The sequence below is a fragment of the Anopheles funestus genome, chromosome 2RL (genome assembly GCF_943734845.2).
Source record: "Anopheles funestus chromosome 2RL, idAnoFuneDA-416_04, whole genome shotgun sequence".
Lineage (NCBI taxonomy): Eukaryota > Metazoa > Arthropoda > Insecta > Diptera > Culicidae > Anopheles > Anopheles funestus.
In genome coordinates, this window is record NC_064598.1 from 91422163 (window position 1) to 91494251 (window position 72089).

General features: G+C 41.4%; 1 protein-coding gene and 1 long non-coding RNA gene across 2 annotated transcripts; one reads left to right on the top strand and one right to left on the bottom strand.

The window, feature by feature from the left end:
- The first annotated feature begins 8989 nt into the window (after window positions 1-8989).
- LOC125765727 (uncharacterized) lies at window positions 8990-15651 on the top strand. The gene is made up of 4 exons (XR_007418616.1): window positions 8990-9649; window positions 11898-12395; window positions 13272-14456; window positions 15524-15651. It is a non-coding gene; the product is annotated as an uncharacterized LOC125765727 (long non-coding RNA).
- Window positions 15652-26909: 11258 nt separating this feature from the next.
- On the bottom strand, window positions 26910-37292 carry LOC125766664 (segmentation polarity homeobox protein engrailed-like). The gene is made up of 3 exons (XM_049432891.1): window positions 34257-37292; window positions 29109-29209; window positions 26910-28915 (listed from the first exon to the last, which is right to left on the bottom strand). Exons 1-3 carry the CDS (start codon window positions 35602-35604, stop codon window positions 28667-28669), a joined length of 1698 nt encoding a protein of 565 aa, XP_049288848.1. The 5' UTR covers window positions 35605-37292; the 3' UTR covers window positions 26910-28666.
- Between the last annotated feature and the right edge of the window lie 34797 nt (window positions 37293-72089).

Below are 72089 nucleotides of genomic sequence, written 5' to 3' on the forward strand. Positions count from 1 at the left end.
ATCCAGATGTTGCTTTTGTTCGCATCGTGGGAGTAAAATGGCCAACATAAGGGAGGAATGTGCATGTCGCGGTTGGAAGTGTTGTTAAGTTGAATATTAATGTGATTATGTTGCGCGTGATATAGTTATATATCACCGAATAGAGGTGGGAACCGGCGCTGCCTTTGGAAGTAGGAAAGATATGGCCCGGTTTGCTTCGGTGATCCTTTCCCCAGCCGCCCACACCCTGGCGTGCTGGGGTGTTGGATAATTGTTGTGTTCCATTGCGTTTCGTACACGACACGCCTGTTTGCTGTGGGAGCACCATTTTCAAGCAAAAACGCTAATCCATACATCCCCAGACGCTCTGAAGCATTTAATTGGCCGAAAGGGAAATGGTAAGGCAAGGGGTGCTTGATTTTCCAGCGAGGTGTCATATTTCAGCACTAGCCGACCGACCAACGGACCGACCTAACACATTGTTCAAAAGGACCTTTCTTTCGCTTGGTACCGGCATTTCGAGTAAGAAAGTCACGAGTGTTCCATTCTTGATCGAGAGAAAAAAAAACACATTTATTCCACAAGCTGTTGGAAACTCTGGGAGCGGCACCCAAAGCTTTGGTTGCATAAGATTAGGATTAGGTAAATCACCGATCGAGAAGAGAATGTTGTCGTGATAAATTACCGCATACAGCGCTGCAAAGGCTTAATACATTCATGACTAATAATTTTATCACGCTCTGTGTACGGCCCCGACAAAAAAAGGGATACGGTCTCGGCTGAGTAATAAAAGGGACGTGGAAATACTTTAAGATCATAATAAATTCAAGTCAAACAGCGCTTGTTACACCAGTGTTTACACACCTGGATTCGGTGCGATTTACTTTTTAATGCACAAATTACAACTAATCAAGCGACAGCTCACGTATTTTGGGCGACAAAACCAGGGCGAGGTCAAAAATATTATTAAATGGAAAGACTAAGGAGTTTTTTTGAGGATTTGGTCTGTTTGTTTGACATGGTTTGTCATCTAAGCTAAACAATATTATACTTATTTCACATTTGTTCAATATAAACTTAACCCTATCAGCAAATTTCCCTTAAACTCCGTCCAACCCTTATAAAATATTCTCCTTCCTGTGACACGCTCCAATAGCTTGTAAATCCATTGCGACCATTGAGATGATGTCTAATTTCGTCAGATAAGGTTATCTGTAATTAAAATAAGGTGTATTTTTACCGCTACGCTACTCACGTTTTAGTTAGTAAATTATTCGGATTTTAATACAAAAAAAACAGAAAATAAGCGTTTTTTTTACATTTTATTATATTGTGGAACTTCTTTATTTCCTTCGATGTGTTAAAACTTTGATTGTCATAAATTACGTTATTTAACACTTCAAATAACCTCAAGCACTCATATTGTACTTATGCATTCAATCTAACAACCAACCTGAGCCGGAAACTGTACTTCGCGATTGTTTTCCGTAGTTGTTTGAAAGCTTTTAAGGTGTCATTTTGCTACCGATTACACTGCGCGACGCAAAGAGCTTGATAAACCTTGCAAACAAGACGAATACACCACCATGGACGTGACCACCCCTGTGCCAGTGGTCATCACATTTACATGTTAATTAGTGATCATTTCGGTTTGGGGAGGGGGAAAGGGAATAGATCCTTTAGGTGATTATTTAGACAATTTTCTACGCACGATTACCGCCAGATCAACGAGGCAGCTGGTACCGATGCGCACGTACACGGTGGTATACGGTCTAATGGCAATGGTGGCCCTTGTGGCCACACACAAGAAAGAAAAAAAGCCTCCCGAAACCGAACACAGAGGCCAATTAGTCGTCGAGGCGATGTACAGAATGGTTGAGTGTTTGCGATGGTCTGCGCCCGGACGCCCGGGCTTTTGCTGGCGCTGTTTGCGAGTAAATAATTCAAGGTGGCACCCAAAAACCGGTCAGCTATAAACGGCTTCGCCTCGGTCAATCCCTTGCGCCCAGGCGTCGACAAGTGGCCAGTGTTTGCTCTTCACTTCACACTTCACGAAACGCAACTAATGAGTGACCCACCGTGATGCGTATGTGCTCTATTGACTTAAGCAGACGTCTCGCCGCTTGTCCGGAAGGAGCCGATTAAGGATATATGGAAAGTTTGTAATTTTATTTATTTTATCGATTGATCGTTCACATGAGGAAAAAAATCTCTTTAAATTTGTGTGCGCACAATTGTTCGCAAAGAGAAAACTATTTACCAAATGTTATAAATTATTTGACATTTTTTCAATGATCTTGCTGTATTTGCTTGACTGATCATGAAATCTTCAAGAAAAAAAACTGAATCAATCGCTCAAAAGTTGTGCCCATGTGCCGGGTTACCAAAATCAATTCAGAAAACAAAAACCACAAAACAAGCAAATTGTGCTTTTATTAATAATCCGCTTTACAAAACTAAATACATTCATCATTAAATCCAACGGCGGTGTAATGAATAACTGGCTCGATTTCATAATGGATGGAAAGAACAGAAAACGATCGGCAAGGAATGGGTACGGGTTTCGCTCTACAAAACTGCACCAGAATGCAAAAATTCGCAATACCAAAGGTGGTGGCTGGTGAGTCCGCACTCCCCGAGATGGATACGCTCGGTTAAGCTGACGTTTGAGGATTTGTTTGAATAATTTGGCCTTTTCTGTTAGCTTTGCTGGATGTTGGGTAGGGCTAAGAGTGGACAAGGGATCGGCAAGGAATCAAAATAAACATAATATAAACATCTAAATATGCTGAAATGGAAACCGGCGAAGGCAAACATTCTACTCTGGTAATTAGGAATGTACGATCGAGTGCAAAATGAGCGCCGTATGGAACTAACAACTGATTGTAGTATATTCATTCAAAGTTAGTTCCTTACTCCTTACTGTTAAGTTACTCATTCAATTAAATGAGTTGTCAAAGTCAAAGAATTAAATCGCAAATGAGTCTCCAAAAAGCGTTTCGAAGCTATTCAAGTTAATTCACTTATTGGTATGATCCATCTCTAAAATTGATTTTGAATTTAAATATATGTCACTTGTTGGAATATTTGTTATTCATATTTCTGCGTTTAAAAAAAATAATAACTTTTTTTTATTTTTATAAAAAGGGCAAATTTAACTTAAAATTAAAAGAGCTGTTCGATTGGGTTTCTGCAATTATTTTGATCGCGCATGTAAAATCAATCCATCGGGACTCACTTACAGTGGAACGCCGTGGGACATCGTCATCGCAAAAAAACACACACAAGGTTGTCGCTAAATCTTCCCACCCTTTCGGCTCACCACCAAACCGAACTTCGCGAAGTTGGGGATCAAACATGCTTTGGAGACGTTCGGGGAGTGGGCTATCGCTACACCAAACATCCATCCATCCATCTGATGAACCGAACGTGTCCAGTCATCTCATCCATCCCCTATTCCCGAGCATCAAATCCTCGGCTCGAGCGAGTTCCAAAGTTCTCGATAAAATAAATACATTCATAAAACGGCTTAAAATCGACGCTAATCCTTTAACGGTGTGTGCGCGTCTTGCGCATGCATTTTCCCCCTGGGTTGTAACCATTCCCGATCCACCGTCGCGTAGGGATGCTTGGCACGATCTGCGCGACCATGCCTTGCCCTGCGTTACACACCCATTCCAAAGATCCCCAACTCCCCGTACGTAGTGACAAGGGTTGAATTCTGTTCCGTTTATCTTATGCTGCTCCTTCACTGAGCGAGTGTTTTGCTCCATTGCCACACCCCGTCTTCGTCGTTGCCCTCTCGTCCAAGACCTCCGTTTGTTGCTCCTTTTGGGTTGGTTCGTACGAGCCGCGTCATGCGCCAACTGCTTCGCCAAGCAGCTCTTGAGTTTGCCAGCATCTTGGGTGGTCCGCGGGCATCACTCTTTTATTACACGACATAGCAGCGGCAGCAGCAGCAGCAGCAACAGCAGAAACAGCAGCACCAACAGGCACAGCAGTCGGCATTAAGCGCAACTGGCACCGGGGCGTAATATTGCAAACGTGTAGCGCTCTGGAGGTGTTTCTGTGGAGATGGCTGGGGAGGGAAGAATCTTCACAACGTCGGAGTACATCGGGGAGCAGACCGGGGAACGGGTGGTGTGCCGTGCAGTGGAACTTTAACGTTGGGCGAGTTGGGAGTTGAGTTACATCGTCAGCGAGTATGATCGCGATCAGTGGTAGAGCGCCGACCGTACGCTGTATGCCCGTGGGATGTGTCGTTGTAGGGAATCTGCACAGTTTCCTTGCAGTGGAGAAAGTGAGACAAACATTCCGAAGCGAACGAAAAGCAGCAAAAGAAAGAACACGTTCTAATGCAAATGATCACGTTTCAGGACGATTCGATCTAGATCATTTGTGAAGATCAATATGGAAACAAAACAAGAACTTTTTAAATGAAAGAAAAATAAAAAGCATATTTTCACAATTATAAAATATAATTTTTCAACAGTCTCAGGTGAACACATTATTGAACAAACGTGACAAATAAAGATGATTTATTGCCAACACATAAATCGCGTACGATGATAAATACAACATTTTTACAACAGCTTAGTACTTATGCGACACTATGCAGCGGCTAATTAAGCACGGAATGTGGGGAATATGATAAATTTTCCTTGCCATTTTCCACCGTTGTACCGCTGTTAAGCCTGTTTACCGCTTTGATCATGCACGGGACCGCTCCATTTCCCAACCGGAATGTTGCTCGAATGTTCTGTGTGGAAAGAAGTTTTTCCGCCGAGGGAAAATCTTTTCAACCTCTCACACTTCCCTACACCGGCACACATATTTGCACACACTGGTGAAGAATATTTTGCAAGCATTGCTTACTTGCGTCTTTACAACCCATGTACAACCCAAGTTTGCTTCAAAACTCCCCCATTCGGTTCGGTTTTAAATCCCCCCTGAACCCATGGGGCGGCTAATTAATGGCGGCTGTTTACAAAGACACATAATAAATATTTATGCAAACAATCAAAAAGTGCATGTACATTTAATTAAGTGAATAATTCATTCCTCGAACCATTCCTCTCCTTCCGAGACCATCTTTGTAGCGCGTGAAGGAAGACCGAGACGATGGGTCTTCATGCAATTTCTCGGTCTCTTTTGCGTTTTGCGTTCAACCAAGATCTGCATCTGGTAAGCCGTAAAGCTGTTGGATGGGAAGAAGGGAGGTGATTTCACACACAAGCAAACAAAACCGTTTGCAGTACGATGACGATGCCAAAGCTTGCAATGGCAGTGCGCCGGTACAGTGCCCGTGTATGCATTCTCAATAATTAATCAAGCAGACAATTATTCGGTCGGATGCGGCTAGTTGCGTCGATTGACCGAACGTATTTTCGTGGATTTTTTTGGGTATGAAATGACAGAAGAAACATCAGGCTGATGAGTAAGCTCAAATGAAATTGATGATAGAAACAGATGAGGGTACTATTAAATATTTTGTTAAACTTTGTTTTAGGAATGATCTGCAATGAGAAGCGCTTGAAAAATGTCGACTGTCATGTTTTTTTTTTTAAAGGACAACTGCTTCAATTACTAGATTGGAATTATTTCCACGAAAGGCAATACACTTTGAAAATTATTTTAAAAATAGCTAAACAAAAACGAGTAAGCCGCATTTTTACAGGTCTTTCTTTGGAGTGCTTAGGCGTTTCGTCTAAAATCATCAAAAATTTTGAGCAAGTAAGTTGTGAGGCTTTCAAGATATTTTTGTATTAATTTGTAACACGTTGAGAGTATAGAGAGCATGCATCCTGTTTTTTCGATCTATTAATTCTAATTTTACGCTCAATACTGCTGAGACCCTGAACTTCAAGATATCTTTTTGCAAAATAAAAATCCACTTCACCAAACATGGTAACATGCATATCTTTCCACAATTCAATTGCTCTGATTATTAATGCACAAAACTACTAATCGAAACGATAAGCAACCGAAAGCGCACAAATCCAGTGTGAAATGATTTTTAAATTTTATCATTTCGTTTTTACGATGCTACATTTATCGTATAAGCTGGCAATAGGAGATAAGTTTAATTGCATGCTTCTAAAGGCGTTTGCACAGACTCGTCCCGTTGCATCTTAATGATTGAGCCGTATTTGATTGCTTCATCCATGCGAGTGGATTGAATCATCGCTCTGCTAAAGCAAAGAAAAAAAGACTTTGATTGGCTTTTTTTGGGGAAACCATTTGCCTGTTCAGCATTTCTATCGTGTGGATAAGTCTTTGCAGCGTGGTTGTGCCGCCATTCGAGCCGCCGTTGCTTGTTGGATTGATTGTGATTTTGCACTGCAAATGCTCAACGAAGTTTGATCCATCGTTACGGACCCATCATTCTGGCCCGCGACTCGTTGTTGGATTATTATTGATTTTTCGTGCCAATAAATTTCTGCGATCGTCAAAACGAAAATGAGCTGCCTAATGACAGCAATTCATCAACAGCCGAGCACGCTCTATCGGCCGGTAGGCTTTTAAGGTTTATGGTCCCCGGTGAGCCTCTTCGATCTCCCCCCGCCATCGAAAGGGAACGGTGAAGCTCGTGTAGGGTTTTGATAGGCCATGCTTGTCGTTTAGCAATGGTTATGTACCGATGGGTGTGCGGGCGTTTGGGGAAGGTTCATTTGATTTCGTTGGACATTTTTATGAGCCTTTTGCGTAAGGAGCTGCTTGAGGATGGAATGTTTACGATCGTCTTCGATGAGACCTACCGCGATGAGATGGTTTTTTTTTCTGTGGCGTCCGTGTTTGCTGTGGACCGTGGTTGGCAAAGTTTTTTTATTTATTCTTTTCACGAAGCTGTCGAACAATTATTAATTTACATGCACTAATTGAGATATATTGCGCTGACCGGGTGTCATAAATGCTGGGTGGAAGGTAGGTAATATATTCGAAATTTTAAATATTAAATTGAATATATGATTAAGACATACAATAGTGACCGCATTGGTAGCAAAGATTCTTAGAAAAATGCCATTTGTGATAAAGAAATAGTCATGGCTTGGAAATTAAAAAAAAAATGGATATTTCCAAGGATATTTCCTATACTTCAGCGAAGATGCTTCACTACTAATACATCCTGAATAAGATCGAAGCCCTCTGACGATAAATTGTGTGCATGATTTATTTCATCTCACTTTCAAAATTATTCATCTTTACCATTTAAAAAACTATTTTACATAGGGATGGCTTGTAGTCATCGTCTAGCGCTGCTCTACCACAATGGTATTATGAAGCAATAAACCCGCCAATCGTAACCGGATTCTTCGACCTCACTACGTAAAGAACACTCGCTGCGGGGAAGCATCTTGAAGTGAGTTGTAGTATAATTGTTGGAAGATAAAATTATTTCTTTATTCTCCCGTACATACAGCTGGGGACAAACGTATAAAATAATCATACATCATCATCGGCCATCATCCTTCACATCGTTTGTGGTGTGGTCGTCGCCGGCATCGGGCATAATCATCCGCATCATCAGCGCGTTCGAAGAATTAATGGGCGAATGGGCGTCATCACACCTGGGAAGGATGCACAATTTGCCGGACGGAAGCTGAGGCCGTATTATTTGCATTCGTATCTACATTCGGTATCTTCAGTGTGTAAATGCAACCAACCTACAAATTCCGAACCAACGTCCGAACGATGGCCATCTACGGCGAGTTGCAACGCGTAAAAGAAATCGGCCTCACCACCAAGAATAATGAACTGCGAAGATCATCCACAGCAATGGATGGATGCGTGAATGGAGACGGATTTCGATACCTTCCCAGGATCCATTTACGATCGTTTGCCATTTGTTCGGTGCAAGATGTGTGCATGTTTGTGATCTGATCTTATTTTTTTTTGGAAATGGTCATTCCATCTTGGTGCATTCTTCAATGTTCTGGGGGTTTTATTTTAGCTCACTCATTCTCGGTAGATTAGGGATGGGAATTTGTTTTGACAATCGTGTGACATCGGAGAGGTGACTTTTAATTAACATATTATTAATTAACCAAAACCCCTAACAACCAACACGATGAGATGATGCGAGGCGGACAATTCGAGCGAATATATCTGTTGTCCCTGTTGACCCAAACCTCCGTTGGAAATTGTATCTTCAATCCTTCTTCGGCCAACCGGCTTCCATCGGGAGCTATCGCACGTTCGCAATCTTTCCTTTGGTTCTTCCGTGCTGAAGATAGCAGGCAAAAGAACTGCGACTGTTCTGGAGCAACGCGTACGAGACTAAAATGACAACTTATTAAGATGGGCGACGTTCAATATATCATTACGGAGCTTATCTGTAGACGCGCATCGAATCGTTGAAGATTGCCTTTGAGACGTATTGCTGTGTTTTCTTTTTCTTTTTTTTTGTAGAACCAGTATAAAGTTGTTAATTATTGGTCAATTTAATTAGCTATCGATATGACTTACGAAGCTATCGGGAAAGGTCTGCATGGGATACGGTACGTTTATGGAATGAATAAAAATGCTGATTGTTGCTGATTGCTGAGTGGGTTTTTGCAGTTCTGTCGGAAATCAGAGTGTTATAAACGAGTTTTCAATCTTACTTACGATTTCGAAAGCGTTTGCTGGGCATGAGTATGAGAACGTTGCTTGCTTATGTACAGAACCGTGATTCTACTCAATACAAGTACATTTATTTACGTATTATTTCAAATAATATAGGAAATTTTTTTTTATAGGAGAGCGCCTTAGGAAATTTTCAAGTTTTTCTTTTTTTTTAATTTTTCACTCTTTTTTTTATTTAAAGCATTATTAGAGTGAAAAGAAACTCATTGCAACCCATTGACATTAAAATAAAACAATTTAATTTTTTTTGCAAAATTTCCCCAAAAAAATCGTAAGGGGTAAGCCTTATGAAATTTTCGAGTTGAAATTTTTTTGAAATTTTTTTCCGATTTTTTATTCTTTTTTTAATTTGAAGCATTATTTGAGTGAAAAGAAACATATTGCAACAAATTCCCATTAAAATATATCACATTTTTCAATTTAGCTAAATTGTTCAAAAACAGGGTAAGGAACTTGGTTCCCTGAAAAACTTCTGGCACAGACATCTGGCGGTATGGCCGTCCAAGAAGAAAATGTAGCCATTGATGCCATCTATCGACCACAGGTTAAAGATTGGCGATCCGTTGAATACCGACCGAGTTATAGGCAAAATTTGGTGCAAAAATGACCCTTAGTAAATTTTCATTTTTTTGAATTTTTTGATTTTTTCATTATTTTTCACTCTTTTTTTTATTTCAATCATTATTTGAGTGAAAAGAAACTCATTGCAACCAATTGGGATTAAAATAAAACAATTTTATTTTTTTTGCAAAATTTCTCAAAAAAAAACGTAAGGGGTAAGCCTTATGAAATTTTCGAGTTGAAATTTTTTTGAAATTTTTTTTTTTCGATTTTTTATTCTTTTTTTAGTTTAAAGTATTATTTGAGTGAAAAGAAACATATTGCAACAAATTCCCATTAAAATATATCACATTTTTCAATATTGCTAAATTGTTCAGAAACAGGGTAAGGAACTTGGTTCCCTGAATAACTTCTGGCACAGACATCTGACGGTATGGCCGTCCAAGAAGAAAATGTAGCCATTGGTGCCATCTATCGACCACAAGTTAAAGATTGGCGATCCGTTGGATACCGACCGAGTTATAGGCAAAAGTTGGTGCAAAAATGAGAAAAATTTTAAATTTTCTCAAACAGGGTAAGGAACTTGGTTCCTCGAATAACTTCTGGCACAGACAGCTGAGGGCATGGCCGTCCAAGAAGAAAATGTAGCCATTGATGCCATCTATCGACCACAGGTTAAAGATTGGCGATCCGTTGGATACCGACCGAGTTATAGGCAAAATTTGGTGCAAAAATGACCCTTAGTAAATTTTCATTTTTTTGAATTTTTTGATTTTTTCATTATTTTTCACTCTTTTTTTTATTTCAATCATTATTTGAGTGAAAAGAAACTCATTGCAACCAATTGGGATTAAAATAAAACAATTTTATTTTTTTTGCAAAATTTCTCAAAAAAAACGTAAGGGGTAAGCCTTATGAAATTTTCGAGTTGAAATTTTTTTGAAATTTTTTTTTCGATTTTTTATTCTTTTTTTAGTTTAAAGCATTATTTGAGTGAAAAGAAACATATTGCAACAAATTCCCATTAAAATATATCACATTTTTTAATTTAGCTAAATTGTTCAAAAACAGGGTAAGGAACTTGGTTCCCTGAATAACTTCTGGCACAGACATCTGGCGGTATGGCCGTTCAAAAAGAAAATGTAGCCATTGGTGCCATCTATCGACCACAAGTTAAAGATTGGCGATCCGTTGGATACCGACCGAGTTATAGGCAAAAGTTGGTGCAAAATTGAGAAAAATTTTACATTTTCTCAAACAGGGTAAGGAACATGGTTCCTCGAATAACTTCTGGCACAGACAGCTGAGGGCATGGCCGTCCAAGAAGAAAATGTAGCCATTGATGCCATCTATCGACCACAGGTTAAAGATTGGCGATCCGTTGAATACCGACCGAGTTATAGGCAAAATTTGGTGCAAAAATGACCCTTAGTAAATTTTCATTTTTTTGAATTTTTTGATTTTTTCATTATTTTTCACTCTTTTTTTATTTCAATCATTATTTGAGTGAAAAGAAACTCATTGCAACCAATTGGGATATAAATAAAACAATTTTATTTTTTTTGCAAAATTTCTCAAAAAAACGTAAGGGGTAAGCCTTATGAAATTTTCGAGTTGAAATTTTTTTGAAATTTTTTTTCGATTTTTTATTCTTTTTTTAGTTTAAAGTATTATTTGAGTGAAAAGAAACATATTGCAACAAATTCCCATTAAAATATATCACATTTTTCAATTTAGCTAAATTGTTCAAAAACAGGGTAAGGAACTTGGTTCCCTGAATAACTTCTGTCACAGACATCTGACGGTATGGCCGTCCAAGAAGAAAATGTAGCCATTGGTGCCATCTATCGACCACAAGTTAAAGATTGGCGATCCGTTGGATACCGACCGAGTTATAGGCAAAAGTTGGTGCCAAAATGAGAAAAATTTTACATTTTCTCAAACAGGGTAAGGAACTTGGTTCCTCGAATAACTTCTGGCACAGACAGCTGAGGGCATGGCCGTCCAAGAAGAAAATGTAGCCATTGATGCCATCTATCGACCACAGGTTAAAGATTGGCGATCCGTTGGATACCGACCGAGTTATAGGCAAAATTTGGTGCAAAAATGACCCTTAGTAAATTTTCATTTTTTTGAATTTTTTGATTTTTTCATTATTTTTCACTCTTTTTTTATTTCAATCATTATTTGAGTGAAAAGAAACTCATTGCAACCAATTGGGATTAAAATAAAACAATTTTATTTATTTTGCAAAATTTCTCAAAAAAAACGTAAGGGGTAAGCCTTATGAAATTTTCGAGTTGAAATTTTTTTGAAATTTTTTTTCGATTTTTTATTCTTTTTTTAATTTAAAGCATTATTTGAGTGAAAAGAAACATATTGCAACAAATTCCCATTAAAATATATCACATTTTTTAATTTAGCTAAATTGTTCAAAAACAGGGTAAGGAACTTGGTTCCCTGAAAAACTTCTGGCACAGACATCTGGCGGTATGGCCGTTCAAGAAGAAAATGTAGTTATTGGCGCCATCTATCGACCACAAGTTAAAGATTGGCGATCCGTTGGATACCGACCGAGTTATAGGCAAAAGTTGGTGCAAAAATGAGAAAATTTTACATTTTCTCAAACAGGGTAAGGAACTTGGTTCCTCGAATAACTTCTGGCACAGACAGCTGAGGGCATGGCCGTCCAAGAAGAAAATGTAGCCATTGATGCCATCTATCGACCACAGGTTAAAGATTGGCGATCCGTTGAATACCGACCGAGTTATAGGCAAAATTTGGTGCAAAAATGACCCTTAGTAAATTTTCATTTTTTTGAATTTTTTGATTTTTTCATTATTTTTCACTCTTTTTTTATTTCAATCATTATTTGAGTGAAAAGAAACTCATTGCAACCAATTGGGATTAAAATAAAACAATTTTATTTTTTTTGCAAAATTTCTCAAAAAAAACGTAAGGGGTAAGCCTTATGAAATTTTCGAGTTGAAATTTTTTTGAAATTTTTTTTTTCGATTTTTTATTCTTGTTTTAGTTTAGAGCATTATTTGAGTGAAAAGAAACATATTGCAACAAATTCCCATTAAAATATATCACATTTTTCAATATTGCTAAATTGTTCAGAAACAGGGTAAGGAACTTGGTTCCCTGAATAACTTCTGGCACAGACATCTGACGGTATGGCCGTCCAAGAAGAAAATGTAGCCATTGGTGCCATCTATCGACCACAAGTTAAAGATTGGCGATCCGTTGGATACCGACCGAGTTATAGGCAAAAGTTGGTGCCAAAATGAGGAAAATTTTAAATTTTCTCAAACAGGGTAAGGAACTTGGTTCCTCGAATAACTTCTGGCACAGACATCTGAGGGCATGGCCGTCCAAGAAGAAAATGTAGCCATTGATGCCATCTATCGACAACAGGTTAAAGATTGGCGATCCGTTGGATACCGACCGAGTTATAGGCAAAATTTGGTGCAAAAATGACCCTTAGTAAATTTTCATTTTTTTGAATTTTTTGATTTTTTCATTATTTTTCACTCTTTTTTTATTTCAATCATTATTTGAGTGAAAAGAAACTCATTGCAACCAATTGGGATAAAATTAAAACAATTTTATTTTTTTTGCAAAATTTCTCAAAAAAAACGTAAGGGGTAAGCCTTATGAAATTTTCGAGTTGAAATTTTTTTGAAATTTTTTTTCGATTTTTTATTCTTTTTTTAGTTTAAAGTATTATTTGAGTGAAAAGAAACATATTGCAACAAATTCCCATTAAAATATATCACATTTTTCAATTTAGCTAAATTGTTCAAAAACAGGGTAAGGAACTTGGTTCCCTGAATAACTTCTGGCACAAACATCTGACGGTATGGCCGTCCAAGAAGAAAATGTAGCCATTGATGCCATCTGTCGACCACAAGTTAAAGATTGGCGATCCGTTGGAAACCGACCGAGTTATAGGCAAAAGTTGGTGCAAAATTGAGAAAAATTTTACATTTTCTCAAACAGGGTAAGGAACATGGTTCCTCGAATAACTTCTGGCACAGACAGCTGAGGGCATGGCCGTCCAAGAAGAAAATGTAGCCATTGATGCCATCTATCGACCACAGGTTAAAGATTGGCGATCCGTTGAATACCGACCGAGTTATAGGCAAAATTTGGTGCAAAAATGACCCTTAGTAAATTTTCATTTTTTTGAATTTTTTGATTTTTTCATTATTTTTCACTCTTTTTTTTATTTCAATCATTATTTGAGTGAAAAGAAACTCATTGCAACCAATTGGGATTAAAATAAAACATTTTTATTTTTTTTGCAAAATTTCTCAAAAAAAACGTAAGGGGTAAGCCTTATGAAATTTTCGAGTTGAAATTTTTTTGAATTTTTTTTTTCGATTTTTTATTCTTTTTTTAGTTTAAAGCATTATTTGAGTGAAAAGAAACATATTGCAACAAATTCCCATTAAAATATATCACATTTTTCAATTTAGCTAAATTGTTCAAAAACAGGGTAAGGAACTCGGTTCCCTGAATAACTTCTGGCACAGACATCTGGCGGTATGGCTGTTCAAGAAGAAAATGTAGCCATTGGTGCCATCTATCGACCACAAGTTAAAGATTGGCGATCCGTTGGATACCGATCGAGTTATAGGCAAAAGTTGGTGCAAAAATGAGAAAAATTTTACATTTTCTCAAACAGGGTAAGGAACTTGGTTCCTCGAATAACTTCTGGCACAGACAGCTGAGGGCATGGCCGTCCAAGAAGAAAATGTAGCCATTGATGCCATCTATCGACCACAGGTTAAAGATTGGCGATTCGTTGGATACCGACCGAGTTATAGGCAAAATTTGGTGCAAAAACGAGGAAAATTTTAATTTTTTTTTTAATTTTTTGATTTTTTTATTAATTTTTCACTCTTTTTTTTACTTCAAGCATTATTAGAGTGAAAAGAAACACATTGCAACCCATTGACATTAAAATAAAACAATTTAATTTTTTTTGCAAAATTTGCCCAAAAAAATCGTAAGGGGTAAGCCTTATGAAATTTTCGAGTGGAAAATTTTTTTGAAATTTTTTTCTGATTTTTTATTCTTTTTTTAATTTAAAGCATTATTTGAGTGAAAAGAAACATATTGCAACAAATTCCCATTAAAATATATCACATTTTTCAATTTAGCAAAATTGTTCAAAAACAGGGTAAGGAACTTGGTTCCCTGAATAACTTCTGGCACAGACATCTGGCGGTATGGCTGTTTAAGAAGAAAATGTAGCCATTGGTGCCATCTATCGACCACAAGTTAAAGATTGGCGATCCGTTGGATACCGACCGAGTTATAGGCAAAAGTTGGTGCAAAATTGAGAAAAATTTTACATTTTCTCAAACAGGGTAAGGAACATGGTTCCTCGAATAACTTCTGGCACAGACAGCTGAGGGCATGGCCGTCCAAGAAGAAAATGTAGCCATTGATGCCATCTATCGACCACAAGTTAATGATTGGCGATTCGTTGGATACCGACCGAGTTATAGGCAAAATTTGGTGCAAAAATGACCCTTAGTAAATTTTCATTTTTTTGAATTTTTTGATTTTTTCATTATTTTTCACTCTTTTTTTATTTCAATCATTATTTGAGTGAAAAGAAACTCATTGCAACCAATTGGGATTAAAATAAAACATTTTTATTTTTTTTGCAAAATTTCTCAAAAAAAACGTAAGGGGTAAGCCTTATGAAATTTTCGAGTTGAAATTTTTTTGAAATTTTTTTTTCGATTTTTTATTCTTTTTTTAGTTTAAAGCATTATTTGAGTGAAAAGAAACATATTGCAACAAATTCCCATTAAAATATATCACATTTTTCAATTTAGCTAAATTGTTCAAAAACAGGGTAAGGAACTCGGTTCCCTGAATAACTTCTGGCACAGACATCTGGCGGTATGGCCGTTCAAGAAGAAAATGTAGCCATTGGTGCCATCTATCGACCACTAGTTAAAAATTGGCGATCCGTTGGATACCGATCGAGTTATAGGCAAAAGTTGGTGCAAAAATGAGAAAAATTTTACATTTTCTCAAACAGGGTAAGGAACTTGGTTCCCTGAATAACTTCTGGCACAGACATCTGACGGTATGACCGTCCAAGAAGAAAATGTAGCCATTGATGCCATCTATCGACCACAAGTTAAAGATTGGCGATCCGTTGGATACCGACCGAGTTATAGGCAAAACTTGGTGCAAAAATGAGAAAAATTTTAAATTTTCTCAAACAGGGTAAGGAACTTGGTTCCTCGAATAACTTCTGGCACAGACATCTGAGGGCATGGCCGTCCAAGAAGAAAATGTAGCCATTGATGCCATCTATCGACCACAGGTTAAAGATTGGCGATCCGTTGGATACCGACCGAGTTATAGGCAAAAGTTGGTGCAAAAATGAGAAAAATTTTACATTTTCTCAAACAGGGTAAGGAACTTGATTCCCTGAATAACTTCTGGCACAGACATCTGACGGTATGACCGTTCAAGAAGAAAATGTAGCCATTGATGCCATCTATCGACCACAAGTTAAAGATTGGCGATCCGTTGGGTACCGACCGAGTTGTAGGCAAAACTTGGTGCAAAAATGAGAAAAATTTTAAATTTTCTCAAACAGGGTAAGGAACTTGGTTCCTCGAATAACTTCTGGCACAGACATCTGAGGGCATGGCCGTCCAAGAAGAAAATGTAGCCATTGATGCCATCTATCGACCACAGGTTAAAGATTGGCGATCCGTTGGATACCGACCGAGTTATAGGCAAAATTTGGTGCAAAAATGACCCTTAGTAAATTTTCATTTTTTTGAATTTTTTGATTTTTTCATTATTTTTCACTCTTTTTTTATTTCAATCATTATTTGAGTGAAAAGAAACTCATTGCAACCAATTGGGATTAAAATAAAACATTTTTATTTTTTTTGCAAAATTTCTCAAAAAAAACGTAAGGGGTAAGCCTTATGAAATTTTCGAGTTGAAATTTTTTTGAATTTTTTTTTCGATTTTTTATTCTTTTTTTAGTTTAAAGCATTATTTGAGTGAAAAGAAGCTTTTTGCAACAAATTCGCATTAAAGTACATCAATTTATAATTTTTGCAAAATTTTCTCAAAAAAGCTAAGGCTATAGCCTTAGAAGAATGGCAAATTTATAGATTTTTTTTAAAATTTCCACGAAATGAGCTTATTTTCGGATTAATTCGTCTTCTGTTTTAAAAATAGTATTAACATTCACTTTAATTTTATACTACACGTACGTAGTTTAAAACTAAAAAGGCACTCGATTTTATTAAACTTTGCAATATTTAATGATGCTCAACCGATCTGATTTTTAAATTTGTATTTGTTTACATTGTTATTGCCAGCAAAGTCGAGCTATCCTAGCCGCCATTAGAGAAAACTCTCATGGCGTCAAGTCGCGATTTGAATAGCGATTTTCCGGCAAAAAAACACGTACTGTGACTTTTCGCATTTTTTTTATATCGAGTTTTGCAAAAAAAATCTGAATCGCGTTCGCAAACGTGACAATTGCTGAGCGTTTAGTGATGGGGTAACAAGTCACTTTTGGACAGAGTAGCTTGGACAGCAAAACATTGAAGTTTCTAATGATTTTAATGGTCAAAATGGTACTATCTGTTGAGTGGATTATGTCCACAATTCTTGAAAAGATGTACGGTACTATATCAAATTGAGCATTGAGTTCCCTAATTTTAGTATTAACTCTAGACAAAATAATGCTTTAAATCCAACAGCGCTTAAACTGTACATTATCTCAAACCTAAACTTTTAAAACTAAGTTTGAGAGTTGACAAAAAAAACAAACCTTGCTGGATATTTGACAAATGTGTTCAATCCATTCAGCCCTACGGTAAGGCCGCATTGAACCCTGATAGCAGTTGTCCGCTCTTCGCATTCTGCTTGGTTCGTGACCAGGAGCTAATCTACCAAAGCTCAAGCTAAGCTCCATACAGGTCTATCAATTCTAGACAAATAGATGACATTGAAACAATGTCACGGTGGAAACCAACACCGAGGATCACGGTTTTGTCTCCACTTAGAACGATTGACCTGAAACAAAGAACACTTTAGTTTGATGCGTCGTTGATGGTTTGCCTTCGATTGGAACGCCCGCAATTAATCTTTACCAGTCGAGAGCATTGTGCGTCCACCGGTGCAATCCTTCAATCTTGTTCAACCAAACCAACAAAAAAAAAAACAAAAAACCTTGGAAAACCATTAAAGTAGGATCGACAGTGATGAATACCTGGCAGAACTGTACCCGTAGCTGAAATTCTCGGCAAACCTTTTTCTCTGTTGAACGTGTAAGATGTACTTTTGCTGTTTTTCCGTCTCGGATACCATTCAGAGTTGTAGGAGGTTTTGGAACTCGGTGACGACATTGTCAATAAGCTACTTGATAAATCTATCATTTACGCATATCTACAAACAATTTTTCAACTTCATTTATACACCGCATTACCGAAACTTTCCAATCTAAGTTAACGTTAATGAAAACACATTATTCTCTTAGCATTTTCCTTTGAGAAGGTTAATTTGAAACTCGATCTAGTGACCGGAAGTGTCACTCGACAACGGTCTGTGATCAGCCCTTTGATCTTGACCTACTGAAACACATAGATCAAACCGATTTTTGGGCACAAACAAATCACTTTTTGACACGATCCATCCTCCATGCTCGGTGCTATGACATCTGAATGTCGATTTTGTTCGCGGTAGAGACGGTTTCCCATCATTTTCCTTCGTCCAATGCATAAATGGTCTGCTTAAAAACGGAACCGAGGGAGGACCTTATTATTTATTTTACGTTGGCGATAAAAATAAACGACGATCGTTGATCGTTCATGCTTCTGCTGCACATTCGAAATTGATGCATCTGGCCATCGTTAGCAGTTGTCTGTATCTCGGGGGCCATTCATCAGTCAGCATAGGAATGCATGTCACTGCAGCTCCGAAGGAAAGGGACAGGAGCTTGAAAAATGCTTCCCCATCGCTCACTAATACCTTCGCTATCGATAATGAGCTCTAGGAAAATAAAGAGGGAAAGAGAGAGATATATATATATATATATATATATATATATGTATATACCGGACAGTGATTATCGGAGGTTTGAGGTGGCCAGAAATAGACCGGCAGCGAGTTAGACGAATGGTGGCCATAAAATAATGCCGAGGTGTAATGAGTTCGATCATAATCGACTAAGTGATGATCATTATTGTTGTTTGTATATGATACTGGTGGGATTATGATCGGTGGAAAATTGAGGTAAATGAAATCGATACGAAATAGAAAAAGAGGCATTAAATAAATTCTTCTATAAAAGAAGAACATTTTTCTTACTATTAATTGGATAACCATCACTCCTTTCTATCACTCCCTTTCCTTCTGGTTTCCAGTTAACAAACAAGCTTGCCTAATAAAATAACGTCTTTTAACCTCAAATCAATTACCGTACTCTGGCACACGTAAATCACTCGAAATATGCTATGCGATCATTTATTTATTCTTTCGTGTAATGATTATAAGGCATTGTACTAATGCATACATTACTCCCAACGATCACTTGAACCGTCCGGTGCCAAACGGCAACGAAGGAACGGAACGCTCATGAGTGCGCCCAGTCATTTTCATCCCCAAGCGCAAGCGATTGAGCATTTCGAGAGCATTCGACGGGAGCCCTTCACCCCAAACCTGCCTGGCTTGGGTTGGTCGCCAAATGCAGATCGGAATGAGCAGGACAAAACGGAGCGCGCATTGAAATCGTTTGAGGCGAAAACAAGACAAACAACTCCAACTCCGAAAGCGAATAAATCGCCGCGGTTCCCCCCCCAACCTGAGCGAGTCGCGAGCTGCGCCAAAGCTTACACCAACCCCAACCCCGTTCCCCATTTGGTTTCCGCGTTTCCTTCGTCAAGCGCACGCCAGCTCGAGCTGTGGTGAGAGAAATGAGGACCACACACGTCGATTTTTGCTTCTTTGCTTTGCTTTGCTTCGACACCGTCGCGCGCGCCACCCGACACTCGCATGCACCCAAACCTCGGATCCACCAACTCAACCCTGCTAGAGTTGATGTTTTTCTCACCGCCATTCCACCTTCCACTTTCTCTCCTATTCGCTCCCTCTACCCTCATCCGGATGGTTTGCGGTGGAGCGCAGTGCTAAAAGAAAACCATTTGGCCTTTTTCCCTGATGTTTGCTTCCCGTTTGCGAGCGTTTTGGAGCATGTGTGTTAGAAAGCAAGAGCGAACGATGTTGTGTGTGTGTGTGTGTGTTTATGTTTACGGCCATCGATCGTACGGGATCGACCTTTTTTTTGGAGCTCTTTCTCCATTCGATGGATGGTTGATTTGACGTGGATGGCGTTAAACGTGTGGCTGCATCTTTGATGAACGATCCCGGTCAGGATTTTCGAACCGCTTTACTTTCATGCAGATGCGTCATCTGAAAGGGGAATGTGAGAAAATGTGGTCCAAAAAATTCTTTGATACAAATGCGTGCTCGAAGCGATCATCCCGCGAGCGATCGCACCTCTTAAGTTTCGTCCGAACCGGTGCCTTTTAATGGCAATCATTGAGGTTTTTGGCAAACGGTGGATGGCGATTGGTGGAGGTGAAAATTCCAATTTTGTTTCCAAGCTCTTATTACCGGAAAATTAAGACAAATGAAGGTGGTTTGCAAATTTGCACCATGCAAAATGATTAGAGAAGAGCGAAGAGTGATGGAGTTGGATTTTATTAAGTTTATTTTAATGATAATATCGATAGCTTGATGTATGATTTAAATTAAATAATTATTGTTAAGTTTTATGAATCTTTTTGTATTCACTACAAAGAATTTGTAGTGCATAGAGGAATTTTAAGAATTCCAGCTCAAACACTAGCATATTTTCCCAAAACAGGAATATTCTTTAAAATTTAATATAAAAAAGACTGAAGGAGAACAAATGCCAGTAGATGTCCCAAGGTCGGTTTTGATTAGAGCGGAATTGAAGAAAGAATAGTAAAAATTTTGACTTTATTTTTTAACGTTTTCCACTTATTTTTTAAAAAGGAGGAATTCTTGTAAAAAGTTGTCTATTTTAAACTTTTTAACGCGGTTTTCTTGATAACAAAAAAGGACAGAGTGATCTATTTTCCCTAGCTTAAATATCGCTTCTTGGTCTTTGCTTCGTCTACAATACATGCGCCACGCAACACGCCAGATACTTGAACTGTTTTTCCGACAAACCTCACACAAGAAATCTATGTCGGTCTCCCTTCCCATCGCCACCATTCAGCGATTTATACAGCGTGTGTGTTAAGCGTTTAGATTTCATTGAATAAAATTCCTTTCTTCACCCGTCAGCTTACCCACTATCCTTCCCATCTCTTTGGCCCATGATTCGTGCGTTCGTTTTGATATAGATTTACTAATTAGCGCTGCTCACCGCAAATGAAATGTAATTTTAATTGAAGCAAATGATTGTGCCGGGGGTTGTACGGTAAACAGAATGTTCAAAGCCCGCGAAAGGATACCCGAGGCCGTGAGACGTCGTGGAAAGCACTTTTCCCGGGAAATCGTTTATCAAGCATCAGGTGGCTAGTGTGAGACGTGTGGAATGGAAGGGGAAAGGGAAGAGTGCGGTACATTTTCTAACGGAATTTTTCCTTCACACTTTCGCTGACAGTAGCAGCTCAACCGCCAGGGCAGAATACGGCACGATCTTGGCACAAAATGCAATGGCAACTGTCATGACCATAGCTGTTTTAGTCGCTTATCTGTCGCGTCCTCGGAATCGGAATTGCGATCGGCCGATCGTTTCTTTTGCCGGGGAGGTTCCTTTTTTGGCAAAAATCGAGAGGTGTCGTGTATTTGGCCTTTTTTAAGACTGTTCCCCTTGTTTGTTGCCCCGATGCGGCATTCACTACGGGGCGGACGAATTGAAACGTGCGCTGACTAATTAATGACAGATTACTAACGGAACATTATGTGCTACCTACGGAGCTGTGCTGCGATGAGAAAATGTTCCTGGGTTGGATGGTTAGTTGTGGTTTTTGTTTAGACAGTACGTCCCTTCGTTGGATCTCACCCGACAGGTGACGGAAGTACACGTACTACATTTCACCACTTTTACCACCCGAAGCAGAAATCATCTTTTTACTTCCTCGGGCCCAGAATTCCTGCACTGGTGAGGTGACGATTGAATTGCCAACCATCCGTAAAGCGTGAGAAGGAATTAGCTGGCGTTTAGTAAACACACGCCAAGCAGTGAAAAAAAAGGAAGTCTTCCTAACGGAGGCGAAATTAGCACGAGTTCCGCCCGTTTGAAGTACACTCACAAATAAAACAACTAACCAAAAGGAAGCAACACAACTAAGCCAAAAAAAATCTATACTACGCACACAATTTTGTCACTAATGAGCCGCCAACAGACGGTGCGGCACGGTCGCTAAAGACGCTTAAACGCCAACAGTTGCAAACAGTTGTGTTCTGCCCCCTTCAGAAATAAGCTGAAAGGACGCCGGAAACAAGGGGAGTTTGTGGGAAAAAGTTGTGGAAAATAATGAGACAAATCGTGCACACTTAATGAGAAGCCAGTTGACGAGTGGTCGCACTCATCATCCATAAAGCCCGTCGTGGTCGTTGGTGCCGAATTTGGAAATTCGGAACGCAAGCGTGAGCTCTTCGCTTGTCTTTTTCTTTCGTTGTTGTCTGTCACCGTGCGATGGCGCATGTGTACGGTGTATTTATCGCTCTTTGTGTTTGCTGCTGCTGATTTCTTTCATCTTCGGAGTCCGAGCAAGAGAGGGCCCCCAACTAAATCGACTGGAAAGCGGCTATAATTAATTTAGAAACAACAAAATCAACAAACAACATCTCATCCCGTTTGGTAAGGTGATTCGATCTTGACTTTCGGTGGTTCTTTATATCTTTGCTTCCCCCAAAACCCAGCTTAATCTTTCCGTCACATTCCAGAGGGATCATAATTTGTGCCCCTTGATCATCAAAAGAAAATCCTACTCAACCAAATTCAATGGAAATTGGTGACAAAGGTCGTGCCGTATGCGCTTTATTATTGAAGAGGGCTTTATTATTATTGAACGGTGCGGAACTCACCGTTTCGTGCTCTCGTTTGATTCTATTTGAGAACGAATTCCTTGCACTAATTAGTCTAAGTGTCTCGGGCAATCATGTTGCAGGTAGTGGGAGATGATGTTGGATGAGTTTTCTTGTAGAAGATCGGTAGCAAGATTGAAACAAACCGAAACATGATGAAAAGAATTCCGGACGATCATGCCATGACATATGATTAATCTGTCCGATGATGTTTATGTCAGCTGGAACAATTTATGTGCGTTTGATTTTCACTGTTTTTGTCATTAAAGTGGATTTTTTTTTAAATACTGTTTGGAAATACTATTCTGATCGTTTATTGGAGACAAAGAGAAAGATGTTCGCTTATGAAAACTATTTACTTTGTTTTCAACTTCAGTGATTTCCCACTCTTCAATAGGCAGTACTTTACGGACTGACGATGTCTATGTGATCAGCGTATGCCAGGATTTGGTGTGATTTGTAGACGATCGTCCCCGATCGTCTACCTCTGAGTCGCGGACAGACAAGTTTATCTTCTTGTAGCAGATCCTTAGTGGTAGTAGAGGGTTCTGAGAGTTTCCATCCACCATCACCTAACATATGCTATCATAACCTGCCTATGCTATCATAAACGGCTTAACCTCTATGAAAAAATAGAAAAAAAAGTTATGTGAATTTCCGTTTTGGAATGTCCAACTTCCAACTATCTCTACCAGGAATGGGACAATTCTACGAATGTTTTAAACATATCATTTTTACCAAAAATAATAGAATGAAAAATGATGCTTTTTTCTTGTGCACCAAAATTAATGATCTTCCAAATTGTTCTATTTTTATGAAGGAAATTTCTTCCCAACGATGTTACTTACTTTGCCATTTCTCAAGGGTGTGATCCATATCTGAAACCTTTTTTCAAACTATTTTTATCAATTTTAGCAAATATTTATCATTCAAAACAGAAAACAAAACCCTTTCGCTTGCATTTCAATGCATATGTTTAGTGCTACCTGAATTTTACCTTTCAAGAAGGATCATAAGAAAGGACATCAAAGAAAAGAAGGTAAATGGTTGGTCAAAAACGACACGAGCAAATTATAAAGCAATACCACCCGAACGTAAAGCTCTCTAGAGAATCAATATTTTGAATGAAGAGTAAACCAAAACCGGATGAACATGATTAATTAACAAGCGACAAAAATGGTTCCCCTTGTTCTCTCCTTCTTCAAGTAATCCGAGTGTAAATGAATATATATTTTTTTAAAGCTAAATTTTCTAAACATTGCTCACTCGATCTGTTCCTATAAGACTGAAACCACTGGAATCCTTTCCTCTAGCTAATGAATTTCACTCAAGTTTATCATCTGTCGGTTTGGTCCACTTTGGCCAATAGCTTCCTCATTCCGGCCTGTCCAGCCTTCACGGTGACTGACTCGATGCGCCTCATCATGAAAGGAGGACAAGTGCCAAAAGCTAGTAGCGAAATTTATTCCAAAAACCTTTCGTGCCTGATACGATACGACCTGGGTGGTATGCAAAGTGGAACAACTGTTCCGACCGGCTACCGTTTTCGTAGCGCTCTGGGACGGATTCAGCCACATCTTTTCACCGGGTCTCTCTCTCTCTCACTGCCCTTTATCGTCATCCGCAAAACGGTAGCAAGCAATCGGATCAAGCAAATCCGTGAACCAATCAGCAAACCTTCTGTGGCCTACGCCAGCGGCCGGCGAAACCTTCGCCCGAAACGTCAACGCAAAAGATTATCGATGCGAAATGATCACATTTCTGGGGCCTGTTTTCGCAGATCGTTCATCGGTTGCACCAGGTTGGAGGTCCGCAGCAGCGTCCTCGAGTGTCGAGAGCGGAATCGGTTTTTTTTTGTGATTTTGATAGGAAGCGGGCACATAAATTAGGATTACTCCGTCTTTGAAACCGTACGTCTGTGTTTCTTTCTAATCTGACGATTGCTTGCGGATCAGGTGCACGGAACTTGAAGGTGCCCGGAATGGTGTGTTAAACGATGTGTTCGGTCGCTTGCCATACCATTTTGCCGACTGCCATGCACTGCCATGCTGCGGGTGCAGTGAATTGAATTTACGGATTTACTTACAAACCGAAGGTTGCAATGATCATAATCGTCCTTTATCGAAAGAGTTGTAAATAGTGATTAAAGTGGAAGTACAGCGAGCTTAAAAAGGAAGTACCCATAGGACGAAGTGATTGTTAAGTGAGGCAAACACATAAAAATGGAGAGAAGAAAAATCTTCCAACAGTTTACGTTCGTTTGGCGGCAAACAGTATTGGAAGAGAATAGCAAACTGCATAAATTATCATTTCTCGTTTTAAATGACGAAAAAGGATTACAGACGGAATTAAAACTCCTTTTCGGCTTACTTTATACCGTGACGCACCCATTATCATTCGCTGCGTTGTGAAAATGATAGTGTCCACTTCGAGCTGCAAAAAAAGAGGCAAGGATCAATCGCCATTTGCTTCGGGTCTGTTCAGCGGCGTTTGGGTAGTTTAAAATTTCAAACAATTTAATTGAAATTTTTCATGCACACAACCCTCAACGGATGTGCCACGGTAATGGGCTATAGGACATCATTGACCCGGATGGTAACGAAATCCCCATTGGCAAAATATTTCAAGCAGCAGAAAGGATGTCATATAGGATTGCATATTTATTCCCTCATTCGGACGCGTTTGGATCATTGCGAATCAGTACAGTGTCCAAGGCAAAGATACTTTAATCGGAACTACTCCAATACGTGTTCCATGATGTAATATGGTCGTGGTCGTTTAACGAACTGAAGAGGATCATTTTAAACCAAGTGTTTGCTACTTGGTCCCTGGAATGCTAATGAAGGAAGAGGGTGATAAATTCTGTAATATGATTACGATTACATCGATAAAGTGGAAAAGAAATACTAAAGTAACTTTTGTTAAAGAAATGCTTTTTCTGATGCTTTTAACTTAATTTTCTTCTTCATAAAAATTGGTTTATCAAACATCATTTACTTAAGCACATCAAAAAAAGAAGCGGAATCTCATTTGATTCTGATTTATGGCGCACATTATCATCACTCGATATGAAATTCAATCAATCCAAATGCCCGTAGCCAACCCTCTCCCCGGCCAGACAACACATCTTATCTCTGCATCTCTGCGTAGCAAACGCTGGAAACAAAAGGGCAGCTAAATATGCTGTCCAATTAATTAAATCAGAACCAAATTTCTGCCTTATGTCCACCATGAATAAACCATTACACTCCATTAATCATCCGACCCCCGTCGGTAGGTCTCGGCTCGGCACGGTTTAGGGAAACCGTTTAGCACCGGCTCATCATCCTTACCACCAACATCATCGTCATCATCATCATCATCATCACCACCATGCCAAACCTCAAGGGTTTGGCCCCATTGAAGACTTTAGGGTGCGGTTAAGCGTTAGACCATCGTCGATCGTCCGGCTTGGGATGGAATAAGGTGCAGGCCAAACAATTTGAACCTATCTTATGTCCGTTCGCCATCGTTCTTCGAACATTTCCAGCTCGGGTTTTGGTTGCTTCCGGAAGCGAAAATCGCCCATACGCAAACGAACGCTATCCCGGAATTGGATGGTGGTGGTCCAATTAGAATTTTTTTCTTAATTAAACGGTAAATCATTAAGAAACTAACGTTGGAATTTTTTTTTTATATTTTATCGATCATATCGCTGTGCGTCTAGCTCAGACCTTTTACTTTGATCTGCATGACACGATAAACCCGTTTAAAGACTTTAAGGAGATTTGAATATTTTTTTTCGGAGGAAATCTTTCAATCATACATCTGATCGAATTAAGAGAAACCAACAGGGAGGCTCTCGGTTCTAAACTCAATTATCATGATCTCATTACAAGTCTGATCTTTGAGAAATGAAGATCGTTGGATGTCCTATATCTTAACGACCTCAAATAGAAGCGACTGATCATCATCATCATCGACTCACTTTGATCGAAAACACATCTCATCGCATCTAGCTACCGAAAATGTGTGTTTATGCTAATTATGCCCTTCGCCGAAGATGATCCTATTAATTGCAAAATGGTGAACACTCGACGATCGAAAACAACGATCGACAGAGCAAAACAGCCATTCGTTTGAAGCACCGTTTCAAGCAACTGAACCTTTTTGCAAAGCACTACAGTGGTTTTTTGTTTCGACTGTCTGGAATGTTGCTACTAATCAAAAGAAAACACTAATTTCATAAGTCACTCGACACCACCAAACAGAAGCTACTGAGCGCTTTTCTTCGGCCGAAAGTTTTCCCAACATCCCAACAAGCGCGAATAGCCTCCGGGTTGAGGTTTTGTTTGCGCAAAACGTCAGGAGTTTTTTCTACACATTCCACATTCGTCCACTTTTCGATTGAAAGCTCCTGAGTCCGTTGCGTTAAAGTGTGCAACTTCGCGTCGACGCTATTATTGTCTCGGAAATTGGTGGTGGTAGCCATCATATCAACATTGTGGCCGGCGCTCCAAACCCTGGTGCTTGGTGTGATTAATTGATGCCCGTAGCTTACGAAATGGGGCGCACTTGGAATATTATATTCAAATATCTCATTCCTCGTCCGTTTTCTCTCTCTCTCTCCCCGGCCGCCCTCCGCTCGTCGAAGGTTTTCAATCACGGCTGCGTTTGCTACTGGAATTTACGGCCTTTACGGCCATCATCGAAAAAACGGTAGCATTCCGCTTGGTGAAGCGATCTACACGATTGAGCAACATGAACACCGTCGAACATGATCACTTCACAGACGTTTGAGATTCGGGCGCAACAACGAGGTGCAAAAAACAAATAAAATAAACGGTAGCAACAAAAAGAGGAAAGAAAAAAACATGATTGGGCAATGAAATAAAACAAAGCCTGGAAAATGGCAAAGTTTGAGAAGCAACAGAGAAAAAACGTCAAGAAATTTGCATATCAACGCATAAGCCTATTGACATACAAGTGTGTTTCCTTCGAAGGTAAAACTATACCTTCCTACATAAAACAGCATCTTTATGTTATGTTTCTTCTAAAGCATCTGCTGAAAAGACAAATTTAGTATAGCTGTGTGATATTTATGTTTGTTTGTAGGCACAATAAAAGAAAAGAGAACATCATGATTTGTTTTGAATATTAGATTTTCATATCTTTAATTTACTTCTTCGTACGCAATATCACATGAGAGTGTGCAAAAGAGTGTGTAATGATGGAATCGTGCATGCCATCGTTGCCATCGTCTTCCGCATGCTCCCTTTTTTTTGTTTCTACAGCACTATTACCGGGGCGGGGATGGTTTTTTGTTTTTGCTTTGTTTTACAATATACAATTTTTTTGTGTTTTTTATATATATAGATAAATCTGCCATAAATTTGTTTGTGTGTTAAATGCTAACGCACGCCTCTACTCGCTGCAGCTAAACAACACATTTCAGTAAACAACTCTCTTTCTACCTTGCTAAGGGTTTTTTTTGGGAGGGGGACGATTTATCGTAATCCATAGAATAGCATAATTAGTGATAATATAATAATACTTGCTTGTGTCTTACGTGCCTAATCATTCCTACCGAATACAACGATTAATTGCAACTTTTACATAGGAAAGGTAGGATTAAGCTTGCTTTTGCTTGAAAACGTCGGGAGTTTAAGGTGTCGCTTGCTCTATTGCTTAGTACACTTACTTCGCTACTAGTAGAAACATATTTTTGGACTGTTTATCCCCAATTAAAATCTATCGTTAAAAACACACGATCCTCGACATTTGACATTTGAAACCATTTTGAGGCATTCATTGCGGTATTTTCTTTTTTTAAATATAATTAAAACATCTTCATTATTCTGTCAAGAAAGTAACTGGTTGATTGTTTTGTTTGCCTCTTGTCTAAATGTTAAAGAATAAACATAAAGCACCGCCATTGATTGTTGGAAAGCAAAGAGCGCACCGTTGAACTACAGCTCCTATATACAACTCGTTAATCAACTGATTCTCCTTATATACATTTCACACTACTAAGCACTGCCTATCCTTTTTTACGGCAATAAGAGAGCTGCTGAAAGAGGTAATAATTTACCGTATTGTATGCTTAAAAATGGTTGCTATTCTTTCCTGCTTTCATAGTATTGCTTTCATTTTAAACGCCCCAAAAAACACCTTCAGGACATCTCATCGTCACCGGAAGCAACGAAGTTTTGTTGTAAAGATCCTTCTTTACTATTGCACCGCGGATCATCATCATCATCGTTCCCTTCGAGGTGTCATCATCGTTCATAAAGGGGGCCCAGCTACTTGTACCCTGTGAGAGTTAGGGATTTTTTTTTTGTGGGAGAAATAGGGATTCAGGTCCATGTTCCTTGCGTGTGTATTTTTTTTTCTACGGGATTTGTCCGTTCATGCGCATCTCGAGCTCTTCCTCCTCCTTCGTGAGCGGCACGGTCGAATGATTGTACAGACCTTGGGCCATCAGCTGCAGGGCGAGTGGGTTCTTCTCCGACGAGCTCTTCTTAATCTTGGCCCGCTTGTTCTGGAACCAGATTTTGATCTGCGCCTCGTTCAGCCCAAGTTCCGCACTAAGCGTTTGTCGCCGTTTTTCCGTCAGATAGCGATTTTCGTTGAACTCATTCTGGGTGAGGAGAACAAATGGTTGGGAAAGAGAAAGAGAGAGAGAGACGGTGGAGAAGAAACAAATGGCCACGATTAGAACAAATGGTACGCTAGACAAAATGAGCTTGTGTGCAGTAGGTTTGTACGGCAGAGTTTCCACAGAACCGTACCAACTGCAACTTCAGTGCAAATAATGTGCCGATTCGACTTACCTTAAGTCTTTGCAGTTGCGCATTGGAAAAGGCTGTCCGCGGGCGTTTCTCCTCACTTTCGCCCTTTTCCTTCGGTTGCTTCGTGCGTCTGTATCGTGGACCTGTACACCGTAGATAGAACGAGAAAGACACAAGTAGAAAATTAATAAAAATGTCACCCGACTTTAACGACGCGGCAAAATTGGCCCCAGAGCAAGCAAAGCGGGTATCTCCTCCCAGGGGGCAAAACGTTGGTGAATAAATAATCATTACTGTCGCTCTTATCTAATTCAATTAACCGTCGGATGAGATAAATGAAGGTGCTGGTCACCGTGGTGTGGGGAAGGATGATGGGGTTGGGTGATGTGAAAGCGAACGATCATACTTGTTTATTTCTTCGTGCGAGATCGTACTAGCATTCACATTGCTGGCGGGGTTTTGTTTGTTTTGCATTAGCACTGGTACGGTTCCCTTTGGTTTCTAGCTTTCTTTCGCACAAAAATGGCCGTTTGCAAGGAGCGGACACATAGAGAAAGGGAGACCGATCGAGGAAGAAAGCTCCCGTAAGATTCAAAAACCCACCCTGCTCGACCCATGCTGGACCTCGTCAGCCAGCTGCAAGAAGAATGTGTTTATTTCACTTTGAGCCATTTTTACGATTACCCACGGATACCCGGGAACTAGGACTAAACCTTCCCAGCCCGTCCGCCATCGCAGCAGTGACTCGAATTTCCATTCGCCGAGGTTCATAAATTTCAACACGACGCTTTCGCTACTTTTCTCTCTACCATATTGCAGCGACGGGCAGCGTTTGCTCAACCATTTGCGCCCTCGAGTTTTGCTTCATTTAAATTAGTCGAAATAAATAATCGCACTAATTAATGAGCTCCGGAGAGCGTACAGCCCACATGACCATGGTTCCTTCGGGGTCAGTTGCGCTTGCTGGGGTTTTTCGACACCGAGTCCCGGAATCCTCCCCTCGCACCCCCTCGGTTATGGAATAGAAGGTTAATTAATATATTAATTCGATAATTAATTCGAACCACTTCGTTTCTTTTTATTTTCTTTCCTCCCCTAAAGCAGCTCACCAAACGCTAGAATGTACGTGAATTCTTCGTCCTTTCTTCGTGCGTTTCTGGATGAATATTAATACCCTGGCTTGTTTGGCAAGTGACCAGCAGTGGCTGCTTCACCACGGGACCACTGAAGATATAAACCCACTACAACTCACTCACTCAGCCTTTGTGCAACTTCACTATCTCACCAAACCAAAAAAAAACTCCTTCCTCTGAATGGTTTCGATGGTTTATCATAATTTGACATTTTAATAGAACTTATAAAGAAGCAAATGGGCAAATGGGAGGGAATGCAAGGGAATAAAGGGGTGCGTTCTTTAGGAATAGTCTCCATTTCCTCTCCATCTTGCCACAGTAGGCAAGACCCTGAATTTGGATGGAATAAATCGTCACAAATGGATGGAATAAAATTTTGATGAACGCAAACGAACGACGCATTCCCATAAACAAAGAACTTAATCGCATCAACTCGGTTCGGGAAAGCGGGGCTGAAACGGACAGAATGATGAAGAAAAAGGGGTTTGCTGCCATTTGGGGCATTTGGGTTTTGGGTAAAGTTTTGTCTACGCAACAAACAAACAGTTTGAGATGCCACAAATTAGTGACCGTTTAACACCGGCTCACAGGTACAGGTTTGGTTTAGTTTACAAAAAAAAAACTCCAAGAACCACTCGCGTGTGAAAAACTCAATGAAGAAGAGAATTCATCCAGCACGCTGCAAGGTGCCGATGTGGAATTTTACTAACTAACGCACTAGTGAGTATGATTTAGAATTTTTGTTCCACCGGTCCCCGTTCATTCTTACACATTCCTAAAAATAAACTAGTAAAGTGTGTGTGTTTGTGCTCATTCGTTCACACAATCGTCACGAAAACATCGTTGATAGTGATTAAATGAAAACGGCCAGCACGCACGCTTTCCCACTTAACACCGATCGATAAAAGACACGGGCGACGAAAGCTGACAATGTTTCGAACAGGGTGTAAAAATTGTGTCACCCTGCGCTACCGAAAAACGAAGAAACCCTCTGGAGGTCATCCAATATCGGAATATTGGGTTTTTTGAAAAATGAAACCCCATTAAAAACTAGTTAAAAAAAGAGGGGGAAAACAGGAAACGACGAATAAAAGGGTCCCCGGGTCGTTGTTTTCTATTACTAATCGAACCGAAATCGAATGATTGTACCGAGTAAAGATAGGTGAAAAATGGGTGCGAGAAATAAAATGCTATCAGCTCTTGGGAAACACGCATCAGGGCGACGATTGACAGATGATCTGTCGACAAAATGCTTCTTAGAAGCTGCATTGTAGCTTTCTTGAACGCGCTGGAAAAAAGGGGTTCAGTTAAGCAATGTTACGATTGGAAATTAATTTGTTCGAACGACATGTTTGACAAGTGAAGGCGGCTACTACGGTCGATTCGATTGGTAACATCGCTTTTTGTGTGTGTGTGATTTGTGCATCATAAAAGGGAAGATCATGTTCTGGGAAACTACATACAACTAAACTCGAGTGAACCTTAAGTCCCATAAAAACATCAAGTAAAAGTTTTGTACACGAATTTGTTTCTATTAAGCTACTTCATTGTTTTACGATCTCGTTTTATTGCTTTAATAATTTAATGATCGTCGCTCCCCACCGGAGAAGAAAGGAGTTTCGTGTTTTCATAAACGCATCAAAAGGGCACAAAATCGGTGTTTTTTTTTCATTCTCCTCAAAAAGGTTCTTGGATGGACGATTTAACGAAACGTTTGAAGAAATTCCACTGTTAAAAAGGGTGAAACTTTTGTTTCTAATTGCTTCTAATAAATTGAAATATCAGCCAGCTTTATTGGGCTAAGGTTTGTTGGCTTTCGCGGTGGCTTCGGGTGTGCACAGGAGTATTCAAAAGCACCTAGCTACAGTATACTTGCAGTTAAAGCTCGTACTCGTAGTTTCCCAGGGGGCGGACAAACAACAAACCCGCGCGCTAGGGACATAAAACTTCGTCCCTGAAAAGGGCAAACGAGCAACGGCCATGTATTTTCCCGTCCCGTGCTAAAGAAAGCTACCTCCGGTCGATAGTAAATTAATTAACTTCATGCCATTCGGAAGGTGCTCCAGCCAAAAGCCGCCCTTTTCCGTGCACACGGCACAATAAAAAGTTGCGACCAGTAGTAAATGAAGCAATTCCAGTGCAACTTTGCTCTGTAAAGCTTTATGTTTTTCGACTCAATTAATCGAAAGACTTTGAGCAAGCAGCGGCATTTGGTTGCGAGTAGTACGATCGGCTATCGTAAACGTGCAATTGCAGCACACGCGAAATTGCACCGGCAGCAAATGGTAGCAAACTATACACACCGGCGCGAGAGAAGAGAGTCAAAATGGACGCGATTGCAATCATCATCATTATTCGCATCGGGAATCGGGGGACGAGTTTTTCCGTTTTTGTTATATTTTTTTGCCCAATGGCGGTTGGTACCTTGGGAGTCTAGGGAGCCGTAATTCATTTGTTATTTCTTAATGCACCGCGATCGGTGTTGTTGCGTTGCCCCATGAGATACTTCGTACAAGAATGGTGCGAGAAAAGGATTAAAAGAAAGGAGCAACAACAAAACAAAGCTGGCGAGGAGACAAAAAAAAGCTGCAAGACAGAAAGTAAATCCTTCCCGAACGGTTGTGCAAGGGGAATCGGTAAGTAAATTAAACGATCTATCTTGATTTTGCTACGATCATTAAGCTTGTGCTTGAGCAAAAACAACTTGTTTTGTGCGATGAGTTTGGATGCCATTCGCATCCAACAACGGGCAAAACAAAGATGGTGACCCCCCTAGCGTAGTACGTAGAAAGGCAAGACCAGATATATGAAGTGCTCACAATGAAACGAAGCCAACTCTTCACTTGTTTCAATCCGGATCCAAATTATTGTGCTGCTAATGGTGCGTGAAATCGTCAGGCGGCTTATCGGCCCAAACGAATTACTCCCACGATTTCGCACCAAATTGAGCGTCCAATGCAAATATCGTCCTATTAGATGCGGAATGCTTCAAAACATTAAACCGGAAGTCTTCACGGCTATGCGGCTATCTATTCTTCATTTTCGAGCCAAAAAGAGCAACGGGCTGTGAAGCGTGATTGGGTTCGAAACCCGGCCATACCGAATATCCGCGGGCGTCAAACGAGAATTTCTCGGCTATAAATTATCGTACAAATTCCGGGGCGCCCCGGGTGCTAATGAGGGCTTGAGTTTTTTTCTTTGTGTGACCTCGGTCGCGCGCGGAATAAAACTGCGGCGCTATCGAGTTTCGGAAACTCGGACTGAGGAGAACGGGGAGTTTCCGTACGCAGGATATTAATCGCTGACGGAGGCGATAACAGAAATATGAGGGTTATGAATAAATTATCACATACCACCGTAGAAAGGCATGGAGGCAGGGTGTTCTATCCCCTGTGCCCTATATTATCATCCGTAAAGGGCCCGCAGCATTCGGTACCGATTGCAAAAGACCCGTGATTAAAATCCTATAAATATTGTATGGACAGAATATTGTATTTCTGACTCACACTCACAATCATTAAGTGTCTTTCTATGTGTCTCATTCCACACCCAGTGGTGCGGGGTTCATTTTGATTCAATTATCAAACACATGCACAAGTGACAATAGCAATCGATCGATCTAGAACTATTGCAATGACCTTTTTTTGTTATGCTATAGAAGCATAGAAAATGTTACATTCGTTCATACAATGCGTCCTATTTGCGGTTTTTCATTCGCTGACTTTATGATTATAGTGCCCTCGCAACAACAAACAACCCACAATAGTATGACAGTTGACGTCCAAAGAACTTTGTGGACAACACACTAATTAATAAGCCTTCGTTTAAAAAATGCAAACAAAAACTCGAAGGGAGTAGGACAGAAAGTGGTCTGATTATTGATTTTTCCCTCATCCGTTAGTTGACATCGTTTCGCAGCTTGTCACCGAGTGGTATGTAATCAAATTGTTACACCTCGCCTGTCATGTGACAAACTGTCCTCTGTGTTCCAATGATTTGACTTCTGAGTTCTTTTTGCTTCTTCCCATATCACTCCCCAGCCAACGTTGAGACTTACCCGAACTTGGACGATCACTATATCGCGTACAGTACACCCATGCCGGCCACAGATTGCTACCATTCTCGCCATCCTTTGTGCTGCTAGTTTCCGATTTTGCATCGTCCGACGATTCCATCCCCGTGTCCTGCGACGATGAGTTCGTTTCCGTACTCAGTGGTTTGGGAATTGGTTTTGGAGTTGCTTTGGTGGATGCGGTCGAATTGCCATTGGAGATCCCGTTTGTCGTTGGGCCGGCTCCATTAAGGCTGACCGTACCGGCTACATGCTGCCCAATCTGGGACACCGTTTTGCAGAGACTTCCGAGCGGTGGAATGTGTGGCTGATGGGTGACGGCAGCTGCAGCGGCTGCCGTAGCGGCCGCTGCCAGCGCCGCCTTCGTTTGCGATTCGATTAGTTTTGCCTGAAACTTCCGATGGCTGTTGATGATCTCTTCGTGCAGCTTGGGATAGCTGGCGGCCGCACTGAACCCATTCAGTAATGCTGCCCGATGGTCGAGGGCGCTCGTCTTGCGGCTGTAGTCGTACACACTGCCCGTTGGACTGCTGGTAGTGGCTGGCGTGGTGATGGCGGAGCAAGCGGACGAGGGCGATGCAATGTCACCGTACGTGGCGGGACTCGGTGCAGAGGTAGAGTCCTGCGTCGAGTCACTGTCCGTGTGGTAAGGATGTAGGGGTAACGGTGTTGCCGAGCTGCTTCCATTGCTGCTGCAAAGCCGCGGACTCTTGCTGATGTCGTACGGCCGGAACAGGCTATCTCTTCGTTCCAGAGGTCTTTGGGGCTGTGGCACGATCGGTTGATGCTGCGGTGCTGGGTAGTAATGGTGCAGACCGGTATGGTACGCCGGATGGAGGAGAGCAGGATGGGCCGGATGCAGTACGTGTTGGGGGTAGGTAGGCAGCAGCACACTGGGATGGATCGGTCCCGGGCTGTTTGGTTCGCGGATGGAAGATTGCTGCTGTTCGCCGGTTGTCTTACCGAACCGATCGCTCAGTATGTTGGAGATCGAAAAGGATATGCTGGCTGGTGGTGCGGTCTGTGGCTGATGTGGGGACTGCTGCTGAGGCAGATGATGGTGATGATGGTGAGGAGGTAGAGGCTGCGTTGGTTGCGGTGGCAGTCCATCCGTACCCATCGGTTCCTGCTTGATGTGCAGCGGAGAGATTGGTACCACTAGCGACATCTCGTCGCGGGTAGGCGAACTAGTCGCACTAGCTGTGGTCGTCGCAGGCAGCGGACTTGCCGTTGCCATCGTTACCGTAGTCGTGCTCGTCGGGCTCTGGCTACTGTGATGATGATGCGGTGGACTCGGTGCACTCTGTGGACTACAACGATCTTCGAGGGCCATGTTATTCGCACAACTAGCGCTTCGTACCGGACTCTTATCACACTCGTCCTAAGAGGTCGTAACACACACCAGAAACACAACAACCTATACACACAGCAAATGTATAAATCTTCACCGTCCCTAAAAAGGGCTTTAAAGCGCTCCTTAAAAAAATTCTAACCCACTAAAGATGCCAACGTTCCGAATGTATTCAAAACACTTTACAGCACCACACTAGCCCGTTTTTTTTGTCGTTGGGCAGCACAAACAATATTCCAATCACTGCGCGCTTGCCCGGACACTGCCTCTAGCTGCGTCTGGTTGCCCTGTTTCGTCGTGTCTTCGTGTGACTCGTATCGAAAATATCCCGAATACCCGGACCGAACTCGACCGACGCACGAGATAAATTGTGATGTGACAATGTCTGAAAATGAAATGAAATGAAATGTCAAACGCACCCTGACTGACAGTCTCAATCTCGCAGATTCCCTTTTCGCCCAGTACCCATTACCCAATCCCCTACCAAAACAGTACGCTTCTTCTTCTATCTTTTTCTCACACTGTGCCACACTATCATCCCTTCCCTTACGCAAAAGGGGTTGCTTTTTTGTTGTGTTAGTTTCAGCAAGCTGTGCGAAAGAGCGAGAAGGAGAACAAATCCACGAGTTGCGTTACGGTGAGAATGAGAAGCAACACTTTTCGCCTGTAAGTGTAGTGGTGCACAGGTAGGGAAAAAGGGGCGTGTTTACTGTGTGTGTGCGCGCCTGTGTGCGTAAGAAAGAACACGAGAAGAAGACGAACTAGCTGGGGAAAATGGTTGTGAATGTGTGTGCGTGTGGTCGGTATACAACTCTATTACCGACTTCGGTAGCAGACGTCTCTTTCGCTCACGCTCACGTCGGACCACACACGTCGAAAAGGGGGTGCGTTTTTCCTACCCAACAACCCCATCCGCGGTGTTTTGCTGTTTTTTTAACCCCCTTTTCCTTCTGCCCCATTGAGGTTCAACTGGCGTTTTCCAAACGCATCCAGAACCGTCGTTCTCGTCGTCCTCGTCGTCGTCGTCGTCACCGTTGTCCGCAGAATCGAGATGTTATTTTTTCAATTGTATAATTTTCGAAATTAACCCCTCACATGTGACTGCACACACGTGTTTCGTGCCGCCACCGTTGGGTGAAATATCCGTACTGTTGCTTCTTTTGTTGGGAGGGATTTTTACTGTCTTGCTTTGTGTTTTTTTTTTTGTTTTTATGTTTTTGACAAACTTGCACACTGCTCTTGTGCAATGGAAACGCATCCGAGTACCGAATTTAACTTTTTTTCCTTTAAAGTACGTTTGCGCTTGCAAATGTCCTTCTGGAGATTATGTCTAGGACACACACGCATCTGTCTGTAAAGGCAGATGGCTTTTTCCGCGTGTGAACCAGACAGAACGTTCGTTTGCTTTCATCTCTTCTGCAGCAGCAAAAAAAACCGGCACGAGACGTGGAGACGTTTCTTTCATCCTTGCGAATGTTTTGCTCCAGTGTGGTCTCCCGGTTAGAAATCGCATCACTAGGAAAGCGCCTGGGTTTTTTAAAATAACTTTAGCAGATGGCGCCTATTGTCTGTTGTGCTCAACGTGTGTGGTCCTTTTTTTGGGGTTTACCGTTTAAATAATACTTCCTGCTATATAAACATCTACAAAAGGTTAAAGTTTGAAGGGAAAAAATAGACGAATGTAGCAAATATTGCACTAACATTTCAAAAATGTTAAGGATTACGCTTTTTATTCTTAGAACAAATATAAAGAGGGTTTTCCGGGAGTCTAATATAACGAAATTGTATTATATTTATATCTGACAATACTTCATTTCATTCTTATCTAATCTGTTTTTTACATAAAAATTTAGATGAGTTTTTATTGCCATTAAAAACACGTCTATCATGAAAAAATTGTACTGAACAAAACAAGTGCAACTGCTTACTTCTTAAACTTAACAAAACAATAAAATAGATTAGCAAAGTAACATCATAGCCCTATCCGACACTTGTAACAATCGCAACACCAAACAATAAAATCCCACCAACATTCCTTCTCACGGCAAACGGCAACACATTGGAGCGCCCCGAATAGACGTACGCTTTGACTGTCGGCGGCCGTTTGAAAATTCATTTATTCGTCCATCTTCAACCAACACCTAACATACTGGAAAGGTTTGCCAAACCGGGGAGGGAGCCTTTTTTTTGCTGCTGTATCATTATTACCTCTTTTTTTTTAATTAATTCGTTGACTTCACTTCACCAACAGTTGTTTGCGCCTTCACAAATGTGCCGCTGATAATTGTACCGCTTCAAAAATTTCACCCGAATGGCCAGAGTGTGCAATAGAACTGCTGGAATCCTGACCATGCGTTTTTGCCTGCCTGCGTAGCTTCATATCCGGTGGATTATTGCGAAAGGAAAGCTTTTTTTCTCGCTGATTCCCCTCGCTTTTTCCTTCTCCCTTTTGGATGGAAAAACGCACCTGCAACGAGAAGGAATTTGCGTTGTTGTTGTATGAAAAAAGCAAAAAAAGGCAAACCTCCATTTTGTTGTTGTTGCTCCTAATACTGTAATTTAAGTTTCCAACCCACCCGAAACCCACACCCTGAGAAAGGCTCCCCAGTTATCTGCCCAGCTTTCCCAGCGTGTGCTAGTGTGAACGGAAATCGGTAAAACAATAACCGTAAATAAATAAACAATTAAACCTAATTGCGGCCAATCATGATGGCGGTACGCTGGTACTCTTCAATTAACACCGACCGGGAAAATTAAGTCCATCTTGCTTTTTTTTTTGTTTTACTTTTTCTCTTACTTACTTCTTTTTTTTGCTACAATTTTCATTCAAAAGTACTGTTGAGACGGTTGAGACGGTTGAGTGCCCCTTACAGAGTCTGTGCTCCTTCATTTTCCACTCAGTTTGTAATTGTTTTTTTTTTTGTAACTAATTCCATCCCCCCAAAAACACTTGCTCTCTAATCCATTCACTTACAAGAAAGATAGGAGGGGAAGAATGCGGGACTCTTATCCTAAAACCCTGCACGGCCATAGCTTTCCAAAGCAAAATTCCAAAGCTCCCTCCCGTTTTGGGCGCAAAGAAGGAGAACCGATTTTTTCTTTTCACTCTTATTTTTTTTTTGTTTTTTTGATCGTATCTTAAGTCTTCTGCGTAATGCCGGTGCATTGGAAGTGAGTGGAATGTCGGTTGTTTTTTTTATGGAATTTCAATAGAAAATTACCAACTAACCAACCAACTGAAACCTTCATGTGTAATTTAAACTTTTCTAAACCCATTCCCGCACTAGCTCCCATTCTCATCTGCTCTCCAAAAATCCTCCACCATTCAATTGACCACAACATGCCCACAAAACCCATTTCGGAACCGTTCGGTGCGTAATTGCAGCTCAATGAATTCAATGGTCTACAATTAACCCGATTAGAATTCGATTCGTTGTGCGCCATCATGCCAACGGTTGTGGAACCTTGTGGAGTGCTTCCATTTTACCCCCAAAAATTGACTCCCCATCCCCCACAACAGTACTGCGAGAATGAGAACGGAAGTGAAGGAAACATTTGTTGGTTGAAAATTACACCTCGCAATGATTTTCGGTGCAGCGAGCGTATCGAACAGGTCAACACAACATCGCGGTTCGTGATTTTGTGGTGCAATTATCGTGTAATGGTACAAAGAATTAAAAAGCAATAAAGGGGGTTGCTTTTTCATCTAATTTGCTTCTAATTTTGCTCCATTGCAAATGAGGATTTTCGCGCGGGAAAGGGGTAACAAATCAACCTTCCGAGCGGGAACGGTAACAATTGTGGCTACTGTTTGGAGGAAAGCTATTTTAGGAACGTTAGAAACGATCTTTTATTTACATGACGATCCAATTCACACCTTTATTCTTGGAGATTTTCGAAGCGAATTTCGATGCGAAATTTGAGAAAAATTATCAATCAATTCAAAAAAAAATCTCACTTGATAAAAGCTCGACGAATGAAGCTATTTTTAACCTTTATAACAATCGATCGTACATAGCAAAGAGCGGGTAGAAACGATCACAGTTACTACGCTAAAATAGAGTGGACACCTTTTAACGCACAGGTGCGATATTTCGAGCCAAACAAATCAATCTGTGCATTGCTACCATTCTTCTGCTGGTTACGACGAATGATTTCCCCATCGTTACACAAACGTCCCTGATCGATCAATTTACGATGAGTTCCAATCAATTTAGAAGCTCAATTTCAATTTCCCCAAAAATAGATCGAACCGTGGTGCAATTGTGCCCTAACTGCTAATAGATTGATCGTTTCACACATGATCGATCGATGGATGATATTTATGTCAGCAGTTGCTAATATGGCGATCAAACAACCAATCGTGCTTACTTAACAACCACGGCAATTGACAGGTTTCAGAATACAGTTCGAATAGACAAAAATCCTTGAAATGGCCAACATAGATGCCTAGGACGTCTGACGTCGGGTAATGTGTGCCACGCGTAAGTCATTTGCACTCCACAATTCCACGCCTCATTCAGTGTGTTTTTGTGACCTTCACCTTAATCTCGCCTTAAACCTTCGATCGAAAAAAAGTCGAGGACACTAATTAAGCAGCAGTCGCACGACTCGCATTAAATAGTGACAAGTGAGCCGGGCCTCAATGGCTTCAATGTTCACTTGTTTGTTTGCATATTAGTGGCTCCCTGTGGGTTGTACTTTGCACAGCCCCAGCAAAACCATCCAGCCTAAACGGTGGACCTAATGGTTCATTTCATCGCACAAAACAAACAAGGCCAAGCTTACCTCGCAAGGACATTAAGCGTCTCATGGGAATAAATACTGTCTCAAGGGAATACGAAGAACGGAAAAAAAGAAATGTAATGTTTTGTCTAGGAAGGATGAAGGATATGTCTGGAAGAGGGAAGACAACTGCCAGCAAAACAACGAATACCCACGGGATGTCTTGTTGTCGGGGAAGAGGTTTTGTTCGGTAGATGTCACCGAAGATGCTACCGTTCGGAGGACCCTGCCCGAACAAGTTCCAGGAAGCCTTTAAAATTTGGCCTCCTGATCGCTGGATGGATCAGCTGGAGATCAATAGCCTTCGGGATTCGGGATTGATGAGGATTGTAAGGATTGGTGTTGAATCGCGTGAAGCGTGCCATCCATTTGGTCGGGAAGGTCGATCAGAATGGAAGGACTTCCGAGGACAAGTGTGACCATCGTGCTGCTAGCAATGTGATCTGTGACTGAAGATTAAAATTTAGTCAGAAAAATAAAATTTAAGAAGAGTCTTAGGGACTTTTGAACCAAATTGACGATCATATTTGGTTCGGATTATTTCGATCATATTGATTTTTTTAGGAAAGTAAAGAAAATTTCCTTTTTTCCCAGTTTTGCAAATGAATTGAAAGCGTAACAAAAGAAGTGATGATCGTTTTCATAACTGTCTCAGCTTAATCATGCAAATTATCCAACGTGCAGGCTAATTAATAATTTCTTTCACACAATAAAAGCGCTTTAGGAAAAGCCTCATTATATCTTCGCCAGTTTGTATTAAGAGACGCTTGAAGCAAAATTTTAAATTATTAAATTCAGTAAATACTTACTCAATATTATATTTAAGTTTAAGCTAATTTCAAATAATAAAAATAAAAGTTTTTGGCCTTAGAATAATGCCCTTTAAATTTTCCTATGTGAAAGAATTTCAAAACGCAGCAAAATCGCACTTTTTTCTTGCTTTTCCTTCCATCATCGGTTGCCAACCATTACCAACCACCATTATGATGGGCACGGTTTTGCACGCTGTGTAAATAATGATTAAATTATTTCTTTATCAAGCTTTTCGCAAGCAGCCCCAACCCAACTGTGTTTCTGTTAGCGCGAAGAAGGAACGGTCTTTATCGCAATCGGACCGGAATGGATGGAATTATCTCGCAACAGCAACGAACGAAAGGGCCTTTGTGGCCTTTGTAAAACGCAGGGAATGTGCACGGTTGAACATTTTCAAACCATTTTCACGTGCGTGCTGCAATCGATGGCTTTGTTTTGTGGACTTTTCCTTCGTGTGCGGGGCCGTAAAATAATGGTTTTTCGATAAGGACGAACCTTCGCAAGAAAGTGGAGATTTTTTGTTGTTGCTCGCTGCGATCTTGAAGCTTGCACAGCCGTTTCGCTGGTTAAGGGCGGCAAGAGAACAAAAGCCAAACAGACAGGCATGGTTTGCTGACTCTCCACCGCTCACAAATCATGCCACCGATTGGTAACGGATTTATCGGCCTCGATTAATCGATGAAGTCTCGCGCACCTCACGCCACATCGCACCGGTCCCTGCCTGGCGGCACTTTACACGTGTAAATCCACCGCAAACACATCATGCGCACGCTGGCGTGGTGCGGTGAAAATGAGTGAATTCAATTTACGAGACAACGATCAAGCACGGTCGCGGTTTCCGGCAGTTTTTCCTCCACGCACTTTCCTTTTGCGTCTGTCGCTTGCTCTGGGTAGACAAAGAATGCAACCGGGCGTTTCATTGCCGATGGGATTGTCAGGGGTTTTGAAAACAATCGCTTCTCCTTACTGGTGAGAAGAAAGATGAAAAGATCGCGATCGGTGCGGATCGCTTAAGTGAATTAACGGTGTGTTAAGAACATTGTGGAAGGATCGTCCGCCCGGCAACGATCACGACCATCGGCGATAACCTTGAACTGTTTGAAAGCAGCAGAAAAAAAAAACAGATGAAGAGAGTGCATTATTGCAGTCTGGTTAGCTGTCTGGTTGATTGAATTGTTTTATCCTTCAAATTAATTTGAGCGAACAACGAGCTATTAGTTGACTTGATCCCCTACCGAAATTGTAAATTTGAAAGAAAAAAATCATTCTTCATTTGCGATTAACCTTTAAACCGGTTTTTTTGTTTCCTCCGCTTGTATGACGTGACCACGAACACGTAAGTTGGGACTAATTTCACGATCAATGCCAAAACAGGATCTCCCAGCAGCGTCATTTTCAGCTTGATGAAATAATTAAAACATTCACCTTAACAACAAAACCATAAAAAAAAACACAATGATCAACACACACATACACGTACACAGAACAAGAAACAGATTTAGACGCCAACTGACGATCGTTTGACGATCATGGATGTGGGGAGAGACTAAGAAAGATTAAGCAAAAAAACAAGAAACACACGCATATCCAAAGATGGCACACGATTTGGCACGATTTGGTATGAAAGTGATGGGAAATTAATTCATCAAATCATGGTCTTTCGTATAGTTCCGAGCAAGGCAGCATATCGAAGTTAAAGTTGTCGGTTAAATAAAAGGAAACATCAATAAGATTGACTTTTCATCTTGTAAAAGCGTAGATTCTTCTTAATACAAGTTTCTTTCCTGTTTCGAATAATATTTTTTTCAATATATTTAAATTTTTACTCGGAAAGAAAGTTTTTAACTTGAATTATTCTTTTTATAATGTTCCGAAAAATTATATATCATTATTCATTAATTTTAATTTCGAAAGTGTTTCGACGCTTGTTTGTACCAGTTGCCAGACAAAATCGAAAAACCATTCCATTGAAAATTAATGTGTCGCACCTATTCTTATGCAAATGAGCGCCTAGCTGTGTCAAGCCGGGAATGGTTTTTAATGAATTTGTTCGTTCGCAGTATAGAGTAAAAGCCCGGAATAAAATATTCATTTCGAAACTAAATGCCATAGTGAGACGTTTTGCTCACCGAGTGAGAAGAAAGGCGGAGCGTGCGTTTCTTGTTTGTTCTTTTTTCCGCGCGTTGCAGTTACTCTGAAATGGTGTATACGAATGGATGGAAAAGTCGCATCCAGAAGGCGGAGCTTAGAACAACATGACCATCCATGGGTTCTTTTTCCCACTTTTCCTTATTCTTTTATTTACTTTTTATACATGAGTGTGTGTGTGTGTGAAAGTTTTTTTTTATTTTTTGCTGTTTCCAGTATTTAATAAACATGTTTATCATAATTATTACATTATCTCGCGATTGTTAAGAAGCGAAACGCAACGTTACTTGACGAAGAAGTAGCACAACACAAACACATACAAAAAAGTAACATTAAAATAAATACATGAAAAATGATCTTGGCAGGCTGCTGCTGTCCAGCTGAAGTAAGCGCTGGAAATCGATGGAAAAATAACAAATGATATCAACGTCGAGCGTATCGATCAAGTTCGCGACGATAAAGACGTGTTCCGTACATCCGACGTGCTCGTTCGCTGCTGATCGGAATGCATAATGCTGCGAAGAAAGCCAACGCTTGGCGCTCCTGGGGAACTTGGAGCAACAAAAAAAGTACAAAAAAAGGTCTTAACCAACGAACCGGTTGCACGATAAGGGGTGCACGATCTTTAGCGCATTGCACAAGGCAAACATTGCCCCGACACCGACACCAACCGTTGTTGGGGTTTGCGTTGTTGGTAAATATGATTATCATTATCATGCCAGACCCAGTAGAACTGCGGTCTAGGGAAACTAATGAAAACGTTCGCAAACAAGCGTTAAGATTTTGAGGGAAAAAATGTTAAAAAACACACACACTTCTGCACGCTGTCAACGTAACAGCGACTTTATCGATCACCGGAATGTTTGATTGTGGATGGTGTTTGACGCTAGCAACGCATTATGTGACGGGTCCTAGCCGGCGGCAAACAACTTTTAATGAAAAACCAGCTGTTATCAGTTGGGGACTGGCTGGGGAAAAACTACCCCACAACCCTATCAGTGATCGCAGATCAGGGCGTCCATTTAGTTGTCACTTAATTATGTATTACAGCGTTCGCAAAGACTCGCGAGAATGTTTCGCAGGTAATTGCAAATAACTATGCTGCAGCGAAAGGAAGTTGCTTTCAGGAGGAAGGAGAATGTTGGAGATATTACACCGGAACCATGGGTGAGGTGCATTTTGTCGGGGAAACACTAATTTAATTTCAGTTTTCCGTTCAGTCTGTAATCGGTAAATGCACAAGATGCCGTGCGGCAGCTTTAATGCTCCTTAATGATATTTTTAATGTTTTAATGTCACAGTGTGAGAAAATAATTATTGCCTCTGCCGAGCAGTGAGTATGGTTTGCAAGTTTTGTAAACCAATTTTAAGACTATTATGAAGGTTTGAATCATATAGGTTAAGTGTAATTTATGGCTTAATATGAAACATTTGCGAGCAGGTTTGTTGATGTTTTGCGAGCGATAAGCAAAGGATTCTGTAGCAAACTGAATGATCGAATGCATTAAAAAGATGGTGCTTTCCGTGGTGCTGACCGCGGGATAATATTTAAACTTGTCAAACTTGGCTAAAGAAGAAAAGATTCTGTATGTTATAGTGTGTAACACATCTGTAAGGTCATATTGACAAAATGAATTATTAAACGTTTTAAAGAAATAATATTAAAACGATATTATACATTATTAGGAAGATGAAAATATTATTTTCATACTTTAACATACATTAATACATACGTTTTGCCAGATCGTAAGTTTTCTCCATTAAATATATAATTTTATATCATTCTGTATTTATACAAATTGCTCCACAGAAAAGCGAGTAATCTAGTTTTCTCATACAAGAGCAAAATGTTAAGTTCGGTTTAATGAATTATAACCAGATGATAACACATTTTTAATGATAGTCTCAGAACGGTATCCGAGTCAATGTTAATGTGTGCGGTGCAATAAAAAGGTGCAATGAGTTCATTTACTCGAATGGATCACACTTTCCTACACCGCAAATCACTTTCAGGGCCACACACCAAACGAGCCACTATTAACATCGGAACAGCTCTCTCGTCAGTGCGAAACAGGCCCGTGTAAAGTGAATTCCTACAGGGACCTGCATCCTGATCGGCGCTCATCAGCGGCGTTTGTCCGACCGGGCGAACAGCGTGATCCATTTGCGCATCTTCCCAGGGCGGAGTAGCACATTCCAGCAGATTTAACGTATTGGTCCGAATCCTCCCATGGGAGATAACGCACCGCTAAAGATATTTCCGCAATTATCAATCATCGTAACGATGCGTACGGATATGATGCGGTTGCCGTACATTTCATTCGGGGAGTAAAGAAATGGGAGATTTTCGAGATTTATCTTGAACCGGTCTTGTTGCTGCTGATAATTATAATTGATTTAATGATGAATTCATAAGTCCCACTGAGCGTGGAATCGTCAGCTCGTACTCGCATGGGTGAGCGTCAGAATTAATTAGTGTCTATCGTTGCTTATTATTATCACAACTATTGGCCCTCCTGCCTCCCGAGGGGCAACATTGCGCGAATGCTCGCGACATAATTGCTATCGCAAGCGCTGAACGCTGGACAGGTCAGTGAAAGAGGTCGATCGATCACACGAAGCGAAGTGGTTCATTGTACAGAACATTGCTAAATGTGCCTGTGCACCCCCTGTCGACCATCGAATGGTGGAATGTGGTAGTTCTGCCATTACTGCCAACCCTTCTGTTTGGCTTCGAGGATGGAATTTCATCTCACCCGATGGATCGTTGCGCCGAAGAGGTGCGCTTCTTGGAAGTTAAAATGTTTTATTTTCTGACGCTGCAGAATAAAAAGGACACCACTTTACGCTTCGGTAGAAGACAGCACCAACGGTCGTCAGTTTTATGATCGATTTAGACATCGCCAGCAACAAACACTCCGTCCGTTCCTTGTGTTTGTTGAGCGACATGTGTCTGTGTGTTTGTGGGGGACATGGGTACGGAAGCGGGAATCCGAGCGCGAATCTCACAATCTCAATTGTCGATCTCGCATGGAGTGGATCGTGATCAGAGTTCATGATGTGATGTGTCCGTCGGCCAAATCATACCAGTTCGAAGACATCATGCAGCACTACAAATTGATTACGGTGCGTACGGTTGTGAGAGCGGCCAGTGAGACACACACTACACAGTCCATGGACGAGAGCGATCGAATCGAAACATTTTTCACACCGTCACCGTTTGGACGTTAATTAACACGGCATGCATCGGCCAGCGAGTTGAGAACAACGTGCCAATTGTCTTCCTTTCCGATTTGTGAAGTTATTGGTTTTGCGAAAGGAATTGATTTAAACTGTAAGATAAATCAAACAAGGTACGATCAAACATATTAATTTCTCTCACATAATTCAATCGCGTCCGAAAGAATCTACAGCAATGGAATGGAATAATTTTGCTTCTTGTGGCCACTCCATACAATCACTAATCAAAATGGTGCTAATCTAGATCAAATTCTTAAAAAAAATCGAGAAAATATACCTCGAAAGTACCATAAAATGTTCGTCATTTCGCTATCGATTCACGCCATCACGTAATGTAACCGCAAGCTAATCACTCAATAGATTCTGTTTTTTTTCCACCACATCGCCAATGACTGGACGAGCTATTTTAGCAGCAAAACTGCTGCCATTATGCAACGCTCGCAATGTTGCTGTCTTCGCGATTGCTGTTAATGCTGTGCAAAGCCACTTTTTCGCCCTTTCGCTTCACACGATCACGAAATCAATGCGCTTTTCCCGCCCTCTCCACCGCGGAAAGACACAACTCGATCGGTGATATATCGAACCCTTTAGTGACGCATAATCAAACCAGTAGTAGATCAGTGAACGAAGGGAGCAAAAAAAAAACACACAATGATGTAGGCGCATAATGTGACTCGTTCGGAGTTGCCGACTGGGAGCGAAACGGAATACGTACGAAACGGATAGCAGAGACATAAATAAATACAAAGCAAATGCGGAATCGCACTGGAACATACCGAGCCGTACTGCGCTGCTTGTTTGTTAGAAGACAGGGCATCAGAATGTACCGAGTGGAGGAAATGGAAACGGCCGGGCCGGTGTGATCGAGCTGAGTGAACAAAACGCTCAATTTAATAATCTGGCTTATAGAGACGCAATGTGCTGCACCGCACGACACACGGCGCAAGCTTGGGACCCATTAGCGAAGCAGAATTGTTACCATCGTTTCCCCCCCCCTCCCCCCCGGCCTCCCTCCCTCCCTTCCACCCATGCGATCAGCCCCCCCTGCGTGTGTGCGTGTGTGTGTGGACTTGTACTGCTTGTTATCTTTACTGCCAAGTTTCCACAGGGCAGATCATCGAGAGGGTTCGTCGCTTTAAGTCTATCGTTTTGCGTGGAGATGTTTGCTTCGCTGTTGGCTTCATACGCGACATTCAACGTCTTTTCTTCGCGAAAACCTTCCTCTCCCGTGTATGTGTGTATGGTTGCCTTGCCGTAATGCGTGTACTAATGTATGTTTTGTTTTGTCATTGCCATTTTAATAGCAGCCGAGCCGCGATCAGCATCGAATTAAGAAGAAGAAAAAAACAGCAACAAACAATTCAACAAACTACAGCACAGGATCGAAAACGAAATGCGATCGTACTGCGGTGACGAGTGAGACACAAGGTACAAGATGGGGGAAGTGTGGAGAGTCGCGAGGTTTGGTCTTGATAGTTGATCACTTTTATGCTCCCAAAGGAGCTGCCAAACGATGTTGTCGTTTCGAGGGTGAAGAAGTTGTCCGCACTCGCGTAGCGCAAAGAAGCGTACTAGTGGTAGTAGTAATAGTAGTAGAAGTAGTAGTAGTAGTAGTAGTAGTCGTTGTCATTGGAAGCTGTTCGTCTGCCTGTCTGTGCCGTTTACGGTTGCGCGTTGCGTTGTCGACAGCGCGACGTTTGCGACGGAACGGTCCCGGTGTGTATGTGTGTGCGCCGTGTTTGCCGACGGGGAAGAGAAATAAATTTTATTCCTGAAATGTGATCGTCCAACCGAACCAGCAATAAAGCATTTGGCGTTTCGTACGCAAGCATCGAATGTATGGGCACGCATGGCATCGCAAAATCGCGTCCATTGGTTTGATTTCATGCTGAGTGCTTTGGAGTTGCCTCCGTCTGAGGGAGTTCAGTTTCGCTGCTTTGCTTTTGTCTTTTTAAACTCTAGACCTTTCGATGCTGCTAGAGGGCTGCTGGCTACGAACGTGGAAGAACCGCGGGGAGAGTGATCGGGAATAAATTCATATATAAATTGAATTAAGAGAACAATTTATTATATTTTACTTCTTGCGAACACTGACAACTTACAAGATAACTTGAGCACGGTAAAAAAAGGGCCACTCGATGGGTTTGTTTTAAGGTTTAGGAGGATGATACAGAGCAACGGAATGAATATTATTAATACAATTTACAACTCGTTCAAAAATGCAATAAAAGGCTGTGCTAAAGCTATTCAAATGCTTACTGAGAAGAATTTCATTTTTTTGACACAAAGTTTGATCAGTTTCGAAAAATTCTGTTTCGCATCATACTCGCATTTCCCCAAACATTGATGCGCCTCATCACTCATGATTCAAATCGACCGCAATGGAACAGCTCATCAGCAACACAATTAGCTTCTCTTCTCACAAACCGAAAACCCTTATCGTCAACCGCACATAACTAAGGTGTACGGTGGACAATTAGGACCTCGTTAGTTAAGCATTGTGGTCCCGTAAAGCGAAATAATATATCTCATTAGGTCGCCTGCACCGATGTACCGATCGAAGCTAGCGAGTGCATGCATCACGAGCGTTAGAAATAACAAACACACGTATGAAGCGCCATATGGTTGGTTAGGTTTGTTTGTCTTTAGCATTTTTTGGTCAGGCCGACGTGCTGACGAAGCGATGAGTTCCGAGAAAAAACGCATCCTGCGGTAAACCAGCAAATGGGATTGCGTGATAGAAATGCAACCATCGAAATATCGCCTTTTTTCGACGGACAATTGGTCAATGGTAGCATGCTTAAAAGTAAGTAATTGAGTTAATCCTCTCGGGAAGGATTGTTGTGGCATCGTAAAAAAAAGGAAACCGTAAGCACAAAGCTCAGTCAAGCGCTGAGCAGCCCTGAATGCCGGTGATATTCCATTATTACCGGTGCTGTTCTTATACAATTTTGATTAGCAAATATTTATTCAAGCACCCATGGGACGTACCAGCGTAACACGGATCGGCACAATTTAGGGATAAAATTACACAAAATTATTCATAATTGAGTGGCGCACACGGCTCGTCATTCGGTTGATTGAATTTTGCCGCTTTGCAGCAGCGTTTCCAGGAACTATGGAACCAATTACGAAACGGCAATACGGCAATGATAGAGAGAGAGAGAGAGAGAGAGAGAGACTGAACAAGATGGATATTGATAGTAATTTATTTATCACTAGGAAGGAAGGAAGTCGCTACTGCGGCAAATCAATAAGCAAATTGGTTATTGATCTTTTCTGAATTTAGCTTTCCATGAAGCTCTACATTCTATTTTTTCCATCACCAAATCAAGCCAATTTAATTTAAAGCATTCCTTCTTCTGAGTCCGTACAAAACCTTCACCATCCCTTCAAGAAGCCTTCACATTCTTCACTCTTAATAGAGCTTTGTTTCATGTTTTGTTACATTTTTATTTACCATCCAAAAATTCACCACCACCAATCGACGAATCGGTTAGACGAAAAGAAGCGCAACCCGGCCCGAAACCGGCTCGAATGCTATCAGCAGGCAGAAGCCACCGAATTCTGCCCAAGTTATTGTTTTAAGATCGAACCCGCTGTGGTTACCCGCATCGGTTTCAGCTCAGGTTGAGACTTCTTTCGGAGAGGGTTTTTTTGCGTCGTTCCCTCCCGTGAACAACGGTGCAAACATTTATCAAAATGAACCTCCGAGACCAAAGAGGAGAACGGTGTTTTTATTTCTATTCAGAAAACAAGGCAGAAGTCAACGGTGCAGGCGGCGCAGGTGGTTTGCGGCAAGGATGTTCTAAACATTGCGGTCACCGCACAATGGGACCGGGTCGAATGTTTAATTTATGGATGGTTGATTTCGGACTTCGTTTTGTTTTTCTCCCCATATCTCTTTCTCGGGCGCGATACCTCAACAAGTGTTGGTAAATAAAAGGTTCGAATCGAAACCCCGAAAAAGGTGGACGAAATATATATTCTCGATCGCAACGCATTTTTTAAGGACCGCCATATCGATGGTTGTAAAATGGTACATTTCGGGCGGCACGAAAGCGTTCTGCGAATAAGAGCACAATCAAAAATACAAATGGCGCAATGAAGACGAAGATGTTGTATTTATTTAAAAGCTTTCAATAGTACCCAGTTTAGATTAGTGGTGTTCCTTTTACATCATTAGGAGACCATGTCGAGACAATTTCATTCGTTCGTTTGATTGATGACGACAAAACGAGATGTGCCAATTAGCGAAGTTTTATTTTTTTCTTTTCATATCCTCGCTCAGACGACGTGGAAATATAAAAATTTAAGTTAGAGTTGTTTTTTACATCGATTTAAGCAATATTTTATTTATAGTTGAAAAACAAAAACAATTGACAAAAAGTTAAAGAGAAAGTATAAATGGAACTATTTATTTACAGCAAATGAAAATGATAGCAAATTCATTTTTAATAAACTCTCTTTACAAGAGAATAAAGAATCATAACAAAATTTGGATGAAATATTCTTTTTTCATAAAGCTCACAATCGAACCTCTACTGGTTACATTTCGATTGTGAATAATAATCCTAGAAAACATTTTTAATGCTTAACCGAAAGATTAATACAAAATAATTCCTTAAATGCCTCCCTGTATAATGCCATACACCTTAATATCCTTTAATTTCGAATTAACATAAACCATTGGCCGTAACGTAAACATGCGAGCGTAAACATAATCCTCTGGCATGCCCCAAACTCGTAGTCTAAAATGCATCGAAGATCATGTTTGTTGTCGTATGCACAATCCCTTGACTTTGACGCTTATCCCTTCGATCAGATTCCCTGCGCAAATTGTTGCATCCAATGAGATTATCCTTTAACGCCCTTTTTTGCTATTTATGTTGTTGCTTTTATTTGTTTGCAGATCTTACTGGCAAACAGAAACACCCAGCGTAGGATCTTGTTTGAGTTTATTCTCTACACTTCTTCTAAAATTCCATTTTCCAACAGTGCAGAACGAACCGCACGGAGAACGAAATCCTTACAATATTTTCAAAACTTGCAGGAGAACAGAGAGGCAGAGAGAGAGAGAGACAAAAAAGCAGCACCCAAATTCAAGATCCGATTAAAAAGTCAAAATATTTTCCATCACTGTGGTGAAACATTGCCACCGATGCGTACCGAATGGGGTTGTCCCGAGAAGTCAGGTATTTATGTCCATTCTGTCCACAGACCGATGCAAAGGAACATCACCACACACGGCTCGCAACACCGGAGCGAAGTTGATTGGGATCCGTAACAGATTCATCCCGAAGTTCCCAACTTCTAATGACTTGTAACCGATACGTTTAAATTGGATAACGAGACAAAAGAGGCAGGAAACAAGGATAAATGTTGGGCGGGCAGGGAACGCTTGCAACGGGTACACCTTCGGTTGACCTTCGTATGCAGAACGGAACGATCCATACCGAAAAGGTGCCATGTGGTGGTGTGGCGGTGCATTATCGTTGCAACATTGCACCGAACGAAATGAGGACAGATTTGGCATGGCCATCCTACGACGATGGACCGCCCGTTAAGTTAGGCTGAAGATAGGAACCCCTAAGGAAGTTCTCCAAGAAAAGTTGCAACATAATTATATTCGGATATGAACTCTGCAAGCATTTCGTATGTATTGTAAGACTTGTATTTGAGTTTTAACTCGGTCTAAGTTAACAGAGTTTAGAAGAAAGGAAAAGGTGAAATTTTCAAGATAACTTGAAAATAACCTATTCAGAATAAGATGAGATTTTAAGATGAAATCGTGCTACATGAGTTAAAGTTTTTTTGTCTAAAGAACATCTCACTTATAAACGAATAGTGTCAATCAAGAATAAATCCCTTCACTCATGATCACATATTTCTCCTATATTTCCTCTTCCTAAATAATAATTCATGTTAGAACGGAACTTAGAATCGGAACTTAGAACTTAGAACGCAGCAACATTTATAACTATTTTTGTTTTTAAAAGTCTTATTGAGAGGAGAGGTAAAGAAAAAGATCAAAAGTTTGTTGTTTTCCTATGCAAAGTTCAAGAAAATAAAGATCAGAAAAAAGACAGACCTGCAACAATGACACTCGCTCGAACTCGACTATTTAATAGACACCTTTTTACCAACAAACACATTTACCATTCGGCAACAGTTGCAGTCTAGACAGAGGATGTTCTTATTGTGGTAGCGGCAACTATTACAACTGTACTGAGCTGAGAGCTAAACCAAAAAAAAAAGATGGAATAATTTTATCAACAACAGCACCCGGTTCGAAGTTCCCATTTACATTGGTGTTTCCATTAAAGAGACAAAAACGTGCCATTTGTGCAACGATCTGCTCAACCGTCTGCCTGCACCAGGAGCGCAATCAACGGCGAACCGTTGTCCTCCTGACAGCTTCAATTTACGCTCGTGTAGACGCTGCGTGTGGATTGCAACAATTTAATGTGCGCTTCACCGAAAACCACAACCACGCAACCGTCACGTAAACGAGATCATTCAACAGATCGGTGTCCTTATTTCTTTTTTTCTTTTTTTTTCGTTGTTATGCACGATCATTTACCAGGTACATTAATAGAGGGGTTTTATTTTACGTTTTTTTGCGGTTCTTCTAGGGTTGATTTGAAGGTTTGAGTGGAGTGAGATAAAACGAAGGATAATCTTATATATTATGCTTTACTTTCAGCTTTCTCTTTAAAAATAGATAACAGTTTATTAAACCTTTTTTTGACATTCCTATAAGTCTTTGGTATAACTCCCACAAAAAAACCTCAACCCTTATTTGAAGATGCTAGGTACACAAACAATTGTTTAGCTTCCTTCAGGGGTGCGCCATTCATTTCCCTTCCCTATCCTCATAAAGATAAGTCCAATTGTTCAACAACCACGCCGTCCGTCAAAACCCTTCAATGAGCATCGCGTTATCGCATCTATCCAACCGCGCGACAACACTGAAAGCTGATCATCATCCGCGTTAGCCGCTAAATGACGTTTTATCCTGTCACAACTACCGGTACCGGTAGACTTCAACCACCAACCGCGTCGGACCGGTATCGGTCACCTAAACCCAAAAGGAGACAGCAACAACAAAATCCTAACCCATACTTGATCCTGCCCGATCGTTGGATGAATCGAAAGGTGATGAAAAAGCCGGTGCCGCTCGATCACCGCTCGACGCCATAAAACCATAAAGATTACACACCTCATCGTCCAGACCGTGGAGATCGCGGACACCAGCAGGACGCACGACCACACTCACCACGGGGCGGTCTAGAGCAATAAAGTGTCCTCGTATATGCGGCCCGGAACCTTTTGAAAGCGGTGACTAAAGTGGCTTAAATTCCGACTCCGCTTCCCTCCGGCTGCTAAGTAGCGGCAGCGGCCTTTATCGACCGTCGCGCTTAGGATCGACACCGTCATCTTGCGCCGTTGGTGCGTTGTCGCACACTTTAGACCGATTTTTATGACACGGTTTCGGTGTTGGTCCGGTTGACTCGAGTTATTCGGTCCTTCCCTCGCCTTTCTACTGATGTGGTTTTTATGTTTCTTATGCTACTACGGCGGCTGTCGTTTTATGGGAAATATTAGGCACTCGAGACGCGCGAACGACCGTTCGTAGATCGTGAGCTCACTCAACTGAAGCTGCAGCTTGTTGTCGCCCCGTCGTTATTACGTGGCTGAAAGTGAGCTTAAGAGTCATGAAATGGTCTATTTTACGGGCAACCCTTTGGTGCGTGATATACCTGGACCGCAAGATCCATAATGTACTGTGTGTGATTGAAAGTGATCGTAGCCGAGTCGGTGTCACTATATTATCACAAAAAAGTATATGCTTAATTTATTCATACAGCAATGATGATTTTTATACAAGACATCAATAATCAGCTCGTTTAATTTTGAGTTGATATAATGTTTAATCAATTTTTGGAAGAAAAAAACGTTGTTGATCATTTTATTACATTGTCGGTAGGTGCTTGTAAACACAATTCGTTCCAACCGTTCCGACCATACTGACAGTGACTGTGTTGAGCTATTTAACGATTTCATTACGTCCAACTTACTGTTTCGAATCGATTCTAATGAGCATCATCGCAACATACACAACCGTGCCTCCCATTCCATGTTGGGAGATGCTTTATGTTTGTTTCGCATCCTTATTCCGCAGCGCAACGCGATTGTCATCTAGTTTCGCACTACCCTCTCCTGCGACGAAAAATTCACCGTACGCAAGCAAGTTTATTATCGATCCATCCTGAAGCCGTCCCCGAAGCGCACAAATCCCCCCTGCCGGCTAACTCGTTACAATACAATTGGCCGCATGTCAATCATGCGCAGTTTATTGGCAAAGTCATATAATAAAAGTGCAACCGATTGGGTTTGTTTGTTTGTGTCCCTGTGTGCAATTCACTTCGCATGCGACCGACATAAACGGAATTGGATTTATTACGAGCTGAAACAACGACCTCTTGAGCTCCTTCCGATGCTCCCATACGTCCCCTCCGATGTCTTCCTTCCATTGAGGGGTGGGGAAGTGGGGTTAGAGGGGGGAGGTATTGGTGGGTGGATTGGTTTCTCTTATGTTTTCTTTACAAACATAATCGCTCATCGTCTCATCGAATCTCTCGGTTTCCTCTCGGTTTTTAGCTCAGAGCAGAGGAACTTAACGGAGTAACGACAGAACAGCTTGTTGGCAATATCGGCAAATATTGCTGAGTAAGTGGACCCTATTTTCTTATTATTATTGCCATTTTTTTTTGTTGTTATCCTTTTTTGCACAATACACAGGCCCCCTTTCAGCATCAAGCAATGGAATTCCCATGGCCAAATGGCGCCATTGTGCATTGAGAAAAAGGGTCGAGTGCGTCCGTTCGAGCAGCTCACTCGCTGAAATAATAGGTGCGGAAAAACTGGTTAGACTCGGAGTCCCCCGCGAGGGCAACAAGGAGATCACAAAAGGGGGAGAAAGGGGTGTGGAAGTTTGTTCGGCTGTTTGTTCACTTGACAGTTCGTACATGTATATTTATTATAAATAAGTACATTCAAGTACCGAAGTACTGTCGACAGTACTCGTACGATAGTGGCCCTTTTTTTGCCGACCGGGCGCAAGTCGTTTCCTTGCATTACTCGCATCGGTTGACATTGCTTCGGTAAACAGTTTTTGATGGGCTCTCCCCATCAACAGCTCCTTCCGCCCACGCCTTAGCAGAGTTCTGGGTCTGGGATTGCAACTGACAGAAGAATGTCGACAGGAAGTACCCAAGTACTTGATGTTTTTCGTTCCTCAGGAAAAAGGACACAACCATGTGGGAGACCTATGCAACGTAAGTCTTTGAGGAACCAACAAAAAAAATGACGGTAAAGCAATAAATGTGATATATTCCATCAAACCCATCAAATCGTCCATCCTGGTATGATGGATTTCTTGGGCTCTTTATCGGTTATTATGCTTGATTGGGCAAAATTTTTACGATTTTTATATAGCAAACAAATAAAAACCATGTGCGGTTTGGCTTTTTGCGGGGTCGGTGCAATATTTTATTTACATAAGTTGCCCCGGAAGGAAATTATTCGAACAATAAGGAAAGGAACGCTGAGTTCTAGAAATGCTAGTAATTTGAAGATATTTATAAGTTATATAAAGAAATGATGATCTTCAAATAAATTCTCGATTCGGTGCAATCCTCATTCATTTCACCGGTGTAAAGGGCGCCAATCTGGCTGTAAGGTTAAACTTTATTAAAACCTTTGCCTTCTTCATTACTCTTTCTTATGATCGACAAATCTCCAACATGCTTCTTTCGCGTTAAGAACTTTTAGGTGCTTTAAAAAACTCATTTATTGCAAAACCGGCTTTATCGCTTATCCTTACGGTCGTGAACATCATACACGTTTCAATTCGCACCGCTTGATTTTTGGTGAATTTTGTTGCAATTTCTTCTTCGTTTTGCCATAAAAAACACACACACTCTTATCATGCTAGCACCGCGTAAAAGCGATCGTGCAACACAAACCACGACGAGTACTCGCAGCTCGCACTTATCTGCATGCCGGTATCAGAGACGACGCGTCTCTGCCTTTATGTTTCACCTTTTTGGGAAACGTGCGCACCTTCGTGTACGGATGTGTCTCTCTTTCCACCCGGTCCCGTTTCGGGGCGGCAAACACTGGTAACTTCGGTTTTGGGGTTGACACACAAACGGTGAACGTGAAGTGGAGTGCACCGTTTAGCATCCAGTTGGAGTTCACGCACTGCATCCCTTTCTACCTCTCGGCAGGCCACAAATGCATCTCATTCACTCATTTTTGCGCGGAAACGTTGCAAATCCTTTCTTTGCCTTTCCTTCCTTTTCCTTTTTACGGGGAGGATTGGGTGGGAGAAAGGGGCTTCTTTAAAGCGGCAACATCCGACGTGAGCATTGGTTTCGGTACTTCGGCCGTCTTAAAGCGCAAAAGACGGAAGGACGAGGCACAGTAAAACGGAGAACCCGAAAGCACTGCACAAAACGGGCAACCGGCGTACCCGAGACCGCTGCGATGCGATGGGAAATTCATCGTGTGTGGTCCACGTCTTGTTGAGCGTATTTTATAACATTTAAATAATTTGAAGCACATGCATGCACACACGCACCACGTTCGCTCGCTCGTTTGCCGCATACCGGGCGTTGAATGATGATAGTCACAGCAAATCATGTTGTTTTGTGGAGCCTTGGGTTGATGGGTGGATGCGGTGAGGTGATGGTGAACGAACCCCGACAGGCAAAAGTGATCGCGCTCGATCGAATGCAGAAGCAAGTGAAGTGCAGCGAAGAAGCCGCAAGAAGACGATTGTTTGGACGATCGCTCGTTTTGCAGATTTTCGTCCCGATAATCAGTTTAAAAATATTTCTCGTTTGTGTGTTTTTTTGTTGTTGTGCACGTTCGCTGCAGTTTCTGTTTCGCTTTTGCCGAAGTTAGTTTATTTGGCCCTTTCTTCGTTTGTTTTTTTTTTTGGGGTTGGCTGTCGGAGTTTGGACGGCGAAATCCGTGTTAAGCGCGCTGGCAGGCATACAAATACGCTCAAGTGATGCATAATTCGGTGGTTGAACTTTTCACCACGGTGTAATCGACCCTCGTACGGCCGAATACGAAATGGGTGTGCGTAATCCGATAGGCTGGGAATAATTCATGGATTAAATTATTAATATTTTTCCTCACGATCACGACTATGGCTGCTGCTGCTGCTTCTGCGGCTGGTGCGACACGGTTCATTGATGGCTTAATAAGTTGAGATTAAAGAGTGATGTATGTAAATGTGTATGTAAGAGAGGGAGAAAGAGAAAGAGAGAGAGTTGTATGTTAGAATAGTGTATACGATTAGTGTTGACTAAACATAATTCAGTATTTAGGTTTTTTGTGGAATAAAATTTGTCACTGAACACTAGAAACGATGGATAAACAAAAGAAATTCCAATACAAAATATATCCTTCAATTGGTCTTCGTACATTTGATACACCTTTACATCTTATTCTGGACAGAAGAAACATCCTCAATCTTCTTTATTTCATGCCATTCCATTTGAAAAGTTTCTTCATCCAAACAGCTAGTTTCTGTTATGCAAATTCTTCACTTTGCTAAATAAACGATTCATCATCACCGGTCACTAAAGCACACAAACGATCTAATTATCCCATTCCAGGACCGACCGTTGATCGTTTAATTGCAAATTGCTAATTCCTAGCCATCTGCAGCAGCACGCCATTAACGCACTCCGCTCCGCACTCCGGCCATCAATTACTCACAATCACACCGACCACCATCGTATTGCGCTCGTTATCTCGGCACGCTACCATTTGCGTTTTAAAATTCTCCACCCGCAATTAGCACCCTCGGTGCCCACGTTTGTGGCAAAGAAAAAGGTTTCCTATAAAATGATCGGACAATTTTACAACCTCATCGACCGGTACCGATGGTTGAGTGGATGCGTTTGGGTAACTATTCACAGTGCACCAGGGCACACACAAGCCAGCATTCGACTGCACACCATTTGCATGTGAACGGCACCAGTTTGTGTTGAAAGTAGCGCTGAGATGGAAGCAATAAATTTTGCTCATCTTTTCTTCCCTTTTTGCTGAGTGCATAAAGTTGTCGGTGGATGCAATCTCGGGCCGCTACCGATCAGTGACAGGCTTTTTTCTAGGCACTTGGTTTATCTTGGCTCCCTTAAGCCGATGTGAGAATATGTGTGTGTGTGTGTGTGTGTGTGTTTTTGCAATTTTTGCTTCATTTGCACATGAAGGCATGTTTATGGCAACTGCAACTCGGATCGGAGGAAAAAATCGATCGACTTTAAACCCTCGCGTTCCGTTTGCAGTTAACGAGAAACGGTCAGATGAGAGGTCTTTCGAAGGAGTTAAGTTATAAGCCAACGTCGCCCCCCATCAATGGCATCCGATGCCGATGATTGGTGGTAAATTTTTGCATCATCCTATCCGATGTCTTCTCCCGTTCATCATTCAATCTTTGCAAAAAAAAATCACCCGTACCGTGCATATAACCCTTCGCCAGTCCGGTAGGTATTAATTATCTTATTTTTGCTCTTTATTAAAGACAGCGCAAACTGGCGAACGGAGAGTGGGAAAGTTTGCACCCGGCTAGCAACTCGTCCCAGTTCTCTGTCCCTGTAATGGCTTTACTTGCAAAACAACAATGCAACGAAACGCATCAGGATGCATTGGGCGAAAGCAATGGGCACATGGTAATTACCGACCGGGAACCTTTTTCTGCCTTTAAATTGCACACCAATTGTGAGGTTGGAGCCGTTCTCCGTTTGCTTCCCCTTCTTCCCCAGTTTGAGGTGCGATCGATGAAGAGATTGTGTTGCATGATAAGCTCCTGTCCTGTCCAGCACCGAAGGTGGCCGTGAAGTGTGAGTTTTTATTGACCAGCAAACTCCCCCGGGGGGAATAGTGTCGGATAATTGAAGTTTACGTACAGGAAGAGCCTTTCTGGTTGTGTAACGGAAGGATTAAGTGAAGAGGTAACAAAACGTTAATGTTAAAAGAATGACGAAAGGATGGATCGCTTTGAGAACAAATTTAGTACATAACTGGTTTCACCAAGTGTTGGTCGATGGGTTAAAGTGCAAGAGAAAGTTAACCCTTGGAATCAACTTAACTCCATTTATTGCTGCCATTACACAGTGAACGAAAAAATGGGGTTTTTAATTGCTTTTTTGTATCAGTGCGTTTAGTATTTTTGCTTTAAAGTAATTATGCGCACTTAAAATTTTTCAATTTGTCGTAACTTTGTTAAAGTTCCGTTAAAAATTTATTCTTTTATTGCAATTAACTGCGCTTTTGAGATAAATATGACCCTCATACGCAGCAGGTTGGACTATTTCACTGTAAAGCCATCAAAGGAGAAGAATTTCTTAATCTTAAGGTTCATAAATTACGCATAATAATACAGAAAGATTATTCTAATACCAATTTTAAAAAAAAAATAGGGAGCAAAAATGATTCCATAGAAGAAAACATGTATGTTTACTGTATCCACTTTCTGCTAGTGTGTACAAAAAAAACAAATGATTTTAAAAGTGTGCATTTCTGCCTTAAAAACATATTCCCTTCCGTGGAAGAAAATATTTCCCCTTTATTTAGTCCATTTTATTTAAATCCTTATCTTTGCACTAAAAGTAAAAACAAACAACGGTTAAAACCTCAAACGATGAACCCAGAAATTAAAACAAATTTTAAAAAACTGCAGCAAAATTTTAGAATTTACATTACGCCTGTAACTGCAGTGCTCTGAAATTCCTTACGAACCACTTTACCTAGCATACCGCATTTCAAACATCACCTGACACACACCAAAAAAAAACCCGAACCGATGGCAAAAGGCGATGGTCATAATTTTTCCTCGAGCAGCAATTTTTCATTATGTCCCTTCTGTTTGGTTTCATAAATCACGCACCACTCCACGCTATCCGCTACGGTGTGTTGGAACTTTTCCGTTTTATCTAGCTTCAGCGCTTGATCGCGGTTCCCGAAAAGGTATTTTTCGCTCGCGTACAAGACAAGAGGGGGAAAAAACAACTCCCGACAGCAAGAACCGAGAACAAAAAAAGCACGAAAATATGCTCCTTACGTGCTTACGGTGCAATGGTACCATTCTGGCGACAGGTGAGCCCGAAACATAAGGCCTGCAATGGAGGAACAAAAAAAAGACTATATCCAAACAGCGCAACTTCAACTCTCATTATGTTACAAAGCATTTTCTTTTGCCGTTTTTTTTCTTTCATTTCGTCATCTTCTGTTGCTCTTCCACTAGAATCAAGATTGTGATTGGTGATGTTGGTGGTTGTGGATATATACTTTTTCTTGTATCTCACATAGAAAAGTAATTTCCCAAACAAAAAGAAAAAAAGAGCCAAGAACCCATCCCACGTTCTAGGAGGAGGTGTGTTCTCCACTCCCCGGAACGGATCGAGCCATTGTATCGAAAAACTCTCGCTTATCATCACTTTCACCATAATAAATCTTTTTAACCAACATCAACCGAAAACTGCCGCAAGATGGCGACCGATTTGTTGCGTGGGCTGTCGTTGGAAGATTCCATTTTTTCCCTTCCCTGATGACATAGCATATTGTCGAAGCATATTGCTTTTAGGCCAGGGAAATGGGCTGTGAAACAAGGCGACAAGGGAAGAAAGAAAAGCAATATTGTGCAAATGAAAGCGTAACCACTCTGCGCACCGTGCCGAGTGCGTCCATTCGCCCGAAGCATAGGAGTGGAGCGATTTGCTTGAAAATTGATTCCGATACTCAACAGCAAATGGTGGTTATAATAGAAGAAACAAAAAAACACACACAAACGGGCCCATTTTTCCTGATGATGATGCAAGACACTGAAACGGTGGAACAATCGAAAGAGGCAATTCAATTTACGCCACCGGAACAGTATGGCAGTGCTTTTGCGTGAATTGATTGTTTGGTTTGAAGATTGCTTTCGGCTCGCGTTCATTGTTCAACCGGGGCCCGGCAGAAGGGCGGATTTTCAATCACCCTTTTTGTCCGGTCGAAAGAAGCCTTCATACTTTTCATTCAATGTGCTGCCAAGCTGTTGGTGAATGATGTCGATATGATTGATAAAATAATAACACGCAATGTGTGAATTGATGATAGAAAATGTAAAACGAACAAAATAACTTTCATTAGTTGCACTTTTCTTAATAATAATCTAATTTTGTATCACACAAATAAAATCTATATGTACTGCTTTGAAAAACAAAATACGAACAAAATCCCTTTCTCTTTTCCAAAGCCAAACGACACACAGTCGCTTGACGTTGCGTGCTAATAAAGTGTGTCTGCTTGAATTAATGATCCCAAAGTAGAATCGTATACATTCCCTTGTTTCCAACTAATTCCGGCTCAAAGGCAATAATTGAAAGCAAAAATCTTACTCTCCACCAAAATAGCTACTCCGCTCGAAACGGGTAGCCGGTCTGATAGATAAATTTAACTCGCATCATAAATGCGGTACCAAATGAACAAATACTCCTCGCCCCGTCCTTTCATGACCAGGGTTGTATTTGTACCGCCGCACACAAGCGAGAGACTCGACATCATAAATTCGTGTACGTGCCGGATCCCTTTCACCCGGCAATCTGCTCACCCGGCGTACCGGTGGTTTGGTATGCAAATTAGAGTCCCAATTTCACTTCATCGACTACAGCACAGAACACCACCATACCCGGTTGGCGAGCACGTGCCTTATCGCGGTGAACACTTTTGCACACACGTCGTGGCTCGTTAACGCTGCGACTCCAATCTCCCTGTGCCCAAATCGACCTGGCCGATGGAAAGGAAGCGATTTCCATCCGTGCTCCCGTGGAGGGACCATGATCCTTTCGAGGTTTTCGTACGATTGGACGCCGTGTCATTTGGCAGTGGATTAGATTATGAAGCTTTTATGTGATTGTGCCCGTTTTATGACCCTGTCAAGGTTTTTGTGATGGTTTAGTGATGTTAATATTAGGATGGTAAGCATGTCCCTTTGTGGGACGGCTTGTGCAGTTCGATGCGTTTCGTTTCAGCGGAATGGACTTGTTAAGGAAACATAAAAGCTGGTGTCCCTAGGTAGACGATACGTCCATCAGGGAGAAAATTGAGTATTATCATCATTTAAATCACAACTTATCTCGGCAGTTACTGCTGCAAAAAAGTGGAATCAATTTTGCTTTATAAAATAAATAAAAAAAAAAAACAAATGATTTGTTACTCCAAACAATATTTTTCTTGAATACTCATTTACTAATGGAGGCGCCCAGCCTTTCATGATATTTATGGACCAATAATGTGAATACAGTGAAACTCCGAATATCCGTACCTTTCGAAACTTGACCGTTACCGGATAAAACATCTCCATTTGTTAATAAAAATTCTACTTCATATGTCAAATCACCCTTACAAACTCAATCATCCCGTAGAAATCACCCCTTAGAACTGTCTCCCAGTTAAATGCCACCAGGTCTCGACTGTATGTATGTATATTTGAAAAAGTAATATGGACACAATTTAATTCAGGTAAAAATAAAGCGTTTCAATTAATGCTTAGCATTTTATCATTTATCGCACATCAATCATTTGCAAACAATTAAATTACATTGTATAATCATACCATTACAAATTGCTACTATCTTTTACGAAACCAATTTCTCACATCGATCTTGTTTTGATAAGCAAAAAACGTTCTCTTGAGAGATTCTGCTTAGTGCAACTTCACACGGCTCCTTAAACACAGCCCATCACGTTCATAAATTAACTGTAAACAAAGGCATAAATTAAAACAAACAAATGTACAGTAAATTGCAACAACTGCAGCTTGCGGCAACTGCAGAAAACAACATTCTATCATTCCATCGAGCACGCAACACCAACGAAAACCTCATGCAACTTCCTTCCCTCAAGCCACAACAGTACAATGTGGAACTCCATCCATGAAGCCTCCAAGACCGTTGAACTGTTCAACCAACAAACGAACGAATTGAATTGAAGTAAAAAAAAATCCCATCCCACCATCCCATTTGTAATAAGCTTACGGTTTGGTATTCTATGCTCACGATTCAGTAATTATGCGAACCGACCGCAAACGAACACGAGCAGCGTATGAACAGTGAATGAAAAATAGCGTTACTTCGGACGTCGACCGTGGAGAACACTTAAACTAATTGAACTGACGACTGTTGTTTATTCGCCACCAAAAACGTGCTACCGATTCGCTTTTGCTTAATTATAACTTTTTTTTTCGGTTGCTTACTTGCGAAAAGACAATGTTTTTTCTTGCGCCGGTGTAAAAATGGCGGCTAAAGAAGATACCACCAGCTATGGTTTGTTGGGTGACTTCAGCATTTACTGTCTGTACGATAGCCTGCATAAGCAGCAGCATAGTTGACACCTTTACCCGGGGTGTTTCGTTTCGGTCACCTCACTCCGGTTTTCCGATCGGAAATATCGGCGACCTGGCCAGTGTAATCGAACAGGGGTCGGTTTCTGGTAGTAGTTTAGCCCGATTTCGTTACCACCATTTTTACTTCACATCTGCTCCACACTGTCGAAAGACTATCCCGGGGGAAACTGGCCCGATACCGATGGCATTGCCATTCCGTGCCTTCGACAACAAAACGCGCGATCGTACAATGGCAATCCATTAGCACGGCGGAATAAATACCGTAAAAGGAATTTTGCAGGCGAGATAATTTTGTTTAATGGCTTTTTATTCAATTTGCAGCTTTACCATCGTTGGCCGTTCGGCGGAATCGGAAAGTGCGCGCGAAGGATTATCGATAAGCGACCATTTTCCATAGGACATGCAGGCAGCGAAGAATCAAAAGGGCACCAAGGGAGCTATCAGGCTGGGATGGCAGGACAGTCGCAGGACGTGCGCTTACAAACCATCCCGAGGATGGTTACACGGAACGGAATGCTACGGATACATGGCCGCGCGTTTATTATTCATCGACCTTTGGTGCGCTTTTCCTCCCCCTCGGGTGGGGCGGAGAACCGAACGAGGATGCACGAAAGTGTTAGGCGAACCACTCGAAAGAACGGGTCAATTTCATGCACCAGCACAAAACCCAGCGACAAAATATCTCTTCCCGATGTTTGCTGGGGCCGCGTGAAATGCTGTGTATTGCCCACTTCTCGTGTCCACACGTGGAGGTGAAAATTTATTCACAGATTGTTTTGAATTGTGTACTGGACCCTGCGACAGAGTGTGCGCCATTTTATTACATTTACCCAACCGGGTAGCCCTATACAAGCGCTACCACAACAATAGAGCCTAGAACGGAAGGGCAAAAGGATGTGAGTAAATCTCCACTCTTTAGTCCGCAAAGTGCAAAAATTTGCCTGGCATCCAGATGGTGCCAAATGATTAGTACGTAGCTCCCTCCAGGCCTGGTACTATTGTAGCAGAACCTTCGCTATGTTTTGTGCGCTTTATGTTACAGCTGTAAACGCGTTTGTGGCGAATGGTTGAGTACGGCGAAAAATCGATAACATGCCCTGAGACTGGTGGAAGGAAGCGACCACATGCACACGGTTGGTTTGCGGGAAATATATGCTACCATTGTATGTAATTCTTTCGCACCCCACAAATGGGCATGGAATTTCATCGATTAAATTGCTTCACGGTAAAAAGGCTTCCAACCAATTCCACCTACCTCCACCACCACTCTCGCTGTACGATAACGAGTTGTTTTGGTGAAGCAGGCGATAATGTTCCTGATGCAAATATGGACGCTTTAAAAGGTGTTTGGAAAACATCGTCATTTGCTGCACGGTTTTTTTTGGGGGGATGATAATTGAATTATGTTCTGGAAAAGAGTATGGACGCTTGTTAAAGTGTGCTAAAGATAAGCATAATAAAAATTCATTGCTTTCGTGTTGTTGCAAAACAGCAAAATCAAACATTCTTCATGTTCTTCTTAAACTCCAGAACACTCTCACTTTTGGGTAGCTTCGTTGTCACTACTGACCCACAAATACCCATCGCGAATTCGCCGTCAGCAGATTATATTCACCAACGTTTGAAAAATTGCATCTTTCGTCCATTCTCCAAGACGTTTCACAGCGTATCTTCCAACCCATTCCTCGTCCTTGTGAGAAATGATCTGCTTATCCAGTGCTAACGACTAAAACTAACCTCTACCTGTCCGCCAATAAACCGCTTGCGAAGGTTTTTGGTGTTCACTCCCGTAAATGATTCAACCTGTCCAAGGGTTTTATCACCCGTTTGGACCAACGTCGACTGATCGTGGCTTCCTCGTTCCCGGAGATCAATCCGTTGCATTCTTTGGAACATACGAAACAAACAAACAAAAAAGGCAGGCACACCAATAATGAAACAAAACAGATCATCCTACTCTATCGGTTTCGTTCGCATTTTTCATCCTTATCCTGCAGACTTAGCCAACCGATCAGCAGCTCATTTGGCGCATAAAGAGGCACATCTTTAAGATGTTGTCCGATGTCGGGTGAGCAAGAGGTACCAGAATAGAAATAAAAATGTAAAACACTTCCCTTGCAACTTCTCTCCTTCCTTTCCTGACGCAATGATAAACTCTTGAAGTTTGCCCCGCATTTGCATAGATCGTTCGTCGATCGCGATCTTGAACTTCTTCAAATGTTAAAAAAGGTATACAATCAACTTCCCAAAAAAAAGCTTCTCAACTCGTTTCGGTCACTCGCATGACAAACCGTGTATGCCAAAGCTTACACACAAACACACGCGAAAACGAGGAGGAAGAACAACTTCTTCACCCTGACGGGAACACCCTGCCGACCCTGGCGGTGGAGGCGAAGCGTGTACCACGAGGTTTGGCGAAAGAAAAATTTCTCAACTTGGGTGGTCCAATTCGTTCTTCCGCAGAAGCCGCCGTCATTAAGGAGCGCAAAGAAGAAACGCGAGCGCACGTTCTTCTCACGCCATTCGCAAGACCGTTCCCATTACCGTACGCCTTCCCCTGTAACGACAAGTTCTGCACGCAGACAGCAGCAGCGAACATTCCACGCGATCTTTTGCCAGAGAGAGCGTTCTGGTGCGCACCACGGTCCACGTTACGTCGCGCGCTGACAAAACGAAACAAAAACAGAAAGCACAACAGCAACGACTATGACAACAAAAAAGCAAACTCCGCTTGTGTGGAGCTTGATTGTGTTTTCTGTTTTCTGCTCTCGGCAGCAGCTCGTAAAAAGGGTTCTTGCGGAACGGCACAGAATGCGAAAGTTCGCCACTCGGTCTGGTTGAAGTGTGGTGCTTTTCGAAGGGCATAGAAGGGAAACCCAGGGCAGGACCGCCCAAGGAAGGAATGGTTGTATAAAGCGAGGAAAGCATAACATGCTGACTTTCTTGTGTACCGAAATCGAGCTGCAGGGAAGAAATGGGTGCACATTTGGATATTGTGATGCGAGGTTAGGGTCAAAATACGATATCACATATATTAACCTACAGTTTTCTCCCCAAGGATATATTGTTGAGAGAGCCAAGCATTCAGAATTTGTACACTGTGAATCATGAGCGATACTTACTATTTTTTTATGTATTCTAGAGCCATCCATACCTAATCTCCAATAATTTTTAGGTGGAGAAACTCATGTTCTGATTCATGAAAAGTATGTTCTATAGCCCGAAGAAGCTTTTTTATGTTTTGATTAACATCAACGATGATTTTGTCCTGTTGTACACAATGCAATCAGCTCTTCTTCCTGCCCAAAACCAGAAGAAAAAATTGATGTTCACCCGAATAAAGCATCAGTAGGAAAAACCTGATCCATATTTCATGCGAACCGGCTGCATCATCCATTCACCGATGTTTGTTTATTATTTGGAAATTCTTCCGGAAATGCTGAAAATTCCAACCAACGCTAGACGCATGGCAGAAGGCCAACCGTTTCAATATTTTAGTGTTTGTATGCGCATCACCAAATTTTGATCACAAAATAACAATTCCTTTCTTTTACTTAACTTTTTCTTATATTCCTAAGAAATTATGCTATAATAGCCACTACTCTTGAAGCAGTTTCAATCCAAGTGAAATCAAATTTATTTGCTTTTCCAATCAAACATCAAAAATATTCTAAAAGAACGTGTTAGAACAAATTTTCAACACATTAAAACTTATTATTTTTTAAATCATCTCATATTAGTCACCCATTCGGTGGGACAAACCATTCGCGAATAAATTATCACATAATGCCAAGACAAATCGTTTGCTGAAAGCTTCACCTTTCGAGTGCATTAATCTTTACAAAATGTTGCTGTTTTTTCTTCACTTCATTCCATTCCCAAATGCATTTTTATAAAGCCGTTCCCTGTTTTGTCTCCAGCCAAAATATACTGCTCATGCTGGTACATCGACTGGTAGCAGCAGTCAAGCGAAAATGTCGCTCCCCCCAAAAAAGCGGCGGCAGTCAATCTTATGCAAGATGTAATCGACCCGCAAAGGATCAAGACGAACGAAACGCATTTATAAGGTAGCCTATCATAAATGAAAAGTCATAAATTTTGTTGCAGTTTTGCGTACGGCCCACGCGCAACGATTCAATCGTGCGCTCGAGCGGTTGAAGTTTTGAACGACGCGGAATTGTACATGGACTCAACATGATCATTATAATGTGCGTGAATGCGGTTGTAAAATTGTACAAATGTGATGAACATTATTTAAATTAATAAGCAGAGAACAATATACCTTATTTTTATAAAAGATACAAATAGATATAAAGATATAAATTAATTAAAATAAAGTCCACTTTGAACCTGCTATTGCTATTAGTCTTCCATGGTTGCATTCATTCTTCGTCGAAAATTACTTACAACCTTTAAAAAAAACAGAAACCTTGATCAATTTGTCAAACGTGCAGCTTAACCTTTTGTGTTCAATCGTAAGTAAATTGACCAGCTTCGCTTCCGGTTTCGTTCGTAGCGATATTCTTAATCCGCTAGTTCAAAGCCGAAACCGAAACCTGCACCCGTGGGTGCGTATAATCATGCGAGAAAGTTTTACAAGAACTTTGAATTCCCACTGACTGCGAAGATTTCATAATGATGACGACGATCGGGAAGATCGGTTACGAATGGAACTGCAGTAACTCCCACCTGGAAGTTGAAAATAGCCCGGGTAATATAATCCAACGCCAGATTGAGCCACCCCGCGTCAGACAATGGGAAGTGTAAACCTGGTAGGAGGGAAAAATAATCTCAATTTCAACAACAGCCCCATTAAGCGGGCTTAAGGACGTACAAACACACCGGGCAGCAATTTTTCACTCTTTTCTTTGCAGCTTTTTTTCTGTACGTTGTTGTTATTATGGTGCCTTCCACATAGTACGCTATCCGAACCGAAGCTTCCTGATCCATCGGAAAGATCTGAAGAAGCACGCTGCAACTGCTGGGTGTGGGTCGCTGTCGGGACAATGATGCCAAATGACCTCCTGCGTGCTAAAGCTCTGTCGAATCAGCCAACAAAAAAAAGCAATAATACCCAACGATGATGAAGAACTTTAGACATTACCTCATTCCGGCGAGAGGTGTTTGCTGCTGTGGCGGCATTATTTTGTCCAGTATCAATCATGCAGTCACCCCCATACCATCCACTTGAACAATCTTTTCAATTCATTTCGAAGTTGCTGTTTTTGTAATTCTGTTGGAGTGGAAATAGAATGGCTATTTTTTCACCACTGGCACACCAAAAAAGAAACTCGGAACCGCTCTCACAATGCGACCGAGTTCAACAACATCAGCTATGATGAACTGGCGAAAAATAGCTCCATCATCTCCACCGTCTAAGACCGTTGGAAAAAACCCCAGTCCAGGATTTAGGGGAAGAAATCCCTTTCTGATCTTCTACCAGTTCTAGCTATAAAATGAATAGAACCAATGATACGCCTTTCACAACATCGTGTATCTGTTCGGTTATGATTACGGGAATAAAAAACACCCCCCAAAAATCGAACATAAAATCTCCCGCAAAGTCCATGAACGATGAACTTTGATCCTGCCCGGTGTACGTTCCGCCAGGTTGTAGCGAACAACTAACTGAAAAAAGGGTGTTTTTAAGATGAAAAATTGACAAAGCCCAGCAATTCGTGCTAGCGAGACCCGGCGTCCTGTGGTAGAAAAAAAAGTAAGACAGATCAGTCATGTCTGCCTCAGTAACGATCGTCTAATAGAAATAATCGATCGTTAGCGTGCGATAATGGACGGTTCTGTGGCCGGTGTTGTACCGGATGGCGTCGCCGGTATTGCCATGCGACGAGATCTCGGTGGGACGGAGCTCGATTTGTCTAATTGATCATAATTTTGATTATTCCATCTGGCTTTAGAACTTCACACTGCCGCCGTCTTCGGAGGCTAAAGAGCACATCCATCGCGGGTCCGATACGTTTCAAACAGGCAACACCGTTGACGGGATGAGGGTTTTTTTGATTGATGTCAGATTTATAGGTATATTAACAACAATGTTTTGACATTAGACATAGAAATGGGCAAACATTGGATGAGTATTCTGGGCCCTTGCACAGTACGAGCGACGTTATCGTGCGGTTCATCTGGAAGGAAAAACGAATTCGAATTTGATGAAGGTTTAAAGCTCAAAACGTGAGACAGTGATGAGTATGAGCTGGGCTATTTAGAAGGACCGATTGTTTTTGATGGTGAAATAATGCCGATAGGAGATACGGAATCTTTTCCGCTGACATCTAGTTGTCAGGAAAGTGACACGGTATTTGATTTGTTTGTGTATTAATTATTATCAAAATTTTTTTGAGAATATTTAGGTTATTTTTTAAAAAAAAACACAGCTTTCTATAGCACATACTTCTCCTTTCAAGATCCTCTTACAGCGGGTAACGAACGCTCCTGATTAGTGCACTTATAGCAAGTAAATCATAACCCACACCGATCGCATGTCTAACCGTCATGCACCGTTCTAATATAACTCCATTAGCTGCCCTTTTGCAATAATCCGCTTAAAGATCAATAAAACGGTTCGAGTTAAAGAGCACTTTAAAATAGCGGAAAGTATCCATAATCTTAAGCAAACAGAAAGTCGATCTTGTATGGTTTGGAAAATAGCATAACTAAACCATCAATCTGTGCCCGAGATGGGCGAAAACAAACCCATCATGCCGTGTCACGTTTTACGAATTTATCCTAGACCTCTCCGTGTCCACTCTCTCTCCCTCCTTCCAGTTCTCTCTTTTCCATCCCCAGACAGTACGTCATGGACATCGGATCCGGTGAGTTATGCGCCTGCGTACTATCCGCGCATCCATTCGAAACCATTCGCGTTCCCACGTCTACCTTTTGCCAGGCTTTTTCGCCTCTTGCGCTTAGCGATTTCAATTTGCTCTACCACTATGGATCAATCTCGTAGCAGTTAGGCCCTCCTTCACCCCTCACCGGGTTTTGTGTTGGTCCGTTGGTTCGTGAGAATGGCTTAATCTGTGGCCAATGATCATGTTTCCATCCGGGCGAAGACGAATTTGCCTGTCTCTGGCTTGTGCAGACCCCGGGTGGATAATCGCGAGCTTTCTTAGGCCGCGCACAACCTTGACGATTATTATGCCACGGCACGGACACTACGAGCCACGCTTTGTGGCTACTGGCAACCGACGAACTCATTAATATCCACAATACAGACACTATCGCCCCTTTGGGACTTTCTGTGGCGAGTGCGGCCCCTTAACAGCCGCCTCTTAATTTTTCATTCCATACAACCGCGATAAGCCTAAAGCGGTGCGGGATGCACAGTTCGTGGTTGACAACATCGTGGCTTGACCAATGTTGGTGCTTTTACCAACGAAGCTTTCGCGTTGAACTGACAAAGAATCCTAGAACAAAAAAAATGGAGCATTTAGTCTGGGTTTCGTCACATCTTGCAAAAGACTAATTACGGTTTTCCTTAAGAGACAACTTTCTGCAGAAAGCGGTGACTCCGGGTCATTCAGTAGCAACCTGAGCGATCGTAGAAGGGGTCTGACTCTTTTGGTGGACAACATATACGGCGCCTGCCAGAAGAGATGGATTTTCTGGACTTGAACCGTTCCAAGAAGTACGTTCATTAAGTTAAGGATTCAGTAGCAAAAGATTACTTGTACAGATATCAGTCTGAGGACTCTTTAATGAAGGCTGCTCATATTTGTTAGGTCTCTTAGAGCTTCTCCCGTATGATATTGGATACTTTTGTCGTATGATTTATAGTATTTTGTGTTTAAATTAATGTGATCTTTTAAAGAAGTAGAGATTACATCAAGTTACGCAAGATAATTCAAGATTCCAAGAGTCCTGCGAATTTCTCACAGCAAATTATTTATATTTGCAGATTATTTATACACAATACATTAAGCCTCAACTAGCGTCACTATTAAAGTAATTAGTCCCAAAATGAGCGCAAAACCTTCGTTCTGTTTTCTTCTTT

Coding starts and splice junctions, on each gene's coding strand:
- LOC125766664 (XM_049432891.1), bottom strand. CDS start 35,604: ATGGCCCTCGAAGATCGTTGTAGTCCACAGAGTGCACCGAGTCCACCG. Junction 29,210..34,256: donor TAGTGATCGTCCAAGTTCGG/GTAAGTCTCAAC, acceptor TACGGTGTACAG/GTCCACGATACAGACGCACG. Junction 28,916..29,108: donor CGCAACTGCAAAGACTTAAG/GTAAGTCGAATC, acceptor CTCCTCACCCAG/AATGAGTTCAACGAAAATCG.